Below are 72,089 nucleotides of genomic sequence, written 5' to 3' on the forward strand. Positions count from 1 at the left end.
ATTTGTATGTACCCTATAAGTTTATGCATACTTCTTTCTTTAACTACTAAATATTTTCCCTAATGGATTTTCATTTGAGGTAGTAATTTTTTTTTTCTAGCCTAGAAAAACCACTATACCACTAAACCCAAGAGACAGAGATAGAGCAGCCGTGTGCTCCTAGACTAGATTCAAGAAGTGTGGATGGAGGAAGGTGGGATGGGGTCAGAAAATAGGTTGTTATTTTCATTGCTGGCAATTTAGATTCAGAGGCATTTCATCTGCAGTCCCCTCAAGTGCTGAATTGAATAAAAGTAGTAACAGAAACAGTGGGAAGGGTGGTTGGGGGAGGAGCTGTGAACTCTTCTAGCTAAACACAAAGAGACAGACAGCTTGTAAAAATGCATCCTCAGCTTGAAATAAAAGCCACAAGAAGCCTGAGAGCCAGCTTGTACTGAAACAAGATGCTGCAATAGTAAAACAAAACAGACTGAAGTTCATCTACATTGGCAGAGTAGTGTGATTATTGAGTATTAGCTCCTCCAACCAGAAGGGACTATGGAGACAACCATGTAAATGAGAGGAAGAATAAAGCACTGATGTATTTGCATCTTGCCTAACATAAATGATCTAAGAATAGACATATTTCACATGCATCTTTAGTTAGAATGAATGTGTCTATAAAGATTTACTGCTTATTTTACACTCAACCAGCATTCTTATTTGCATTGAACCAGACACTATGCTGTACAGATTCTGTCTGAGAAGCTTGTCTACAAAGATGTGATATCCCACATTCCATTTTTAAGCCAGCTTTCCTTAGAAATACTGTTAAAGATGGTGGGCAGTATCATAGCTAGCCTGCAAATGTGTTTTGCACAAATAATATACCTAAAGTAAAAGACAAATACAAGAGAAATGAATTAAAAATTAGGTTGCAAGAAAAGTAGAAACATAAACAGGAAAAAAAATCAGATATTGATTTATTTTTCTTGTTTGTAATCTTGAGAAAAATGACTTAATTAGTAAAATGAAGAAAAAGACAAAGACCTGTACATTTATGAAGGACATTTTAATGTACTTCAGGGATTGTAGAGTTTCAATGCACTGATGCTTTACTGTACCTGTGTATGTGTGTGTGTATGACTTAGTCGCTCAGTCATGTCCAACTCTTTACAACATCATGGACTGTAGGCCGCCAGGCTCCTGTGTCCATGGGATTCTCCAGGTAAGAATACTGCAGTGGGTTGCCATTTCCTTCTCCAGGGGATCTTCCTGACCCAAGGATTGAACCTTGGTCTCCACATTGCAGGCAGATTCATTACCATCTGAACCACCAGGCAAACCCTTACTATACCTAATTTACCTCAAAAATATGACTTTCTTTTTCATTGATATATTTCAGAGTCATATACTAGACATTAATTAAGCCTTTTATGTACAAAAGGTACTGCAATATATGCTGTAAGAGAAACAAGAATTGTTGGAGACAAGTAACCCTTTATCAAGTTACTGGCAATTTATTTGGGGGAGATACAGCATACATGGTACAAAAGTGTATATAATCAATAAAGAGTCTGAAATGCAGTACTTGGATACAATCTCAAAAATGACAGAATGATCTCTGTTCGTCTCCAAGGCAAACCATTCAGTATCACAGTTATCCAACTCTATGCCCCAACCAGTAACGCTGAAGAAGCTGAAGTTGAACAATTTTATGAAGACCTACAAGATCTTTTAGAACTAACACCCAAAAAAGATGTCCTTTTCATTATAGGGGACTGGAATGCAAAGTAGGAAGTCAAGAAACACCTGGAGTAACAGACAAATTTGGCCTTGGAATGCAGAATGAAGCAGGGCAAATAATAGAGTTTTGCCAAGAAAATGTACTGGTCATAGCAAACACCCTCTTCCAACAACACAAGAGAAGACTCTACACATGGACATCACCAGATGGTCAACACCAAAATAAGATTGATTATATTCTTTGCAGCCAAAGATGGAGAAGCTCTATACAGTCAACAGAAACAAGACCGGGAGCTGACTGTGGCTCAGATCAAGAACTCCTTATTGCCAAATTCAGACTTAGATTGAAGAAAGTAGGGAAAACCGCTAGACCATTCAGGTATGACCTAAATCAAATACCTTATGATTATACAGTGGAAGTGAGAAATAGATTTAAGGGTCTAGATCTGAGAGATAGAGTGCCTGATGAACTATGGACAGAGGTTCGTGACATTGTACAGGAGACAGGGATCAAGACCATCCCCATGGAAAAGAAATGCAAAAAAGCAAAATGGCTGTCTGGGGAGGCCTTACAAATAGCTGTGAAAAGAAGAGAGGTGAAAAGCAAAGGAGAAAAGGAAAGATATAAGCATCTGAATGCAGAGTTCCAAAGAATAGCAAGAAGAGATAAGAAAGCCTTCTTCAGCAATCAATGCAAAGAAATAGAGGAAAACAACAGAATGGGAAAGACTAGGGATCTCTTCAAGAAAATTAGAGATACCAAGGGAACATTTCATGCAAAGATGGGCTTGATAAAGGACAGAAATGGTCTGGACCTAACAGAAGCAGAAGATATTAAGAAGAGGTGGCAAGAATACACGGAAGAACTGTACAAAAAATATCTTCACAACCCAGATAATCATGATGATGTGATCACTCATCTAGAGCCAGACATCTTGGAATGTGAAGTCAAGTGGGCCTTAGAAAGCATCACTACGAACAAAGCTAGTGGAGGTGATGGAATTCCAGTTGAGCTGTTTCAAATCCTGAAAGATGATGCTGTGAAAGTGCTGCACTCAATATGCCAGCAAGTTTGGAAATCTCAGCAGTGGCCACAGGACTGGAAAAGGTCCGTTTTCATTCCAATTCCAAAGAAAGGCAATGCAAAAGAATGCTCAAACTACCGCACAATTGCGCTCATCTCACATGCTAGTAAAGTAATGCTCAAAATTCTCCAAGCCAGGCTTCAGCAATACGTGAACCGTGAACTCCCTGATGTTCAAGCTGGTTTTAGAAAAGGCAGAGGAACCAGAGATCAAATTGCCAACATCCACTGGATCATGGAAAAAGCAAGAGAGTTCCAGAAAAACATCTATTTCTGCTTTATGACTATGCCAAAGCCTTTGACTGTGGATCACAATAAACTGTGGAAAATTCTTCAAGAGATGGGAATACCAGACCACCTGACCTGCCTCTTGAGAAGTCTGTATGCAGGTCAGGAAGCAACAGTTAGAACTGGACATGGAACAACAGACTGTTTCCCAAATGGGAAAAGGAGTACGTCAAGGCTATATATTGTCACCCTGCTTATTTAACTTATATGCAGAGTACATCATGAGAAACGGTGGACTGGAAGAAACACAAGCTGGAATCAAGATTGCCAGGAGAAATATCAATAAGCTCAGATATGCAGATGACACCACCCTTACGGCAGAAAGTGAAGAGGAGCTAAAAAGCCTCTTGATGAAAGTGAAAGAGGAGAGTGAAAAAGTTGGCTTAGAGCTCAACATTCAGAAAATGAAGATCATGGCATCTGGTCCCATCACTTCATGGGAAATAGGTGGGGAAACAGTAGAAACAGTGTCAGACTGTATTTTCTTGGGCTCCAAAATCACTGCAGATGGTGACTGTAGCCATGAAATTAAAAGACGCTTACTCCTTGGAAGAAAAGTTATGACCAACCTAGATAGTATATTCAAAAGCAGAGACATTACTTTGCCAACTAAGGTCCACCTAGTCAAGGCTATGTTTTTTCCAGTGGCCATGTTTGGATGTGAGAGTTGGACTGTGAAGAAGGCTGAGCACCAAAGAATTGATGCGTTTGAACTGTGGTGTTGGAGAAGACTCTTGAGAGTCCTTTGGCCTGCAAGGAGATCCAACCAGTCCATTCTGAAGGAGATCAACCCTGGGATTTCTTTGGAAGGAACGATGCTAAAGCTGAAGCTCCAGTACTTTGGCCACCTCATGAGAAGAGTTGACTCATTGGAAAAGACTCTGATGCTGGGAGGGATTGGGGGCAGGAGGAGAAGGGGACGACCGAGGATGAGATAGCTGGATGGCATTACGGACTCGATGGACGTGAGTCTGAGTGAACTCCGGGAGATGGTGATGGACAGGGAGGCCTGACGTGCTGCGATTCATGGGGTCGCAAAGAGTCGGACACAACTGAGCGACTGAACTGAATTGAACTGTGCAGAAATACAGACTAACAGAGAGATATAACATGGAGATGTGGGAGAAGCATTAACCTCAAAGACATACAGCCTTGGTTATTAATACAGACTCCACTGCCTCTGGGCTTCCCAGGTGGTGCAGTGGTAAAGAATCTGCCTGCCAGTGCAGGAAATGCAAGAGATACAGTTTAGATCCTTGGATCAGGAAGATACCCTGGAGTGGGAAATGACAACCCACCCTAGTATTATTACCTGGAAAATTCCAAGGACACAGGAGCTGGGCAGGCTACAATCCATGAGGTCACAAAGAGTCAGACATGATTGAGCATGGGTGCATGTGAGTGCATGCACACACACACAGTACTGCCTCCAGCTAAATAACCATGAGTAAATGTCTTAATTTCTTGGAGCTATGGTTTTCTTACCTATAGACTGGGGATGATGTGATTTAGAAATATTAAGTGAGATAATGCAAATGGCATACCTAATAAAGACACAAGGTCAGTATTTGGTTGGTATTGGTTCTCACCCTTCCTATAGTTAACAGAGGCATGAAAAGACTCTCTCTATCTTTACCAGGTGGTGAGGAATAGATATTTGAAAAGGACCTTAAAAGCCTAATAGATTGCATTTCTTTTATTTTTTAGCTGCCCAACATCTAAACTCCCTTCTGATAACTGGAGCATTCCTTATGAATTTTTTAAAAACACCACACACTCATTTTCCAGATCTCTTTCCAGCTGGACTTCACCCATCAGCCATTGCAGCTATGAGCAGCATTCTCATATTTTGATATTAATGTTTCAATTCTAGGTGATACCAAGTAGATTCCAGACTGAGGTTCTTTATGCATTCCCACTACATTCCATCTTCTTATGTACACTTCCTTCCCTGCCAACAATTTTCTTTGGCTAAATGTCCTAAATTATTCTGGTGTTTGCCTTTACAATTTTAAATGATTATTTTAAAAAACTAATTCCTTGTCTTATTATCCTATGAGGGTATAAAAATAGTTATAAAAATACTGCATCTACCCCTCCTTCCATCACTTCTCTCCATTGTCCCATAAAATTTTTGGTAGTTGTATAATTTTTATTTTGTCAATTAAAAAAATTGTAATTCTTTTTAAGGTTTTACATTTACATTATGATCCGTTTTTAGTTAATCTTTGTATATGGTGCAATGTTTGATGAGTTGTTGTTGCTGTTTTTTTTTGCGAAGAGGCATTCAAGTTTTTTAATGCCATTTGCTGTTCTATGCCATACAGCATGTGGGATCTTAGTTCCCTGATCAGGGATGGAAACTGCACCCTGTGCATTGGAAGGTGGAGTCCTAACCACTGGATTACCAGGAAGGTCCCTTGTCAATGTTTTTTAACATTTATAATGTTAGTCTTCCATGTATTACGTGTATGGTAACTCTTAAAACCAAAGATAAAATGCAGTTTCTAAGCGATGATTGTATAGTCACCATAGAACCATGCAGAATGATTCAATCAGTAGAGAAAGACATGTAATCTGAGATCATTAAAAGTTTGTTATTTGAAGGAGAATATCTCAAGCACCAAAATTCTTACTCAGTTCTCTTCACATATCTTTCCATTTTCCTTTACTTCTTACTGTCATATTTGGTTACCATTGTGCGGGTGGGGGATTGTAGTGTATATAATCCTCTTCTTAGGGTTCTTTTGCCATTTACTCAGAATAATTTACTTAAGTAATTTTTAAATATAGGATATGTGGGTGGTAAACTTTCTGAGTGCTTACATGTCCAAGAATTTAATTCCACATTCGTATTTAATTGATAGTTGGCTTAAGTAAAGTTTATTTTCTGCTAAAGAACTTTAGGGCTTCCCTAGTAGCTCAGTTGGTAAAGAACCTGCCTGCAATGCAGAAGACCCTGGTTCAATCCTTGGGTCAGAAAGATCCCCTGGAGAAGGAAATGGCAACCCACTCCCGTACTCTTGCCTGGAGAATTCCATGGATAGAGGAACCTGTCAGGCTACAGTCCATGGGATTGCAAAGTGCCAGACACAACTGTGTGACTAACTCATTTTCAAAGAGCTTAGAATGCATTGCTTTTGCTTCAAAGTCTACTATCCTCCAATGTTGCTGCTGAGATATAATCAGTCTTTTTATTCATTATACCTAGCCTTTCCTCCTTCACCAAAAGCTATTAGAGTTTTCTCTTAATTCTTCAAGTTCTGAAATTTTACAAGGCTGTGTCTAGGTGTAAGCCATTATTCCCTTGGTCCCTTTGGTATTCAGTGATCCCTTCCAATCCAAAGATTTATGACTCTTTAAGGTCCATCTAGTAAGGCTATGGTTTTTCCAGTAGTCATGTATGGATGTGAAAGTTGGACTGTGAAGAAAGCTGAGCGCCAAAGAATTGATGCTTTTGAACTGTGGTGTTGGAAAAGACTCTTGAGAGTCCCTTGGACTGCAAGGAGGTCCAACCAGTCCATCCTAAAGGAGATCAGTCCTGGGTGTTCTTTGGAAGGAATGATGCTAAAGCTGAAACTCCAGTACTTTGGCTACCTCATGCGAAGAGTTGACTCATTGGAAAAGACTCTCATGCTGGGAGGGATTGAGGGCAGGAGGAGAAGGGGACGACCGAGGATGAGATGGCTGGATGGCATCACCAACTCAATGGACGTTGAGTGTGAGTGAACTCCGGGAGTTGGTGGTGGACAGGGAGGCCTGGCGTGCTGCAATTCATGGGGTCGCAAAGAGTCGGACACGACTGAGTTACTGAACTGAACTGAACTGAAGGTCAGGGAAATTTTCACTATAATCCATTATTTTTATGATTGTTTACTTCTCTTCATCATATTTATTTTCTTCTTGTGTAATTTCTATTATATATATGGCAGAGCTCCTGGCTCTATCCTCTTTGTATTTTAACTTTTATTTTACATTTTCTCTCATTTTTGTCTTTTTGTTCTACATTCTAAGAGATTTCTTTGACTTTATCTTCCAGTTCACCAATGTAGTATTCAGCTGTGTATATTCCATTAGTCAACTGCTGAGTTCATTTTTGAAGTTTTGTTTCTAATTTCCAATATTTTTATTTTATTTTTTCTTCCCTATGGAAGATTATCTTATTGAATAAATATAATCACTTCTGAGATCTATCTGAGAATAATATAATAGCTTATCAAATCTATCTGGGATTATGAATTAGGATTTATATAAAATTCTTTTTTGTTTTCTCAAATAGCTGTGTTCCCTCCAGGATAAGTTTTTCTTTTTAGATATTTGCTACCTTCTCAACAAAATCAACATTTTGTTAATATTTTCAAATAGCTTATGTTCCTTTCTTGTCCATGCATCATTATGAATCAAGATCATAGATTCCTCTGTAGGTGATACATCTATTTGGCCAGTAGGTCTCACCAATGAAAAAAGTGCTGATTACCAGTTTCATGTAAATTCCTGACTAGGTTTTTTTTTTATTTATTTATTTTCAATTGAAGATTATTGCTTTACAGTATTGTGTTGGTTTCTATCAAACATCAACATGAATCAGGTAAATGTGTGACTAGGTTTTGACTGACAGGTAGGGAGCAGGCAGGCTGGTTTGAAATTCCAGTGGTTATAAAAGGCAAGGAGACTTTCTTCTGGAGGTAAGATACTTTTTCATGCATGATTCCTGAGTGGAACTGTCCTCCTTTTTTGTGTCCAGGTCTTGCTTAGTAACACAGAAGTATTCAGTCTCTGTTCTTCCCTCTTTGTCCCCAGCACCCTCCAAGGAACCATCTCTGAGAGACAAATAACTTCCTTCAGAGAGTAGATCTCAGGCTTTGACCACAGAGCAAAAACTTCTGCCAAAAATTACTTGATTTAGACAGAAAAAAAGAAAAGGCACCAGGCTCAGAATGCTGTTCTTTAGTAAATTATTCAACTCTTACTATCTGTAAACGTTCAAAAGAACCCAGCTTATCTCTGGGACTGTGGGAGTTTTTTAATAAAGCTACCTACCCATGTATTTCTTTTTCTATTTACCTTCATACCTATCTATGCATATGTTTATATATCCATATAAAAATATATTCTCTAACAATTAGCTTTGTATACCTTTTTATTATAAAATAAAGCTCAAATACAGAAAGCTGTATGGAATAAATATTTATCTTAGTGAATTATTACAAGGCAAAGACCACCTTGATCACTAAATAGTGCTTTTCCAGCATCCCAGATGTCCCTCCACATTCAATCACAATTATAGCCTTCTTCCTCCCTCCTGACTGTGAAGTTAGACATTTGCATTTCTTTATGTTTTTATAACCCATGTATGCATCTCTAGACACTACTGTTTAATCTGCTTCTGTTTTCTTGATATGTCATTGAAGTCTCTGTAGATTACCCCTCCATCCCTCTCCTTTCCCTACAATCTCTATTTATGGAAGAACTCAGGCTATTTGAACTTTAAAATTTCTTCTTAGTATGGATTTTTCCAGTTTCATACTCATGGTACAGCTCATTGTGTTCCTTTGTCCCTTATATTTTCTGCAAGTTGACAGTCGGATCCAGAGGTTGACCTCTGGAGTTTCAAACCCTTTGACAAGAATTGTGTTCCTCCATCCATAGACACATAATGACTGGCTTTTTTTGCTTTTGCTTTTGTTTTTAAATGTTAACAACCATTACTGCTTAATGCCTAGATCTGTTAATCCATTGAGCATTGAAAAGTGGTGATAATTCTTATCTGTTTTGTTTTCATACATTACCTAGAACAGTTTTATAAAGACATTCTTGTCTATTATTTGGCTATCTAGTAGAACAATTCACAGGAAAAGAGCAAAATAAATGATTGATACTTTCTGTTTGTTTATCTTGTTGTCAGGTTAATGAATTAGCTCTCTATTATCCTCCCAGAATTACCAATTAATTGTTTTTAATAGATATAATTTTTGATTCATGGATTTAAACATATTTCCTAGATTGCAATTCTTACAACTTTTAAAACTCAAACTATACCATTTCTGCCTATGGGATGAAGTCTCTTCAAGCTAGTTTCTAAGTGTTTTAACATGGCCCTAATGATCTTTGATAGCTTTTTTTTTTAATTTTTATTGAAATATAGTTTCAGTGCCTCCAGACACAGCCAAATGTCTGTTACCAGTCAAAATCATCCCCAATTGAGAACCATTGAATCAAAGTATCACACAAATTGTTGTCAGATTATAATAAGTACTTCCTACCTTAGTGATGCAAAGAACTGACTCATTGGAAAAGACCCTGATGCTGGGAAAGATTGAAGGCAGGAGGAGAAAGGGACAACAGAGGATGAGATGGTTGGATGGCATCACCAACTCGATGGACCTGAGTTTGAACAAGCTCTGGGAGTCAGTGATGGATGGACAGGGAGGACTGGTGTGCTGCAGTCCTTGGGATGGCAAAGAGTCGGATACAACTGAGTGACTGAACTGGCTGACTGACTTTAGTAAGTGGCTTCCCAGGTGGCACTAGTGGTAAAGAACCTGCCTGACAATTTAGAAGACCTAAGAGACACAGGTTTGATCTCTTGGTTGGGAAAATCCCCTGGAGGAGGGCATGGCATCACACTCCAGTATTCATGCCTGGAGAATCCCACAGACAGAGGAGCCTGACATGCTATGGTCCATAGGGTCACAAAGAGTCGGACACGGCTGAAGCAAATTAGCACACACACGCCTTAGTAAACGGCTCTGCTCAATAGCTGGGACCAAAAATCTTGGAGTTAACCTTGACTCCTCTTTCTTTCACATTCACATCTAATTTGCCAGAAAACCCTGATTCACCAACAAAATGTATCCTGATTCTGATTCTTCCTACCATCTCCGCTGCTACCATCCTAGTTCAAGCCACCATCATTTGTCACCTGGATACTATAATACCTTTCTAACTGGCATCTCTGTTTCCACTTTTGCCTCCCCTGTGCTCTTTTCCCCCACTCGGTAACCAGAATTGGCCTTTTTAATGTAGATCAAATAATGTCATTCTCTGCTCAAAATCCTCCAATGATTCCTCATCACTCTTGGAATAAAATATAAGTCCTTACATGGCCTGCATGGCTCTACATGGCCCAACATGATATAGCCCCTGGCTACCTCTCTGAACTCATTTTTCTACAGCTTCTTCCCCTTACTAACTGCACTTCGGCCTTACCAACCCCGTTACTGTTTCTCAAATATGCCAAGCACGTTCCCATCTTTGGGCTTTATCTTTGCTGTTCTTTTAGCTAACAATTTTTTTCTGTAAACTGGCCATACACTGTGTCTAATTTTCTATTAGGTTGATGGTATTTTTCTTCTGGGTGTTCTATTTTAATTGAAACTGCTGTTCCAAAAGAAACATCCTGAGCGGTCTGCTGGTAATTGACACTCTGGTGTGCTTTGGCTTCTAACACCAGTAGAGAAAGGAGACAATGACAGGGACATGAGCTTGAAGGAAATGAGCCTTAAGGGAGAGATAGAAGAGCTCTCTGATCACAGTATCTTTGGGGACTCTTTTTTTGGTATCACTGATTTTCCTCATCCGGATCATTCCTGCAAGCCATCCTTCCTGCCAACTCTAAAAGACTTTGAATAGTGTGACTACCACTAGGACCATGTCTGACCTCATCTAATGTTCTCGCTGTTGTTCTCCCACTCGTCACCTGACCTCCCCCTGTTCAGTGAATAAAACAGTCCTTGCCCAGAATCTCCATTTGTTGTCTCTTGCACTTGTTCTTCCTCTGACTATCTACATGGGTGTCCTCCCGTTAGTCATCTTCCAGTGACATCTTCCCTGACCACCCTACCTCAAATTTTAATACTTGCCCCCAGAGTTTTCTATTCTTCCTTGATTTATTTCTTCTCCTTAACCCTTGTCATTTTCTAACATTCTAAAATTTTAACTTACTTATTGTTATATCTTTTGTCACCTCCAAGCGGGCAAAATATTTTTGTCTATTTTATTCACTGCTCTACCCCTGAAACCAAGAACAGTGACTGGTGCATGATTGTTACAAAAACTCTTTCTTGAATTAATGAATGAATTTAAAAGTGAGAGAGTCTTTGACATTCTATGAGCTCATACTCTCACTGAAGAGAACAGATGCAAACACTAATTCATAAGTAAAACACCTAGATATATAGTGTCTAGTGATGACTGAGGGAGTACCTAGAGCAACATAAGAAGAGACTGGTGATTTTCCTTTGCAATTTGTAATGGGCGGGGGAAAATGATGCCTGAGTTGTATCATAATATATTGGTAAACCTGGATTGGAAGAGACAAATATGAAGGCATTCCAGAAAGAAAGAGTACTATAAGTTGGGTTAGGTATGCAACCAATTAGGCTGTTCTGATTAGGACAGAGGATCTAAGTAGAAAGTAGTAAGAACTGGGACTTCTTGGAAGTCCAGTGGTTAAGAACCTGCCTTGCAATGCAGAGGATGCAGGTTTGATCCCTGGCCAGGGAACTAAGATCCCACATACTATGTGCACAGGGCAGGGGGAGGCAACGGGTGGGGGGGCCACTAAGCCCACATGCTGGAACTACTGAGCCTGCATACTCTAGAACCTACCGGCCACAACTCAAGAGAAACACAACAAAGATCCTGTGTGCCACAACTAAGACCTGATGCAACCAAATAAAATAAAAATTAAGCTTAGCTAATACTCAAGTGATCCACACAATCAAAGGCTTTGGTGTAGTCAGTAAAGCAGAAATAGTTGTTTTTCTGGAACTCTTATCCTTTCTCCATGATCCAAGGATGTTGGCAGTTTGATCTCTAGTTCCTATGTCTTTTCTAAATGCAGCTTGAGCATCTGGAAGTTCACAGTTCACATACTGTTGAAGCCTGGCTTGGAGGATTTTGAGCATTACTTTACTAGCATGTGAGATGAGTGCAATTGTGCAATAGTTTGAATATTCTTTGGCATCAACAAACTATGGAAAATTCTTAAAAAGATGGGACTACCAAACCACCTGACCTGCCTCCTGAGAAATCTGTATGCAGGTCAAGAACAACAGTTAGAACTGGGCATGGAACAACAGACTGGTTCCAAATAGGAAAAGGAGTACGTCAAGGCTGTGTATTGTCACCCTGCTTATTTAACTTATATGCAGAGCACATAATGCAAAATGCCAGGCTGGATGCAGCACAAGCTGGAATCAAGATTGCAGGGAGTAATATCAATAATCTCAGATATGCAGATGACACCATCCTTATGGCAGAAAGCGAAAAAGAACTAATGAGCCTTTTGATGAAAGTGAAACAAGAGAGTGAAAAACTTGACTTAAAACTCAACATTCAGAAAACTAAGATCATGGCATCCGGTCCCATCAGTTCATGGCAAATAGATGGGAAAATAATGGAAACAGTGAGAGACTTTATTTTCCAAAATCACTGCAGATGGTGACTGCAAGCATGAAATTAAAAGACGCTTACTCCTTGGATGAAAAGCTATGACAAACCTAGATAATATATTAAAAAGCAGAGACATGACTTTGCCAACAAAAGTCCGTCAAGGCAAAGCTGTGGTTTTTCCAGTAGGCATGTATGGATATGAGATTTGGACTATAAAGAAAGCTGAGCGCCGAATAACTGATGCTTGTGAACTGATGTTGGAGAAGACTCTTTAGAGTCCTTTGGACTGCAAAGAGATCCAACCAATCAATCCTAAAGGAAATCAGTCCTGAATATTCACTAGGAGAACTGATGCTGAAGCTGAAACTCTAATACTTTGGCCACCTGATGTGAAGAAGTGACTCATTTGAAAAGACCCTGATGCTGGGAAAGATTGAAGGCAGGAGAAGGGGACGACAGAGGATGAGATGATTGGATGGCATCACCGACTTGATGGACATGAGATTGAGTAAACTCTGGGAGTTGGTGATGGACAGGGAAGCCTGGTGTGCTGCAGTCCATGGGGTCACAAAGAGTTGGACAGGACTGAACGACTGAACTGACTGAACTGAATACCTTAGTATATCAGTCGGGGTCCCAGCAAGAAATAGCTGTCATACTCAGAGTGGGAGTTCAAGGAGGGCGTACTAAAACACTTACTTTTAAGATTTAGGCAGGGGTGCAGAAAAAAGCAAGGAATAATGCAGTATTCTAGATCTGGAGCTAGTAACAAAACAGGGGAGCTGTCATCACCCTAGCCTTGAAGGTGAGGGAGAAGAGAGGTATGTACAGAGGACATCTTGGGATGTGTTGTGATGTTCAGTCAAAGGACCCAGCTGCTCTCAGGTGATCTACAGAGAGGGAGCCGACCTCCTCGCACCCACTGATCCCTTCATTAACCTACTGGAAGCCAGAGCAAGGGGCCAGTTGATGCCTTTGTTCCATAGAGTTCAGCCTCTGCAGCAGGAAGCAGAGTGAAGAAGGACACAAAGTTGATCTGGAGGGGCAAATAGAAAGCTTCCAGCAGTTAAGGTAACTTAAAAACTGTGCTAGGGAGCCTTGAGAAGCTCTCATAGAGGTCATCATCTCTTTGGTTGAGAAATGTTACAGCTTTTTTCCCGACTGTACACTAATTATATCCTTCTTACAAGACTATTTTGACCACATCTTCATGATGAAAACATTGCTTAATCTACCATTTGGTTAGTACAACACATAACACAAAATTACAGAGGTTCAAAGCATATGAATACAGACATTTTTAAAAAGTGAAATCAAATCACCAGCTATTAAATAGGTGATTCAGTGACCAGTAAAAATCTATGAGCCAAAGCCATTTTTTAACAAATAAGTAACAGCCTCAGTAAAAATAAACTATTTTCTCTTTATTGAGCCCTGTTGTTTATATTCTACCTCCTAACACTCTTCCATTCCAGCTGTCAACTCTGCCGTTTTTCGTTGCTTCAAATCTTCACCTATATTAGCTATTGGGGGTTATCTATTTCTGTGTGTATGTTTATGGTTACATAAAAGTATTGGTTATGTGCATGAAGGAAAAATAGACTTTATAGCTTTACCAAAAGAGACTAGACACCTATAATCCCTTCTCACTCATACCTGTTGTGGGATTCTATGCCAGTTCTTGGTGATTGTTCCTTGACAAAACATCGTGTCACAGCTTCACTATCAGGGGATAGAAAGAAAAATAATTGGACACATGCACAGACAACCACTGTCTTTGTCTTTAGCTGTGCACCTAGAGCACTTGGAGCAGGGTCTCTTTTCTATCTATTATGACATAAGCAGCTGTACAAAATTTACGTGTACTGAAAACACAGTTAAGTTGTTTACAATAGCGGCTGTGAGCCCTCTCACTATTTAGTGATTCTTAAATTGGCTTAATTCTCGTTTTCAGTTTCTTTACTTCTACAGTATTATTTTGTTCCTACTATAGTGCAGATTAGCCTTAAATAGTTCAGGGCCTTAAGACAAAGAGCAAACGTTACAGTTATTATATAATATTCAAAATTCTTTCAGAATTCTGGCTCTACCCAGGACAGTATTCTGAACTTTCTAATAGGTACAGATAATTCATGTGACCTTCAGCTCCTTGTTGACATAAGCCATTTGCTATGGTTATTTAATTTCAATTAATTCTAAGATATTTACTGATGCCTCCATTTGCAAGCCTCTGAATGGACCCAAAGATGAACTGTATCCACGCTAAATCTTAAGGAGCTTACAGTCTAATAGATAGAAAAATATCTTTAATACAAATATGAATTAGGTTAGTCAGAGCCAAAACACAGTGATGTGGAATTTCAAAGGTGAGAGAGATCATGTGATTTGAGATTGAACAGAAGGATAAGTGGGCTTCCCTGGTAGCTCAGCAGGTGAAGAATCTGCCTGTAATGCAGGAGACCCTGATTCGATTCCTGGGTCGGGAAGATCCCCTGAAAAAGGGATAGACTACCCACTCTAATATTCTTGGGCTTCCCTGGTGGCTCAGACGGTAAAGAATCCACCTGCAAAGCGGGAGACCTGGGTTGGATCCCTAGATTGGAAAGATCCCCTGGAGAAGGGCATGGAAACCTACGCCAGTATTCTTGCTTAGAGAATCCTCATGGCAGGCTATGGTCTATGGGGCGCAAAGAATCGGACACAACTGAGCAACTAACCACAGCACAGCGCAGAAGGATGAGTAGGATTTTAATAGGTAAGGAACAGCTATGGCAAGAAAGCAATCGCTTTGTGGGGGGAGGGGGGAAACAGCTGAAAGAGCTCCTGTTTATTCAGCTTAAAATGAAAGTAATATTATTTACCTCACTGACTTTTTCTGACGATTAAATGAAAGAATGAATGTAAGGCACTTTGCAAAGCTCATAAAAAGAGCACAATAAATGTTAGCTTTAAAAATACCCCTCTCGAAGAATGTGGGGAAGAGATAGTTAGGGAGTTTGGGACCAACATGGACACACTGCTATATTTAAAATGGATAACCAACATGGACCTATTGTATAGCCCAGGGAACTCTCCTCAATGTTATGTGGCAGCCTGGATGGAAGGGGAGTTTGGGAGGAGAATGGATACATGTATATGTATGACTGAGTCCCTTCACTGTTCACCTGAAACTATCACAAAATTGTAAATCAGCTATACTCCAGTATAAAATAAAAACTTAAAAAAATACCCCTCTCAAAGTTCTAGCAGCAGGAATGCTCATGCTCAGTCACTGAGTCGTGTCCAACTCTCTGTGACCCCATGGACTGTAGCCTGCCAGGCTCCTCTGTCTGTGGGATTCTCCAGGCACAAATACTGGAGCGGGTTGCCATTCCCTGCTCCAGGGGATCTCCCCCACCCAGGCATCAAACCCGAGTCTCTTGCATTGCAGGCGGATTCTTGACCGTCTGAGCTATCGGGGAAGCAGCAGGAATAGACAGGTGGTATTGGGGAAGTCGGACACTACACCTAAGCATAGGGTTAGTGGAAAGGAGTAAAGAGAGATAAGACAGCAGAAGAAAGTAGAGTGAGAACTCTCATTCACCAAACATTTATTAAATACATTTTACTTCCTGGAAAAACAGGGGGAAACGGTATTAGAAACTAAAACTGACCTGTCAGGGCAAAGACTGTCTTTGCTTGTTTCCCACTGATTGTCCCCAGTGCCCACACAAAACAGAGCCAGGGACACATTTGGTGTGGAATGACTGTGTGTGGAATGATTTTACCTTATTGGAGAGATAAGAAGAGATTCCCTAATACTTAGCAGAAGGAAAGCAGTCTCCACAGAGACAAGCAGAGGAAGAAGGAAAACACTCAAATCTCAAAGCCTTCACTATGAGTGTGTGTGAGTGTGTGTATGTGTGCTTGCAGATGTAAGTGCATTTCTGATGGACAGTGGATATGTACAATGGGTATGCGGAAGCAGGCTAGAGCAGTGGATGAGGGAGAGAATGTTATCTCTTTCTCTAGCTTTCAGCAGAGATAAGCTAATAAGGGTGGCATCTGAGGGAAGAGGCTGCAGAAATGAAAGGGGAAGGGTTTGAGAAAACTGAGAAAGGGCAATAAAACTGAGAATACGGCAATATAAAATCCCTGTCCCTCCAAAATTCAAGGTGTTCACATACACACATACCCTGTGTGAGTGTTTCATATAAACCAAGCGCCAAGTACTTGTGTAGTACTAAGTACCACACCTGGATTGGTACAGATCGGGGGAAGGGACAGGCCAAAAGAAGTTCGATACCAGTGACATCAAATGTATGGTAGGAGCTGGACTTCGAGCCACTCGAACGCAGGAGTTTACAAAAATCTGGAAGAAGGCATTGGACTTTCCATCACATGAAAATTTCAATATTAAATTGAAAATTTAGTATCAAATGCAAGATAACTTTGGCTGTTTTGGTCATAGTAACTGAGAGCCTGCTGGATAAATTTGGCCCTGGAATCACCTCCTCCAGAACAGAATGTCATTTCCTCCCATCCCAAATAGGTTTTGTGCCTCTCCTGGATATTCTGTCATCACCTTTATTATGGTTTTTCTCCTATATTGTAATTATTTATGTTTCCGCCTTCCCTGATAGATCGAACATCCAGGACTGAGCCATGTCCAAGCTCATCAACATCAGTGCAGCTAGGAGGCTGCTGCTGGAGTTACACGTTTGTAAAGAGCCACTGAGGGCCATTAGAGAAAGGAGTCAGAAATCTGTTAGGAACAGAACAAGCAAAACAAAAAAGTAAAAACATCAGAGACATTATCAGGGATGCAGGAGTTATGTTTTGGCATCACCAAATGGTATAGCCATCCACATAGCCACATTTGTCTCCAGATCTCTAAAACAAGGTACTTTGGGATCTGTTTTGGTTTCCATCCACTTGATTTATCTACTACCACTATTTTCTGAAATTTTCAGAAAAAAAAATTTTTTTTAATTTAAACAGTCACAACAGTAAAAAGAATTTGAATTCCTTTTTCTGAAAGGCTGTATTTATTTTTAACTGTCCTGGAAAGGATGGATGCGTGCTTCAGACACACAGTTAACTACTTAGTCCACAAAAAGAAAAAGAAAAACTTCTAGTGGTTGTAACGCAAAGCCAAGGGTCTGTGTTATGCCTTTGTGTTGATGACAAGGTTTGTGAGGGTATTTTTTCCCTGCTTTTACTCTCTTGCCATCAAAGAAAGAACCAATTAGGCCAAATAATAATATTTAAAATCTGACAGCCCTTGGGAGCCTGAAATGAAAACCTAAATCTGCCACGCGGATGCTTTAGAGCCTGTGTTCTAAGCGTGACCAGGGACTCACCCCAGCCTGAAGCCACACACACTCCCAGTGCCTGGGCACAGCAGAACTAATTAGAGAGAGAGAGCTAGCATTCTCTGCCTTGAATGTCACTCTTTGTATTCATTGATGCAAGTTAGAATCCCTCTTCATGTCATATGAGAACAAAAGCAGAATAGCCTAGAACACAGTGAATAGCACAGAATACTCAACTGGTCCTTGTAACTGCCTACAACAAAGCAAAAAGGGTTTGAGAGGGATTTTAACATATGAAGTGTTTGCGCAGAGACTTAGGACTTCTGTGCCTGTGTGTACAGAAGAATTAAACAGCAAAAACAATTTGAAGAATTTGTGTATTTTGTTGCTGTGATGCTGTGACTTCTCCCTATAGCCTCTCTCTCCCTTTTTTTTTTAACTTTAGATGTGTCTTTGGGTAAAGGGATAAAATTGTTAAGTCTTTTATAGGAGGATAAAAACGTAGTGTTTAATGTGAGACAGATACTACAAATTGCTTTTATCGAATTAGCCCAAGAATGCAGTACTTTGTGTGTTTGTGTGTGTCTTGTGTGTGTGTCACAGGCAGCTCTGTGTACATACACCGGCATCAGGGCTAAAGGATGCATGAATGTGAATGTTTCCCTGCATTGCCGTCAGGTGTGTTTGTGTCCTAGCACAGCTACGCGTGTAAGTCCGTGTGTGTCTAAGTATGATCATGTGGAAAAGAAAGGGCTTCCTGCTCTATTATTCCAAGCAATTAAACTCCGACAGCACTAGGATGAAGGGGCGGCCCTGATTTTCTATTCCTTTGCAGTAATTGTCTCGGCAATCATCTTTGATCAGGGAAGAGCAGAGGAGGAGAGTCCTGAAAGTTGACATCCCCGGTATAAATATACACATTTACATACACAGGGGCAGCACAGCTCCATGGCTTTTTTACTGACGTCTCTGACCTGAAACCACTGTAGCTCCATTGACACTTCATTTAATTGAATCCTTCCCTCGCAGTGCAAAAGCCAGAGGACTTGAAAGGGGGGAGGGGAGAGGAAGGATGGGTAATCAAGGCAGACTCTTCTGCCTGAGTGTCTAGAAATGACAGGGAAGTAATTGCTTTTGAAAAGCTAAAAAAATAAAAAGATAGCCCAATTTGTTTCTATTTAATGAGATGCTAAAAGGGGAAGGGGGTTTGCCCCAAACATACCAAAATCCCGCCTCCGGAAAATAAAACCGATTTGGATTTCTGCACCCACAGGAATGGAACGATGTTTTTAAAAGAAGAAAGGAAATACAATCCTATGAAAGAAAAACCCAGAGACTTCCTTGGTTCAAAATGGCCAGAGACAATGGTAAGTTCATTCTGAGCCCAGAGCCACAGCACAGCCCCTTTTGTCAGCTTCAAATCAGTGAGCCGGAGGGTCGAATCCGTTTAACCTGCCTCCGTGACACATCACCCACCCTCCTGACCCCAGAGCGGCCTCATTTTTATGGATGCAGAATCTCATGGTGTAATTCATTCCCCTGCACACCCCACTCATTCAGTCTCCTGCTTTTGCCACAAAGGTGCACTGCATATTCTCTGCCAGCTGAAAGGATGAGATATCAGTCTGCTTCCTGCTTAATGCAGGAGCTGCCCTGCCTTACAGCTGAAGAGTAATGTCTCTTACCCAGTGTCAATCTGGGGCCTGTGTCAGCCATGCAAACAAGCACATGTCCACAAATTCGGGGTCTGAAAGAAATCAGTGTGGACCTGAAGGAATGAAGAAGCAGGTTTAGGAAAAATAAAATCTAAAGGATATTTAATAACCTTTGCCTCCTTTGCCATCAGCTCTCCATAATTTTTTTTATTTGTATTTTAATGAAAACATGAGAGCATGTACACAGCCAGCAGCTGCTTTGCCTTTTGATTTTAGTAACATCTAAAACAAACAAGAAAAAAAACCAACATAATAACAGTATATTTCTAGTATATAGCACCTTTACAAAGCACTCTCACATACACTGTTAAATTTATTTAGACCTTTCAACAACCTTGAATAGTAGCAATAGCAGCAGCTTTATAACCCCTTTTACAGATCAGGAAACTGAGGCCCACATAATTTAAAGAACTCATAATTTTTCACTGTTGACAAGGAGAACAGAAGAGATTTCTGAGGTGTAGTATGAGGGGCCCGCTTCTAAGCTCCATTTTAGAGAGCTCTGCTCTGGCCCTTCTCTGGCTGCATCTCATTCCTTCCTATTGTTTGAGGATGAGATGAAGGGAGGTACCCACTTACCAGCCCCCCACCACCTCCAGATCACACTCTGCTACCCAGGACTCTAGAATCTCAAGTGTGCTTCTGAGCCCTGTATGGGACTCTTCCCTAGGGCTGCTTGCTGCAGCAAGAGGTGAATGTTGGATGTGCAGGCAGAGTGTTCACATACATGTTCATGAAATCATTCATCACAAGGAGCAAAACCAGCGTAGAAAGAGGAGGGAAATGGATTGGAATCTGGGACTGCAAGCTGATTCCCCACACTACTGTAATCTAAGGTCCAAGGATTCTTAATAGTACCTGGCCTTCCAGGGTGTTATGAAGATATGCATATGTGTACATATATGTGTGTATCAGTTTAGTTCAGTTCAGTCACTCAGTCGTGTCCGACTCTTTGCAACCCCATGAATCGCAGCACGCCAGGCCTCCCTGTCCATCACCAACTCCCGGAGTTCACCATCCAGCCATCTCATCCTCTGTTGTCCCCTTCTCCTCTTGCCCCCAATCCCTCCCAGCATCAGAGTCTTTTCCAATGAGTCACACAAATATACAAGTAGGAAGATAGAATATATTTTATGTAACCATTTTATATATTATAACTTTAAAATTGGATGGCTCAGATGGTAAAGAATCTGCTGCAATGCAGGAGACTCAGGTTCGATTCCTGGGTTGGAAAGATGCCTTGGAATAGGAGGAAATGGCAACCCACTCCAGTATTATTGCTCAGCGAATCTCATGGACAGAGGAGCATGGTGGGCTCAAAGAGTCAGACAGGACTGAGCAACTTCCACTTGATATATAACTTATAAACATTTAGATATACGGTATAATATGTACACTTCCATTGACTCTCTCACCCCAGGTTCTGCAAATGTTGGAGGTAGACCAGTTAAACTGACATTAGTATACATGGTAGAGATAATCATGATAGTGTGATCACTCACCTAGAGCCTGACATTCTGGAATGTGAAGTCAAGTGGGCCTTGGAAAGCATCGCTACGAACAAAGCTAGTGGAGGTGATGGAATTCCAGTTGAGCTATTTCAAATCCTGAAAGATGATGCTGTAAAAGTGCTACACTCAAAATACTAGCAAATTTGGAAACTCAGCAGTGGCCACAGGACTGGAAAAGGTCAGTTTTCATTCCAATCCCTAAGAAAGGTAATGCTAAAGAATGCTCAAACTACCGCACAATTGCACTCATCTCATATGCTAGTAAAGCCATGCTCAAAATTCTCCAAGCCAGGCTTCAACAATACATGAACCATGAACTTCCTGATGTTCAAGCTGGTTTTAGAAAAGGCAGAGGAACCAGAGATCAAATTGCCAACATCCACTGGATCATGGAAAAAGCAAGAGAGTTCCAGAAAAACATCTATTTCTGCTTTATTGACTATGCCAAAGCCTTTGGCTGTGTGGATCACAAGAAACTGTGGAAAATTCTGAAAGAGATGGGAATACCAGACCACCTATCTGCCTCTTGAGAAATCTGTATGCAGGTCAGGAAGCAGCAGCTAGAACTGGAAATGGAACAACAGACTGGTTCCAAATAGGAAAAGGAGTACGTCAAGGCTGTATATTGTCACCCTGCTTATTTAACTTCTATGCAGAGTACATCATGAGAAACGCTGGACTGGAAGAAGCACAAGCTGGAATCAAGATTGCCAGGAGAAATATCAATAACCTCAGATATGCAGATGACACCACCCTTATGGCAGAAAGTGAAGAGGAACTAAAAAGCCTCTTGATGAAAGTGAAAGAGGAGAGTGAAAAATTTGGCCTAAAGTTCAACATTCAGAAAACGAAGATCATGGCATCCGGTCCCATCAATTCATGGGAAATAGATGGGGAACAGAATTGATGCTTTTGAACTGTGGTGTTGGAGAAGACTCTTGAGAGTCCCTTGGACTGCAAGGAGATCCAACTAGTCCATTCTGAAGGAGATCAGCCCTGGGATATCTTTGGAAGGAATGATGCTAAAGCTGAAACTCCAGTACTTTGGCCACCTCATGCGAAGAGTTGATTCATTGGAAAAGATTCTGATGCTGGGAGGCATTAGGGGCAGGAGGAGAAGGGGATGACACTGGATGAGATGGCTGGATGGCATCACTGACTCGATGGACGTGAGTCTGAGTTAACTCCGGGAGTTGGAGATGGACAGGGACGCCTGGCATGCTGCGATTCATGGGGTCACAAGGAGTCGGACATGACTGAGTGACTGAACTGATATAATCTAGATTGGTGTAAATTTCCATTAACTCTTTTAAAATGCTCAAACAATTTATTGGCCTTCATAATTCCAGCAGTTTTTCCAACAATTCATTTAATTCTAAGGTATAAATGTCTTCAATAATAAGGATACTAATAATGGCTCTGATGATAAACAAGGGTTTTATGTTTTATAAGTGTACTAGCACAAGCCATAGGTTAATTACACTGCCAAATTCCTAAATAATACTAACATCAGTTCAGTTCAGTTCAGTCGCTCAGTCATGCCACTCAAACTCAACATCCATTGAGTCGGTGATGCCATCCAGCCATCTCATCCTCTGTCATCCCCTTCTCCTCCTGCCTACAATCCCTCCCAGCATCAGAGTCTTTTCCAATGAGTCAACTCTTTGCATGAGGTGGCCAAAGTACTGGAGTTTCAGTTTTAGCATCGTTCCTTCCAAAGAAATCCCAGGGCTGATCTCCTTCAGAATGGACTGGTTGGATCTCCTTGCAGTCCAAGGGACTCTCAAGAGTCTTCTCCAACACCACCATGTTCAAAAGCATCAATTCTTCAGCGCTCAGCTTTCTTCATAGTCCAACTCTCACACTGATACATGACCACTGGAAAAACCATAGCCTTGACTAGACAGACCTTTGTTGGCAAAGTAATGTCTCTGCTTTTCAATATGCTATCTAGGTTGGTCATAATTTTTCTTCCAAGGAGTAAGTGTCTTTTAACTTCATGGCTGCAACCACCATCTGCAGTGATTTTGGAGCCCCCCAAAAATAAAGTCTGACACTGTTTCCACTGTTTCCCCATCTATTTCCCATGAAGTGATGGGACTGGACGCCATGATCTTCGTTTTCTGAATGTTGAGCTTTAAGCCAACTTTTTCACTCTCCACCTTCACTTTCATCAAGAGGCTTTTTAGTTCCTCTTCACTTTCTGCCGTAAGGGTGGTGTCATCTGCATATCTGAGGTTATTGAATACTATCATGCTGCATGCTAAATCACTCAGTCGTGTCTCACTCTATGCACTGTAGTCCACCAGATCCTCTGTCCACAGGGTTCTCCAAGCAAGAATACTGGAGTGGGCTGCCATTTCCTACTGCAGGGGATCGTCCCCACCCAGGGCTCAAACCCATGTCTCTTGCATTGGCAGGCAGATTCTTTACCACTGAGCCACCTGGGAAGCCCAAATAATACTACATTGCCCTCAAAATGTTAACATCTTGGGTAAAAGTGAAACATTTCCTCCAGGAAATTATTAATTCCTTTTCATCAATGAAAGCAGGAATAAAACTTTGCCCCAGATTCATGCCTAAGTTGATCAGTTGTCCCTTTTTAGCTGGAGGGTCAGTTCTAAGAGAAGGAAGGTAATCCAAAGTAGATGAGAAAATGCATTCGTGTGGCTCTGTTCAGGAGTTCACATTTGGTTTTCTATAGCAATCCTCCTCTAACCTAAGGGACAAGCCAAATCTCATCTCTTCCTTGAAGTTCTCTCTCCTAACACTGAACTTACATAACACTTCATATTTTTCCCACATGGAGATTACATGAGGTCACATGTGTAGGCAGAGTTGTAAAGCTTCTAGTACGGAACTGGGGGTTTCTTCTGGGTGCAATGATCCTGGAAGGTTTGCTTTACTGGAAAGATGCTATCCAGTTTATGTTTTGTTCATTTTCCTATCTACCTCTTTATGCCAGACCATGAGACCTTTCAAGGGATAAACTGTCTTACTTGCCCTCAAATCTCCCAGTGTCTGAGCAAAGGACTTGTTTCTTAGCAGGCGCATAATAGTTATTGAATGAATGAGCCTGTAATGAATGTCTGCACCTGAGCCTAAGCAAGCTGCTTCAGAAAGAGACACAGAGGACTTCCTTGGTGGTCCAGTGGTGAGAAATCCACCGGCCAATGCAGGGGACATGGATTTGATCCCCGGTCCAGGAAGATTCCTCATGCCACAGGGCAATTAATCTTGTCCACCACAGTTACTGAAGCGCACACAGCTAGAGCCTGTGCTCCACAAGAGAAGCCACCACAGTGAGAAGCCTGCACACAGCAATGAAGACCCAGCACAGCCAAAATTAAACAAATAAATTTTTTTTTTTAACTACTAAAAAAAAAGACAAACACAAAAATTTCCTCAAACAGCTAGATACAGAATTAACTGTCTGAGCCAGCACACCCACTCCTAGGTGTTTATCCAGAATGATTGAATAACATATTCACGCATATATGTGTTCACGAATGTCCATAGCAGAACTATTCACAAAGCCAAAAGGGGTGACAACACAAATGTCCACCAACTGATGAATGGTTAAACAAAACATGGTATAACCACATAATGGAACATTAGTCATCCATTACAAGAAATGAAGCAGATATATGCTACAACATGGGTGAACCTCAAAAAAAATTATGCTAAGTAAAAGAAACCAGACATCAAAGGTTAGGTAGGTCACATGCCATTTATGATGAAATATCCAGAATAGCTAAATCCATAGACATAGAAAGATGGAAGATGGTTGCCAGAGGCTGGTGAGAGGAGAGAGTGACTGCTTAGTGGGTACAAGGTCTGCTTTGAGGGTGATGAAAATATTTTAGAACTAGATAGAGCTGATAATTGGACATCATTGTGCATGAACTAAATGCCACTAAATTGTATACTCTAAATGGTAATTTAATGTGATGTCAATTTCAGCTTAATAAACAGACACACGAACAAAATTTAAATCATGGGAGAAGCAGTTATAAATCCCATATTTTAAAATTTGGGGAAAAAGGAAGAGAGAAATGGGAGAGAATTAAATAAAATAGTGACTCAAAAGTATTTTTGGAGGGAAGACTTGTGTGTGTTTTAAGGCAAAGAGGAGAGGACTGAGAGCAGTGTAAGTCTGCAGTCTTCCCAGGTTTGGGAAGATGGAGACCAGACACCATGTGACAGTGAAGAGCCTCATCACACACTCTGGTAGAGTGTTGCAGTTGGGATAGTTCAAGGAAAAGTGCAACTGGAAGGAGCATTGGAAATGATCCAGTCCACACTCACTATTCACTAATGTGACAGCCACCTCTCCCTGTCCAAATGATTTACTTTACCAAGCCCACAGCTGTGCAATGGAAATCATGTCTCCAGACTTACTGAGCATTACAACTGTGTTCATTTTTACTGTATTGGTAGTTGGGATCATTCGCAAAGTCCATTTGCTGTTTAGCTGTTGCTTGTCCTTCAGTTTTCACTTTTTCATTCAACAAGTGTGTGTGGTAAAGTGCTAGGAGTTGAGAGGATAGCCATGTTTGGCTGATGCACGCATGTTTAGTCGCTTCAGTCGTGTCTGACTCTTTGTAACCCCATGGACTGTAGCCCACCAGGCTCCTCTGTTCACGGGATTCTCCAGGCAAGAATACTAGAGCGAGTTGCCATTTCTTTCTCCAGGGGATCTTTTCAACCCAGGGATTGAACCCACGTCTCTTACATCTCCTGCATTGGCGAGTGGGTTCTTTACCACTAGCACCACCTGGGAAGCCCAAGGTGAAGGTGAAGTCACTCAGTCGTGTCCAACTCTTTGCAACCCCGTGGACTGTAACCTACTAGGCCTCTCTGTCCATGGGATTCTCCAGGCAAGAATACTGGAGTGGATTGCCATTTCCTTCTCCAGGGGATCTTCCCGACCCAGGGATCAAACCCGGGTCTCCCGCATTGGAGGCAGATGCTTTAACCTCTGAGCCACCAGGGAAGCCCCTTGGGAAGCCCAAATATTTATTTATTTGTTTGATTGCATTGGATCTTCATTGTGGCATTTGGGATCTTAGTTGTGGCATGTGGAATCTAATTTCTTGACCAGGAATGGAACCCAGGACCCCTGCATTGGGAATGTGGCATCTTAGCCACTGGACCCACCAGGGAGGTCCCAAAACTGAGTCTACTGAGAGTGGGATTTGAACCCACAAGGCACTAACCCGTTGGATCTTAAGTCCAACACGTTAACCATTCAGCCATCCTGCTTGCTGATGAATCGCACCTAACCCTAATTATAGCCTGTGTGTCATTAATTCCCAAGGCCCAGTAGCCTTGCCAAGAAGCTAGCATGCTGGGAATTTATTTATCTTTTTAGATCTGAAGTCTGATAGCAAATGAAGTTTGTTCTGCGTGTGTGTATATGTGTAGTTATGGACATGCTTATGTATGAAAGTTTTTTTTTAATTAATTAATATGGAATTACTGTTAGAAGTACAAAAGGTACACAGTGAAAATTCTCCTGTTCTGTGTTTCCCACCTATCCAGTAACTTTATTCAATGGGGATCCATGATATCCAGTTTTTGTGTGTCCTTCTAGAGTTATTGTATGCATATACAAGCAAACGTGCATGTGTGTTAAGTCGCTTTAGTCATGTCCAACTCTTTGCGACCCTATGGACTGTAGCCCTCCAGGCTCCTCTATCGTGGGCTTCTTCAGGCAAGAATACTGGAGTGTGTTGCCATGCCCTCCTCCAGGGGGTTTTTCTGGACCCAGGGATCATACCCTTGTCTCTTAGGGCTCCTGCACTGGCAGGTGGGTTCTTTACCACTAGCACCCCCTGGGAAGCCCATACAAGCAAATACCTGTATGCATATACAGCCCTCCCCATTTTTACACAAATAACATGCCGCATACCCTGCTCTGCACTTTTTTTTGACATCGTGTTTATGGGTATTTATGGTTTTTCTGGACTTCTCCTGCTATCTATTTTATTTTCCTGAAATTGACACAGAGAAGGAATTTCAATGTAGGAGAGTCATCAGTCATTTCTACAGCTTCATGATATCCTGTTGTCAGATAAACCATTATGTATTTAACTAGTCTCCTCCTGAGAGACATTTAGGTAGTTTCTAGTCCTTTACTATTACAAAACTGCAATGCATAGCGTTTTACATGTGCCATATTCCATGTGTGTACAGGTATATCGGTAGGATAAATTATAGAACTGAACTAGCTAGGCCAAAGGGTATGTACGTGTAATTTTAATGTATCTTGGAAAATTGCATCCCATAGAGTTTGGTGCTGGTTTCTACCCCCATCAGCAATATCTGAAAAAGTTTGCTCTGCCACATCTTCACCAGTAAATTGTTTTGTCAATAATTTGGGAGTTTTGCCAATATATTAAGTATAAAATGGTGTCTCAGTGAGTATTTAATTTGCATTTCTCTTGCTTTGAGTGAAATTGTTTTTCCTATGAACTACTTGCTTGTTTTCCATTAGGTTATTAAACTTTTGTACATTAATTTGTAGCAGGTCTTTATATATTATAGAAATTGGCAACTTATTTATGATATGAATTATAGAACCTCCCAATCTTTCATCTCTCTTTTTACTTTATGATGGTTTTTGCCACATAGAAATTTGCTTTATGTTTATTATAGTGAAGTTTTGAATCTTTATATTATGACTTCTGAGTTTTGTGTCATATTTTGCAAGGACTTCTCTCACTCCAATATTATCCTTTTTAATTCTCTCCTTTCTTCTAGTAATTTTGTGGTTTTATTTGTATGTTTTTAATTTATCTGAAATTTATTTTGGTGCATGTGATGCATTGTTGGATATTGTGCAAACATCATTTTTCCAGCACTGAGCACACAATAAACACAAATGCCATTTGTGTTTATCCCTCCAGTACAACTTGAATCAAAATATTGCTTTGAAAACTGAAGAAATCAGTATTGATTGAATTCCTATTATGTGCAAGGCATAATTTCAAAATGCTTTCTTTCTGATTTTCCCTTCAAGAATAAATGGAGATAGGATTTTAAAGTCTGATAACCAGAAACCTCTTTTAATAGGTAAAAAAAATCTTTAACTATAAAGCATCTCTTGCTATCATTAGGAACTGGTTATAACTATTCAGTGAGACAGTGGGCTAATTCAAGCTGCAAGCAAAAAAACGCAAATAGTCCTTTGTAGGTATGAGTCCTCCTCTTTAACTAGGGCAAGAAAATTAAACAGATGAGAGGACAAATCTTTAAAACCACAATATCTATGAACATGAGATGCTGCTATGTATATAAAGACAGTGATGATAGACATTATATGTAAACATTCACTTGAAATAGCGCTTGTGGGCTCAAAATGTACCAGTACCAAGAGATTGTAAAATAAGGCATTGTCTCTTAGGTAAACTTTGCTCTAGTATGAGAAAGAACACCATAAAGACTGAAAACCTCAAATCCCGTATTGTGATAATTCTAGTTGTATAAATCATTAACATTAGCTCTATGATTTGTTATAACTATTGATAAACTGTTCCTCCAGCCTTTCTTTACTGCATTCTGTATCACTGGCTATTTACTCCTTGACCTAAGAGCCATCATGCTTCCAGCCCAAATCCACTAATTACCTGATGATGGGAATATCATTAGGATTCATCTCTTAGAAAAGGTTCTAATAAAAACCAAGTTGTACTCTATATTGTACAGATTCATAATATGTACATGTGTATGTGTGATTTATCCACGTACAATGTTAAAGAAAATCTGTGGAGAGGAGGCAGGAATAAGAGCAAGAGGATAAGTCACAGACAGAGGAGAGAGCAAAATGCAAGAAGCAAATACAGGGATAGATAGCCACTCTTTTAAGGAATATACAGGACTTCCCTGGTGGTCCAGTAGTTAAGAATCTGCCTGCCAATTCAGGGGATATGGGTTTAATCCCTTGTCCAGGAAGATCCCACATGCTATGGGGTAAAACCCTTGCACCACATCTTTGGAGCAGGCTCTCCTGGAGAAGCCCATGCTCTGCAATAATAGAAGCCACTGCAATGAGAAGCATGCGCACCACAACTAGAAGGTAGCCCCCCACTCGCTACAACTAGAGAAAAGCCTGCGAGCAGCAGCAAAGACCAAGAACAATCAAAAATACATAAACAAACTTAAAAAAAGAACATACAGAAACTGAGAGTGGACAGAAAGGAGAGGCACTTACGGTTTGATACTGCCCATCTATATGATACATAGCTGATTGAAAGCACCTCCAGCAATACACCAAATTCTATAAATCATTATTTTCCAAGTATCTCTCTCCAACTAGGGTAAATGTGCATTTGTGAGCAGGTGAAAGACAAATATTATTAAGTTCAATTGTCTTTATTTTGGCTGCTCAGAACACAATTTTCTCTGAAAGCACATGAAGAAAGAAATTCCCTATCAGCCCCTTTCCTTCTTAGGGCTATGAATGACTTTACATGCGTGCTCAATCACTCAGTTGTGTCCAACTCCTTGTGACCCCCTCCTGGACTGTAGCCTGCCAGGCTCCTCTGTCCATAGGTTTTCCTAGGCAAGAATACTGGAGTAGGTTTCCATTTCCTCCTCCAGGGGATCTTCCCAACCCAGGGATCAAACCCATGTCTCCTGCATCTCCTGCATTGGCAGGCAGATTCTTTACCACTGAGCCCCTTGAGGATCCCATGAATGACTTTGCCCTATCTAAACCAGCTAAGGAAAGGCTAAGGGCATTTATCTTATGCTGGTTCTAATATAATATGAGAACATTTGGATGATTTCATTTTTTGTATCTGTCATCAGGGGATATCAATGGGATATTAATGCCCACTCTGCAGAGGCTTTCTGATGGTAAATCAAATAACATGTTGTCTAGCAGGTAGCTAAACTTCAATAAAAGGTAATGATGATAGTGATGATGATCACTGTCTCACAAGATAGAGGTGAGTGAAATTGACCTGATTCCTCATGCTTGGAATGGTCTCAGTTCAGTTCAGTTGCTCAGTAGTGTCCAACTCTTTGTGACCCCATGGACTGCAGCACGCCAGGCTTCCCTATCCATCACCAACTCCTGGAACTTGCTCAAACTCATGTCCATCGAGTCTGTGATGCCATCCAATCATGTCATCCTCTGTCGTCCCCTTCTCCTCCTGCCTTCAGTCTTTCCCAGCATCAGGGTCTTTTCCAGTGAGTCAATTCTTTGCATCAGGAATTGTCTAGTTCCATATAAGTCTCTCCACTACCAAAAACCCTTATTGTAGATCAAGCCTGTGTCCATAAAGGAACTTCTTGGGATTTGTGAAGCAACATTGGTCCCTCCAGAGCAGCAGCTCAAACTGACCTGGTAACCTTTTGATGTTACCACACTGCTTATTCCTAGTTCTTTTGTGAGGCATAGAAATAATTTTTGAAACAGTAGCAATAAAAAAGTTTCTTATAAAATAATGAGCTTTCCTTATTTTGAGCTTTCCTTTGATGTTTGCCACCTCCCTCCCCTTATGGCTCTTTGACCACCATTGAAAAGGCCAGTGTCCTCAATTTGTGCCCAGCTGGAAAGAGAACACTGAACTGAAGAGTGCAAAGAAGCAAAGGAATCACACTGAGATGATATTAATATTTTCCTTTATGAGACATTTCAGCAGTCATAACAGAGAATGTCTTATGAGCTGACCATCAGTTTCAAATATGGAAAATGCTTCCTGGCCTTGGGGCATTCATTATGCCCTTACGTTTTAGATGTCACTAACAAAGCAAGTGAGAGGTTTGTCCTATATAAATAACATATTTCACATAAAGAGAGGAAAGATAAAGATGACTGCTTCCTAAGTCCTGATATGTACCAAGAGTCCTGAACATTTGGTGAGAGTCACTCTTGATCTCAATGCATTATTCTTATCCCTCTCGGGTTCACTTTCTTTTTTTCATAATGTCTTGCTATTTTTTTGTATGATTTTGATACCTTCTTTTATGTCTTTAATCACTTTCAATATACTTCTTTTGCAGTCCAGGTTGTCCTGTCACCCGAAGTTCTGAAGTTCTCAGTGGTCTAAATCTGCTCTTTGCTTTGCCTACCTCTCACTCATGGCTTTTAGTTTTATAACATGTTGGTACATCTTTGACAGGGCATTCTCTACAAGAAACCTAGGTGACCTATATGAAGCTGTGGCTCTCTGGAGCATTTTTTTGGATTTGCTCCTGCCAAATGTCACGGGGATATTACTAGCTTGAGACCAAGTTTGATTTTAATTCTTAAATTTCCAAGCCTGTAAAGCATAGTCACAGATTCTCAGGGGAGACTTTTTTCCCACACTTGGGCCAAGAAAAGACAACATATGGGTTTATTTTCCCTAGGCCATTCCTAAAGGTCACGGTTTTATGTTGGGATGATCAGTTCCAAATTCCTAACTTTCATGGGCCCTGTCCCTGTGTAGGGGTTTAAAACTAATCCCTGTGATCACTGAAACTGGGCAGTGCTCAACGCAGATACATGTTCCGTGGCTCACTCTTCTCATTTTGGTTCCTTCATTGTATCTGGGGAGAAGGCAATGGCTACCCACTCCAGTATTCTTGCCTGGAAAATCCCATGGACGGAGGAGCCTGATAGGCTGCAGTCCATGAGGTCACTAAGAGTCTGACATGACTGAGCGACTTCACTTTCACTTTTCACTTTCATGCATTGGAGAAGGAAATGGCAACCCACTCCAGTGTTCTTGCCTGGAGAATCCCAGGGACGGGGGAGGCTGGTGGGCTGCCATCTATGGGGTTGCACAGAGTCGGGCACGACTGAAGTGACTTAGCAGCAGCAGTAGCAGCATTGTATCTGGAACTTGGAGGGTTCTGTACTTGCAAGCTTAGCCCTTTTTTTGGTCATGCTATGCAGCTTGCAGGACCTTAGTTCCTTGACCAGGGATCAAACCTGGGCCCCAGCAGTGAAAGAGCTGAGTTCCAACTACTGGACCGCCAAGGAATTCCCCTTAGCCACTTATTTAAAAGAATGTATGTTCTATTTTATTTGGAACATCTTAACATTTTTTGGTGGAAGCCTTTTTTGGGTATCTGTTCCACCATATGGCTGGAAATGGAGCTATCAATTCATTCTTCATGCTGCAGCCAGAGAGAACTTTGCAACATACAGATATGATTTTGTTATCAGTCTTACTTAAAACTGGAATTGCTTCCTAATGATCTTAGGGTGGAAACTAAAATCCATAACCTACAAGCCCCTGAATGGACATTACCTGCTTCCCCATGCTCACATTGCACCATATCCCTTCTCATTCTCTGTGTTCTACTTACACTAGTGTTCTTTCCATTCCTAGAATGTACCTCACTCCATCTTACAACAGAAACTTTGCACATTCTTTTCCCCATTTCTGTTAACACCTTCATGTTCCCTTAGTTCACTCACCATTTAGATCTCAACCTGTTGCCATCAAAGTCACCGTGGAAGGAAAAGAGAATAAAGGGTCATGTGGGAGATTTTTATGAGCTAGGCCAGGCATGCATCATATCCACCCACATTCCACTGGGTGGGACTCAGTCAAAAGAGCTGGGAAATAAAAGATTACCTATGTATTCAGAAAGAAGAGGAGAAAATGGTTATTGGCAGGCACTCAAGTTTCTTCCGGGCTTCCCAGGTGATGCAGTGGTAAAGAATCCACCAGCCAATACAGGAGATACAAGTTTGATCCCTGGATCAGGAAGATCCCCTGGAGGAGGAAATGGCAATTTACTCCAGTATTCTTGCCTGGGAAGTTGCATGGACAGAGGAGTCTGGTGGGCTACAGTCCATGGAATCGCAAAGAGTTGGACACGACTGAGCAACTGAGCACGCACATACGCACAAGTCTCTGCCACACCATTGTATTTTCAGCAAAGAAGAATTCCTGAGAGTGGGAAATTCTCAATAAACACAGACTGAATGAATCAACAAGTGGATAGAGGATGGATAGGTGATGGAGGGTGGAGGATAGACAGATAGTTTTGTTGTAAATGGGTAGCTCATTGATTCAGCTAGGCTGTAAGTTCTTTGAGCACAGAGACTATAGCTATACTGTTCATCATTACAGAGGAGTTCTGGGCACATATTAGAAGCTCACACAGGACTATATGATCCCCACTATTTGGAAGACTTCCTGGAAGAGATGGGCTCCTAGTGGATATTTAAAGAAGAGTAAGAAAAAAATTGGAAAAGCAATTTAAGAAGTGAATTTAGGGAAGGCATGGAATGAATGGGGGGAAAGTAGAAGTAAGGTTAACATGAATATGGTTGAGAGTAACAAGAGAAAGAGGCTTCCCTCCTTCTCAGTGGTAAAGAATTTGCCTGCCAATGCAGGAGATGTGGGTTTGATCCCTGGATCAGAAAGATCTCCTGAAGAAGGAAATGGCAACACAATCCAGTATTCCTGCCTGGGAAGTCCCATGGAGAGGAGCCTGGCAGGCTACAATCCATGGGGGTCTCAAAAGAGTGAGACACAAATTAGCAACTAAACAACAACAAGAGAAAGAATCAGTGGAGAATGGAGAACCATACAGGGTAATGGCTCACCAGGCTAGTGTCATCTAATCACCAGATCTGCCAAGTCCCAGGCTCCATCATTTTCTCTTTTGATGCATTATAGCCTTAAAAAAGTGTCAGTCACTCAGTCATGTCTGAGTGACTCCTTGCGATCCCATGGACTGTAGCCCACCAGGCTCCTGGGCCCATTGGATTTCCCAGGCAAGAATACTGGAGTGGGTTGCCATTTCCATAGTCTTACACCTAGGAATAAGGGTGCTTCTTTAGTGAAATAGCTCTTTTCCCCCTCCTATTTTGATGCTTAGTGTCTAAACTGAATCCAATGTGCTCAGAAAGTATATGTCTGGATTAGCCTAGAAGCTGATACTACAGAAGGCAGTTTGCCCCTGGCCATGCAGAGTGGTGAACCACACTAGTTCCAGCCCCAGCTGTCAGGCCAGGATTTCGCCCTCGCCCTTCTCCAATCAATACATAGAACTGCCTGGTGCCATCAGGAAGGAGCTGTATTTTTTTAAATGAATAAAATAGAACAACCAGAATCTTTCCATCTTTTACGTTACCCTCTGCTTTCTGCCCAGGAATGGAGACCCTCAAAAGCTACAGGTGAGCAACAAGAGGGTGCCACCCTCCCCTGACCCGAGAAGGAGCCGGAGCTAGAAGAGTAGTTCTACATTACAGCTCTACAATACAGGCTTCTGAAATGCACTGTTGGAGTTAGTGACAGGGGAGCCGCTCTACCTCTGGGGCTACAGCCGTGCAGTGAGCTTTAGTGGATCAATACTTTAGTCTTGTCATGCTAATTGCTCATTGGTTGACATTCATGATCCTTCCTTGCTCCCTCCCTATGTAAACTCTTTACAGCTGGAACAGCGAGATGCAAAAAAATCCTGAGCCTTCAAAGCCAGATCGTGCAGAAGAGAAAGGGCCTGTCAGCTGAGGTATGGTGCTCCCCCATTTTCTTGCCCCCCTCCCTTAAAAAAAGCTTCATGTGGTTCTGCATGTGACGGTGTAATAGGGAGACGCGCAAAGAAATGCCTGGGGTGACACTCCTGCAACACGTAAACGGTATTACCTTTTCAGAACAAAACAATATCTCCTCTCTTTCTACACCCACCACCACAACCACCCCCAGAAAAACCCAGAAAATAGAAAAATACCCACCATTTCTATCAGTTTGATTTCAGTCCTTCTGTTTCAGTGAATGGTTTGCCTTCCCCCAGCTCACAATGAACATGTACCTGCACTGTCCTCTTTGCTCCCAGACTAAGGCGTGTCAGACCGAGCTGCCATGTGTTTGTGTGTCTGTGTGTGTGTGTGTGTGTGTGTGCGTGCATATATGTGTGATCACGCCTACCATATTGGCTTCCTGTCCCTGGAACATCAGCTTTTCTAGCTGGCTGAGCCTGTCCCCACAACCACTTGCCACTGAGACCACACCAACTCCTTCCCTGTAAGCATCAGGCCTGTGCTATGCAGGGTTTTGTTAAGCCGTTTAGTACTAATTGATTTTTTCCCCCGTTTTTTTCTTTCTTTCCTGGGCGGGTCAATAGCTGGATGCTTCAGGAGCAGAGGATCTATCAACTGCAGACCAAGCATGGGAGACGCAGGCAGACCTGGAACAGAAACCCAGCCCGCTCCAGCCGCTCGGACAGAACTTGGTAGCCGGATGGTCTGCAGCAGGACACATGCCACGGGCCGCGGGGCAGGAAATGACCCAATCCTCGAGGTCTGGTAAGTTTCCTCACTTTTCGGAAAGTGAGGCAAATGATAACCAAGTCTATCTTTCCTTCCTTGGAAGAGTCACCAGCATTTCTGCTAATTTCAGTTAATGAGTTAAACATCAAAAACAGGATGCTCCCCTCACCCCCAGAGCAGATCTGAGAAGCTGGAGGGGCCATGAGGGAAGAATGGGAGTTCACGGGACAGACAAGGGCTAACCAAACTCTGATCTTACGGTGAGCCACTGCAGCCAAGCAGATGTCCTGAGTATCGATCCCTGCGTCTTGTTATTGATTTCCTCTTGGGGCCAAGAGTCGGGTGGACCTCCAGAGGACAAGAAGAGAACCGACACCCTCCCTGAGGGCCGAGCCGCCCTAATCGGTGATAACAGTGTTAAGTGGTCAGCCTGGAGAGGAGGCTTGCTTAGTTCTATTGATCTACACTCCCCAGAGATATAAATCCTTCTGAATTTTCTTCCATGGATATAAATATTTATAATTAAAATAGCCGAGGAGCCTCTTACAGGCACAGGGAGAGTGGTCCATCCAGGATGGTCTTTGATATTAGTGCCCTCCCTCTCCTGACTTTGTGTACTCTTCCCCCTCTCATGTATCTGTTTATAAATTTCATTCCTTCTTTTGAACCCCATGTGGCTCACCCTCAGAGTGACAGTCACAATATCTCGGGCTTATCAGATACTGGGAAAAATCCATCCTTTCCAAACACAGCCTGCAGCTGAGAAAGGGGTGCCGCTCTCCTCAGTCAAGGCTACAGTTTCTGCACTCGGAAGGGATGGGCTGTGTTTCGGGGGTGGGGACAGTAAGGGGAAGACTTCTTGAGTTGTTGCTTTGTTCTTGCTTTCATTGGGGGCATCAGCTTGGTTAGAGTAACAAACAGCTCAAATGTGTTAGCCCTAATGTGTTAACCTGTGCCAAGACCCTGTGTCGCCTCACCTGCTGTGTTAAATCTAGGAAGATAACTTGAAGGACCCCCAGATACCTGTTTCTCAGCACCTCATAAATCTAAGCTCACATGAAATGAACAGAGCATCCCTTTCCCAAGAGTATGGGAAAAGGAAGGATGCTTAGAACTTCTTTGGGAACAAAGCCTTTGAAGCCAGCCAGCAAGAACAAAACCATTGACCAAAGTTTTGTCCACTATCAGGACAACCTTATAGAGAATTGGAAATATTCAGCTTTAATGTTTAGAAATTTGGGTGGCAAGGGAGAATGGTCTTTCAAATCATTTGCTGTGCTGCAGAAACCGATGGTCTGCTTTGGTGTCCGGGATACAATCCTTTCCATTTTGGAAATTCTGACTCCTTCTATCAGGCATCTGCCTTGCTTTGATGCTTAAATCTTGAACTGTGTGTCTTTGTGCTTCTGCCTCAGCAGGTTTCATTAATTTGTAATTGATGGCTACAAAATTGTTTAAGGACTTGTAGATTTTATGCTTGTCAAGGGTTTGTTTTAATGGGTGTGTGTGCACCGTCTAGGATGCAGGGAGAATTGACTGAGTTTTGCTTCTCCTCATTTTAGAATGTTTAGTCACTCAGGTCCATCTGTGTGAGTTAATAAATGTATGTCTTGGTATCTCTGTGCAACTGTCTATACTTGGAAAGCAATGAACATAAGCAGGTTAAAGCCCACAGTTCTCTACCATTAACTGTGTCTTTCCCAGATGCATATTAAGCTTTGCTATTTTTTTCTTTTTATTCAGAGGTGGTAGTTTCAGAACCCAAATCTAGCCCATTTGTCTCTTTTAGCAAATGATTGAGGGTTAGGGATTATTCCAGTTGGCAGTCAAGGGTCAGCATTTTGGACTCCATTTGGCTTAGATAATTTATAAAAAATAAAACTCTAATAGGTATAATCATGGTAGCCTTGGCTTAAGAATGTTTCTAGGCATACTTGAGGTTGAAAAACACTTCAGGTATAAATGGAAGAATGTTCTGGTGAGTAACTTGTATGCTTCTGTGGTAATGGAGAGAATTGGAACGCAGCTCTCTTTGTTTGATTTATACGGCAACATCCAGAATGTGAAAGGTGTATTTTACTGTAGAAATAAACTTTCAACATTGAGCTAGATAATGGAAGACCCAGGCTAGTACTTAAATCCTTCTCTGCTAGGTTATAATGAAAAGCATAATTAAATAGAATGGTTTTTTTTTTTTTTTTTTAGGGAGAAAAACCCTGAGATTGGTCTCTTTTTCCCATTGTTTGCAATATTTGTCAACATGCACTTGTATGATTTCTCTGAAGAACAAGGTTATTTGGAGAAAGTGGTCTAAATTTTAGAACTGAATGCACTTTGCTAATTAAATGTGGTTTTTGTGATCTTAGGGCCACTAAATCTAAATAGCACATACATAAATCCATTGTTGTCTTGTGCTACTGTTCCTACAGGTCATATTTGAAAGCTTGCTGCCCACCATAGGGAAATGATTTTATTATAGAATCAAACAGTGGCTTAGGATAACAATTGTTCAGTGTCTTCAGTCTTGTAGGAATTTAACCCCTATGTTATCGATATAGTCATATGCTATATTTGCCTTTTATGTTTTAATACATAATGATGTATTTATCAGTCCCATTTTCCTAATAGGTTTTATATTCAATATATTTTACAGTACAAGGAAAGAAATATTTCTCTGTTGTTTCTATAATCATAACATAAAACATAATGTCAATATTTCACTGTTATCTCCATGAAACAGTATATGTATCATGTTTCAAGCCTTCTTAAACATCTTGACATTTGATGTTGTCATTTATATCCTTAGAGCAAACTTAGGAGGCAAGTTAGAGCACAGGTCATTATCTCCATTTTACCAATAATAAACATGCACAATGTAACACAGATACTAGTGTCAGACTTGGGCTTATGACTTGAGGCTATGGACTCCTGGTCAAGTGCTCTTTCCAAAGCTGCCTGCAGCTACCATTAATGCTTGATAAAATTTTAGCATATTGTGTATTTCCAACATCTATTACAACCACTAACATGGATATAAGGCAAATGTTGGTTAATCTTAATTGATCATTAGCTTTCTACTTATACAAGAAGAGGTTACAAATACATAGTTCAGGCATCTTTATTTGGCCTTTAGCATACCACAACTAGCTGCAGAATCCAGTGTCATGACATACCTTTTTGTTAGGCTCAGAAATTCAGTGAGTCATTAATATGCCTAATCAATAGATTTGCTTCCCGTGAACATACCCTGTCAAAACATATGACTATATATTATTCACTGTATTTAACTGTGTGTCACAAAACCATTGTGTACATATTTAGTCTCCATACTTACCAACATTTCCTTTTAAAGAAACATTATGTATAAGTTGAAGCATCAAGATGAAATGCTTAAAATAAAGCATAAACTTTTCCTCTTTCTGAAAAAAGCACTGCTCCCTCCCTCAACCTTCTCGCTACTTCAGGGATTCTTAACCTTCTCGGTGCTGTAAACCCCACTGCCAGTCTGCCATAGACCTGAAGTCTATGGGCCTTTTCTCATAATATTTCTCATAAATGTATGAAATAAAATATATAGAATTACAAGGAAAACTAATTTATATTAAAATTCAGTTATCTAAATATTAAAATCAATTAAATATTAAAACCAATTTCTGTGTGATATGTGTGATTTTTATTACAATGTTGATAGTTCCAGTGATGGATCTACAACTATAATTTTAAGGTGGTGCTAAGAATTAGAAATATTTTGAGATTACCTACAGGACTACATGATATGGCTGTGATTTGAAAATAGCTGTGGTTTCTAGATCTGCTGGAAAAGGAATAGGCTAATCACTCCAGTATTCTTGGGCTTCCCTCATTCAGTTCAGTTCAGTCACTCAGTCATGTCCTACTCTTTGTAATCCCATGGACTGCAGCATGCCAGGCCTCCCTGTCATCACCAACTCCCAGAGTTTACTCAAACTCATGTCCATTGAGTCGGTGATGCCATCCAACCATCTCATCCTCTGTCTTCCCCTTCTCCTCCTGCCTTCAATCTTTCCCAGCATCGGAGTCTTTTCAAATGAGTCAGTTCTTTGTATCCGGTGGCCAAAGTATTGAAGTTTCAGCTTCAGCATCAGTCCTTCCAATGAATATTCAGGACTGATTTCCTTTAGGATGGACTGGTTGCATCTCCTTGCAGTCCAAGGAACTCTCAAGAGTCTTCTCCAATACCACAATTCAAAAGCATCAGATGTTCAGTGCTCAGCTTTCTTTATAGCCCAACTCTCACATCCATACATGACTACTGGAAAAACCATAGCCCTGACTAGACAAACCTTTATTGACAATATAATGTCTCTGCTTTTTAATATGCTGTCTAGGTTGGTCATAGCTTTCTTCCAAGGAACAAGTGTCTTTTAATTCCATGGCTGCAGTCACTATCTGCAGTGATTTTGGAGCCCAAAAAATAAAGTCTCTCACTGTTTCCATTGTTTCCCCATCTATTTGCCATGAAGTGATGGGACCAGATGCCATGATCTTAGTTTTCTGAATGTTGAGCTTTAAGCCAACTTTTTCACTCTCCTCTTTCATTTTCATCAAAAGGCTCTTAAGTTCTTCTTCGCTTTCTGCCATAAGGGTGGTGTCATCTGCATATCCGAGGTTATTGATATTTCTCCCAGCAATCTTGATTTCAGCTGGTGCTTCCTCCAGCCCAGCGTTTCTCATGATGTACTCTACATATAAGTTAAATAAGCAGGGTGACAGTATACAGCCTTGCCATACTCCTTTTCCTATTTGGAACCAGTCTGTTGTTTCATGTCCAGTTCTAGCTATTACTTCCTGACCTGCATACAGATTTCTCATAGGCAGGTCAGGTGGTCTGGTATTCCCATCTCTTTCAGAATTTTCCACAGTTTGTTGAGATCCACACAGTCAAAGGCTTTGGCATAGTCAATAAAGCAGAAATAGATGTTTTTCTGGAACTCTCTTGGTTTTTCCATGATCCAGCGGATGTTGGCAATTTGATCTCTGGTTCCTCTGCCTTTTCTAAAACCAGCTTGAACATCTGGAACTTCACGGTTCACGTATTGTTGAAGCCTGGCTTGGAGAATTTTGAGCATTAATTTACTAGTGTGTGAGATGAGTGCAATTGTGTGGTAGTTTATGCATTCTCTGGCATTGCCTTTCTTTGAGATTGAAATGAAAACTGACCTTTTCCAGTCCTGTGGCCACTGCTGAGTTTTCCAAATTTGCTGACATATTGAGTGCAATACTTCCACAGCATCATCTTTCAGGATTTGAAACAGCTCAACTGGAATTCCATCACCTCCACTAGCTTTGTTCGTAGTGATGCTTCCTAAGGCCCACTTGACTTCGCATTCCAGGATGTCTGGACAATTCTAGGTGCGTGATCATACCATCATGGTTATCTGGGTCATGATGATCTTTTTTGCATAGTTCTTCTGTGTATTCTTGCCACCTCTTCTTAATATCTTCTGCTTCTGTTAGGTCCAAACCATTTCTGTCCTTTATTGTGCCCATCTTTGCATAAAGTGTTCCCTTGGTATCTCTAATTTTCTTGAAGAGATCTCTAGTCTTTCCCATTCTATTGGTGTCCTCTATTTCTTTGCACTGATCACTGAGGAAGGCTTTCTTGTCTTTCCTTGCTATTCTTTGGAACTCTGCATTCAAATGGGTATACCTTTCCTTTTCCCCTGGTGGTTCCACTTGCAATGTGGGAGACCTGGGTTGGAGACCTGAGTTTGATCCCTGGATTGGAAAGACCCCCTAGAGAAGGGAATGGCTACCCAATCCAGTTCTGGCCTGGAGAATTCCATGGACTGTATAGTCTGTAGGGTCGCAAAGAGTCCAAGATGACTGAGCAACTTTCACTTTCACTTTCTGTTGGTGATGTTATCATGGCACTATTAACATTTCTGTGGTTTGTTTCCTACAGTTATAACTGAAGGAAAAGGTAACTTGTGGTTAAATATGAGAGAAAATAAAGGTGCAATTTTTTTTTCCCCCATCCAAGTTCACAGACCCACTGAATTCTATCTATGCACTCTTTAAAGATGTCAGGTTAGGAACCCCTACTCTAGATAGTTCCTACTCCTTTTCCAAAACTCAGCTGAAACATCCTCTTCTAATGAACTTCACCAACCCTTCCCCAGATGGAGTTAGCTGCCACTCTTCTATGCCCCGGGAGCACTCACAGCCTCTCTAACCCAACACTTAGCATAACATAGGATCTACATCATTTTACTTGTCTGTCCTTCCCAGAGTGCACATTCTTGAAGGCTTGGGTCACGGCTTATATTACCACCACTCAGCACAGTGTCTGTCACATGGCAGGGGTTCACTAGATGTTGAAAAGGAAGAGAAAGGAAAATTCAGTGACAAGGGAGCCATAAGTCACAGAAGGTTAAAATTAACAAAAAATTAAAGTCAATAGCTTGAATGTTTACTTGAGTCAAATGTTCCAGTAACAGCACCTTCTACTTCCCTTTTACTGCAACTCTCAATTTACAGCCTCCTAAAAATCATAGTACCATATTAAGGGGCTAATAACAATATGCCAGTTTCAGGCCTGTTTTCTTTTTTCTTTTAGTTTCTTACTAGTACAGCCAAGGGAATGAGTCTGTAGGGACATGGAAAGAAAGGACTTTCTTCACACCTTGAGCTTTTAGGGCTTAATCAGTCAAATTTAAAAAAAAAAAAAAACAAGAAAAATGATTTTGATTTTAAGGCACATATACAAATATGTAAATTCTTCCTAAAACCATGTATACTCGAAGGTAATTGTTAGCATTTCCTTGAAAAATAGAATACTACTAATAAAAGCCTCAAGTTCTCAGCACAATTTCTTTGTGTAGGATAAGCATAAATGCTTATACACAGGATGGTAGCCTTTTAGAGATGCACTCAACTTCTTAATATTAATGTCACATTAAAAAATCAGCATTTATTCATACGTATTGACTTAGTGTCGTATGCACCTCTTTTTTCCCAGTAATAAATACTTGCCATCCCAACCCAAATAAATGGACATTTACATGTCAATGTGAGGCTGCATACTTCTTGGATACAAGTTGATTTTGATCTACAGTGGACTTGTTTATTATAAGAAGAAGAAGATAGAGATCAAATGGAGATAAAACTGGGGAAAAATTTATAACCATTTTTATCATCTAGTAGCTATTTCCCATTCCACATTCTTGTGCATGACTGTATATTGAACCTGAGTCTTTGATTACCAGTTCAGTAGCTTTCGATACACCTTTCTCTATAGAATATCTTATTGAACTATACTAGTCAACCAAAAATTTAGATTACGAAATAGAACCTTGACTTCATGAAGCTCATTTCACACCATCATTTAATAAGACACTGATATCCTATCAGGGTCGCTGGTGACTGTCCACAGATCAGGTGCCTAAATATCCTTGTGGACCTGATTCCTATTATAGCATACACCTACTTTAATCCACTGAAGCAGAAAGCTGAAAAATCAGTATTCAAAGTCCTTTATTCCTAAACAGTGTTGGTGGAGCAAAGGAAAAAGAATGGACAGTAACTATAATGATAGGCAGAAGTAGCTCACATTGGAACTATGGGTCAAAGGATTAGTCTCAAAGCATCAATCCAGATTTGAGCTTCTTCATCTTTTGGAAGGTAGTCTACAGGTAGGGTTAACTGATAATCTTGTCTCTATGTTTCTCAGGATACATTGTTTATTGGATGCTTTCAGCCTTTACATACCTGCTTCTCCCTGATGTTATTATTCTTCTCTGTCATTATTATTCCTCTCGTTTCTACTCTCCTTACTGTTTCGAAGCATCTTCTATTTTGAGTTAACCGTTACTTTAAATTTACTGATTTGGCATATAACCCTTGAACTCTTCAGGATAAAACCCTTCCCAAATCTAAAAGGTGAGAAATATTTTTTAGCAGGCAGGCAAATTGCTCTCACTACACAGAAAAACATTTGCTAAGACTTGTTTTACAAATAAATATAGGCATTCCTAGTTGATATGATTATGTGAGACTACAGCATGAGTTTATGTTTATAATAACCCTTAATTTATGCAATGCAGTCTTCCAGGCAGGAGGGCAGATATGGCTCTGGAAACACAATTCAAACAAGCAGACTGGGAAAGACACCTTAAATTCTATACTATATAACAAAAATGTATTTAAAAGAAACAAAGAGAGACCTAGACAAATAGATTGTTAACAGAATCATCACTTAAGAGATTGCATACAATAATTTGCTTATGAATTTTATGATCAATAGAAGTTATTTTCAATCTTCCACATTTTAGATACTATTCAAAAATTATATTTTAAAAATAGAGAAATAATTTCAAAACAGAACATTGTAAATATTTTCAAAACCATTCTCAGTAACTATCAGCTATAAAAGGAAGCCTCTGTGTCTAATAATATAAGATCAGATGTGAAGAGAGGAAAACTGAGAGTAGGTGGAGGATAACGGAGCCCAGAGCAGAAGGCAGCTTTGGGGATGGATAAAGGACAAATCATTCCAGACAAATGTGATCACTCTTTTAAATCGCATTACGAGATTAATGGATGAAGGGAATGCACTAGAGGTAATATATATGGATTTTACTAAAGCATTTGATACACTGCTCCATGAATTTCCACTTGCAAAATTAATTCAAATTGGGTAGAATATGTGCATGGTCACATAGGTTGAAAATTGGCTGAAGGACCATAAACAAAGAGTAATGACAAACGGTGGTCCCTCACATTTAGGTGGGAGACAGTGTCCACCACAGCCCTGAGGACTAATGCCCACTTTGGTATCATATAACCGCCTCACTAATGATCTGGGGAAAGGGAAGGAAATTAAAGAATTCACAGAGTTAGACATAGGAGGTGTCACAAACCAAGATACAATTAGAGCACAAGAATGAGTTAAAAATAAAAGTGGAGAGTAAAATTAAACACGAGTGATACTTAACCTCTTTTCATGACTAAAAGGACAAAGGATTACTAGGAATATAGTTACATATAATTTTCATTTTAATTGTTAAAACGCTGATTAGGGAAAGTCCATTTAAAACCATACTGTCATTAAATACAGTGGTTCTTTGTTCAGTTAGAATATGAAATGTTATGCTGCTGGTTGCTCCAAATTTGAGTTCACATAAAGAATTCACAGACAGGCTGAAAAAGCAAGAGGTTGATTTCTGAGAAAAGAATTTAATTATATCCACTTAAGTGCAAAGCTATATATTAGGATATCAGTGATTTCCGCACATACCTGGTGAGTTCACGGCAAATAATCACCTTGAGTGAACTTTGGCTTACTAAAAGAATTTTTCTCATATAAATGTCTCCAAACACCAACTTCCAGGACAACCTTCCTGTTATTTCTGATGTTGTTGAAATTGTTGAAACCGTGTAAAATGTCATTGTTTAGAAACTGAATGATTTTCCTTTAACATACAGCAGGATGTTATTTAGAATAAAAGCCCTTTCACATTCACCATCTCATTGAATCCTCTTACCATCTCACCTCTACCCTGGGAAGGAGGTATCCCCAAATTACAGATATGGAAGCTGGAACTCAAAAGAATAACTGACTTGTCCAAGACTGTACTATTTTTAATAAATGTCAAAATCACTTCTAAAACCTACACTTTATCCCACACTTGGGATCTTTCCGCTAAAGAACACTGTTTCCCATGAGTACACCATGAAAGAGACCATCTCGGAAGCCATGTACCAGGATGTGACCTTGACCTTGACTGTTATTCCATGCTAAGTTAGAAAACATAATGGAAAGCACCTGATATGGAATCTGGGCTATGAAAGTCAATAACGTTTGGTTCCTTTTCTTTGCTTCTTACACTATTTATTCTTCATTCAGCAGACAGTTATCAAGTACCTTAATGGGTGCTGGGCACTGTCCAGCTGCACACATCTTAGTTTTTCTTCTTAATCATCTTGGTTCTTCCTCTTAAGCTAACATCTTTCAAGTTCACCCAAAACTCCATGAGAAAAGACCCCATGTCTACCTGTTGACTGCAATGTCCCCAACACCTAGCAAATACACAAACGTACTTCCTGAGTTAGAGAGAAAACATCCAGCCTCACCCCTCCAAAGTTCCCCTGAGCTCTGGCAAGGCTTATGTGCCTGCTTCCTTCCCACAGCACCAAATAAAACAACCCACAACTCCCTGCACACACTGAAGGGGGGAGGGAGGGAGACAGTCCTGGAAAGGGGTAGGAGGAAGCTAGATAAAGAATGCATTTGTCAAATTACTTTTACTTCTCTGGCACCAAATCACCCCGATTGCCATGACTGATAACAAGTAAACCACCACACTGAAATACTTGGCTACTGGGACACCCTTTGCTAAACAGTAAGAGACATTCTGCTGCTCCTTTGCCCACTGCCCAGCTGCTCCAGAAAGCCCTGCAGAGGAGTAGCAGGAGCCCACTGCTCTGTGGCTTCTGGACAATCTTTTTTCTTGCAAATTTGGAAGGAAAGTCCACATTACAGAAAAGCTTGGTACTCCTTTGGTGAATAGGCCAAGCCAAGGACACAAGAAGGGAAGAATAGCCCAGGTAGGGATGCACAATATGGAGGCCCCCTTGCATAACCCAGGGTCAAGGTAAGGACCTGACCAGGGTCACCTCTTGTGCTGGGTCTGCAGTCGGTTCACATTCCCACTAAACAAAGGCAAAACATGCGCATCTGCTCCATTCCTGCCCTTTACCCAGCCCTGCCTGGGAATATATTACATCACAGGTATTTCCGCCCACAATTGAATTAGTTATATTATTTTCAAAAAGAATATCTTTGTCATTTCCAACCCTCTTCTTCTGCATTAGGCTTATTACAGTTGGGTGAGTGCACCTGAAGTCTTCAGTGAAGTGTCAGGTGTAATTTAGCACTGGGAGATGAATTATGGGATTGCCCTTTAGGAAAAGGCTGGGAGCTCAGCCCTGCCTGTCAAATAGGTCCCTGCCTTCTAGCGAACTCTGCAGGTGAATGAATCAGTATTTGGCATATCAGCATTTCATAGAGCCTCCATGCTAATGTCTTTTTGAAATGAAACCGAGAAAGCTGTTAACCTCAGTTAGCCGAGTGTCCCCTCTGTGACCGGGATAAATCATCAATGTGGAGGCAGAGAACTCTGTTCTTATACTTTAGGGAATGAGAGCTGGGGCTATGGAGAAGCGGGTGGAAAGAGCCTCCAAATCTCAGAAAACTGAGGATTTTTATCTCCCTGAAAAGGAGAAATAAATATTACTTCTCCTTACCTCCTGATTTAGCTGTTCTAAAGATATTTTGAATAATTTGATTCAGTTAGATAGCATATCCTTGCTTATCCTTATTTCCAAGCCTTTGATCCCTCCTCAGTGAAGCCCCCCAAATACTTGTATTATCCTGTATATAATTATAGTATATGTGTGTATATGTATGTGGATATATACATATTTATGTATATATGTATATTGCTGTTCTTTTTCAGTCATTCAGTCATGTCCAACTCTTTGTGACCCCATATGTGTATATTTATATATTTTATATATGTATAATCATATAATAATTAATGAATAATATGTGTTTTATGATAATATATAACATGATATATAATAGATATATAGATATTATATGTATATGGGAACTCCTAGAATCTCTTGCAACTGAAAATCTGGTGTTAACTACCAGAGTAGATATGGTCAGGTTACTAGGGCTTCTCTGCGTGTGTGCTGTGTGCTCAGTTATGTCTGACTCTGCACCCTGCTGGTCTGTGGCCTGCCAGGCTCCTCTGTCCACGGGATTTTCCAAGCAAGAACACTGGAGTAGGTTGCCATGTCTTCCTCCAGAGGATCTTCCCGACCCAGGGATAGAACCTGCATCTCCTGCACTGCAGGTGGTTCCTTTACCACTGAGCCACTGGGAAAGCCTAGGGATTCTCTAGTCTTATTAATTTTTGACTGACTTTCCCGTGGTTCAGATTCAACATCTATACAAAATCCTCACATCGACCTTGTGAGGCAGGATTCATTTCTGTTTTTACATTTGAAGAAACTAGAATGCAGAGAAGTTAAGGGAGGGAAAACTTAGAGTCAAACCATGTCATCTTTTCTTCTGTCAGTAGATACCATACAACCATCATTGGTCGGTGCCCGAGGGGTCGAGCGGGGGGTCTAGCGGTTAGGATTCAGTGCTCTCTAACCATCAGTAGAGAGATGTGGTACTGGAATTCTTTTCCCATAGATACAAACAGATATGACCTAGGCTTGCAGCCTCCATCTTATCTTAAAGACTCTTAACTGCTTCCTTCTCCAGGTTTCCCTAAAGGAAGTCTATTTGATTACCACATATGTCTTCAGCCCTTGGTATTTATAATCAGTTGTACAATCACTTTTATTAGTTCCAGTGTGCATGTCATTCCCTTTCTCACTTCCTTCCCCTGAGCTATATGAGCTAGAAGAGGGAGAGATGACTGAGGTTAAGGCCCATGATGTGGGGCATGGAGCAAGACTCTAGGTGGATTACCAATCAGCAGAGAAACAAAATAGGTTACATGGACTGGAAGGTTTTTATAAGAGTCATGATAAGATTTACTCTCCAAAATTTCTTACATCCTAGAAAAAAATTTTAAGCGTAAATTATAAAAATGGTAGTAGAATGTTCATAGCATTCAAGTATTGTGCTCGGGAAAGATACTTTCTTGCATGTTCCCTATCAGTCTTTGGTTGGAGAGAGGAGGGATCAGAATACAAAGGAAACTGGTTTGTATGGACAAAGGTCAAACATTGACAGGATACAAGATAAAAAAGTGTTTGAAGTCCACCATTGGGTGCACTTGTATCATTTCACAATAATGAAAACTAGGGATCTGAAAGGTTAACCAGTTTGCTCGAGGTCACAAAACTTGTTAAATTGAAGAATTAGGACTTGAATGCAGGTCTTTTGGTGAGAATCCATCAGAGGTGGTCTAGTGGCTTGCTTTCCTTTGTTGAAATTCCCACATGACGGTCCTGAAGGAAAGAGAAGACAATGACCATCCAGTGTTACTTTATTTCCAGGCTTGTTTTTTCACTTTTGTTTACCTAGACCCAGGCCCTGCCCACCCACTACCATGCCTTACCCCACCTCCAGCCTTCCCTAACCTCCCCAGATAAACCTAACCATGTCTTTCCCTATCCTATGTCTTTGAACAAACCTCTGTAGTTGCACAAATCCCCAGATTACTCTACGTATTTGTTGTGTATATTCAAAATTTTTTTGCAACATATAACCTCAGGAGAGAAAGAGTTGTAAGTTTGAAAAAGATTGCATCGATACTATCTTAGAGACTTATGTCATTGTTATAGTCATGTCATTCATCTCTTCATCTATAAACTTTCTTTCTAAATGTGGCCAGGTCTCACCTCCTACACAACCAGAGGACAGATATTAATCATAGCTCTACAGGGATTTAGTTTTACCAGGAGAGTTTTTCCATAATTCTCTTAGAGTAATAAATAAAAAACAAAACAGTTTTCTTGGTCTTTCAGGGTCTTACCGGGAAAACAAAGTAATTTGAGTACTTACAACAAAAGGAATTTAATGCAGGGAATTACATGGGGGAGCTGAGAAGCCCATGTGGATGGTGAAGTTAACAACCATGGGAAGCCTCTACCCTCCACAGAAACAAAGGAAGTAAGTGATGCTACCAGAATCCAGGGGCCAGGGTCCTCTCAAGTCCAAGCTGCAGAGGAGATAGTCACCACTGGAGTTGCATCTCACAGCAGAGGAAAGGGGGAAATGTGCCTGGTTTATCTCTCCCACTGTCCTTTCTCCTCTAACTCCTCTCATTGACCAAACCTCTTTGGCAGCCAGTTGACTTTGGAGTCTAGAAATGTAGCCTGCAGCGATTACCGCTCCCAGCCACACAGAACAGAATAGGGAAAGAATGAGGAATGGAAAACAGCACAGAAGCCTCCCCATAGAAAAAGACCTATACTTTGGCCTCTGTGGCTCAACTGATAAAAAAATCTGCCTACAATGCGGGAGACCTGGGTTCGATCCCTGGATTGGGAAGATCCCCTGGAGAAGGAAAAGGCTACCCACTCCAGTGTTCTGGCCTAAAGAATTTCATGGACTGTATAATCCATGGGTTTGCAAAGAGTCAGACATGACTGAGTGACTTTCACTTTGGCCTCTAGTTATTACTAAGTTGTACCTCTCAGCTATCTGACTTGAGTTCTTTCCAGTTCTGGTTAGGATGGTCATGTTAGCACATGTAACAAGTAACAAGATTGCATACCAATGATGATAAATATTATTAGATTTTGTAGAATATGTAATGAAATTGAAGACAGAATCCCTGATTAGATGTAGTTTACCCATACGTTTATAATTAATTGGAGAAGACTTCCTGAAAGGTGAATCTTAGAAGAGGGGGTAAAAAGTTTCCCAGAAAGGAGGTAAGTAGAGTGTTTTAGGGAGAGTGAGTAGCCTAAAGAAGTGGGAAGAACATTTTGAATGGCACACAGATATCTTTAGCTGGAATAGATTCTGGGTGGGCTTGAGTAACAGAGAAATGAACAGAAAACTTTGGAGACTGACAGAGAACTTTAAATTTGATCAACAGAGATCACAGTAAACTTTCCATGTGAAAAATGGTGTTGCGTTCAGCTAATCCTAGAAAGAGTACTAGGAAGCTGTTGGCATAATCTAGCTATAAGGTAGAGAAGGTAAAGCAGGTTGATGTGAAGGGGAATCATAGTAGGATAACTAAGAGTATAGGTGCTGCAGCAAGATTTCCCGGGTTCAGATCCCAAGTCTACCACTTTCTAGCTCCTTCTTTGGGAGACAATAAGAGTACTTACCCTGTAATGTTCCAAGCTTCAATTTTGTGCTTGACACATGATAAATGTTAGCTATTATTGAAATCATATTAGTGGATGAGCTTACCAAGGAAGGAAGGGAGAAAAAATAAAATGCCCTTCAGGCAGCTCCGATGAATATTTGGAACTGTTTGTAATCTAAATTGTAGTTGAAATCACTATGAATGCATAAACTGCCTGGGTGAGTTCAGAGGAAAGAAAAACAGAAAGCCCAGGATGGACAGAGGAGACAATAGAAAGAGCAGTCAAAAAAATAATAAGAAAACGCCATGGACCAGCATATTAAAACCTCAGAGAATAATAGTCGTATGAAACAATGGTCGCTTAGCAGGATATTGAAAATCCTGGATGAATGTCTTCTTTTCAGTTTGCTGAGTTGGTTCTCTGCTTGCTCTGGCCTAGGTATTATCATCATTTTTTTGCATTACAGCATTTTAAATGGTGTTACTGGAGTAAGAGCCAATCACAATGTTGTATATATGCCTGTCATCAGCGAGCATTACAACTAAGTAATACATTATTTGTCCATAAGGAATTGAGTATAATCTCTAAATCTTCTAAGGGGACTAATTTGGAGATGACAAGAGCACATTTTTTCCCATAGGGTACCAGATCCACCCTTGGCTGATACCAGTTTCCTTCCTTTCCACTGAAGGCTGGAGACAGTAAGGAGAGGGAGCTCAGGGAGATGAAGCCACGAAGTAGCCGACATTGCTGCAAATGGTCTAGCGTCAGTCCGATGCCTGCTCCAGCTGAGGCTGCATGTCTTGTGACAGGTGGTTATTATGCCTGAGGTTTGGAGTGAATGGTAGAGCACTGGCCTAGGGGTGGAGATAAAGAAAATAGATAAGAAAGAGAGACATGAGAGGACAGACTCTCTGTAGGGTTTTTGTGTATTCAGTTTCCATTACTGCTTAAAGAATGGTTGTGTAGAACTTCAATTAGTGGCAGCTTGGTGAAAGCACTTTTCTTTGTTTCAACCTTAACTGAAAGCAGTAGGATTAATGTGCTTAGAGGGACAGAAGCCACCATAGATGGGGAAGGATCTTACCAAGGCAATCGAAGAAGTAGGTTTTGCAGGTCTCGAGGCTGTGTATCATAGCAAGAGAGAGCCATTACATTTATTCTCCATAAGCACCTTACAGTTCTTGTCTCTATACATCACATGAGCCAACAATTAATTGTTGGAAGAAGAGGCTTGCAGTGGTTTAGCATCTCTTATAATTAGGGTGACTATATAATTTATCCTTCAAACCTTCTAGTTTTTATATTTACTTATTTATATATGTATTTTTATTGCACTGGGTCTTTGTTGCTTTGTGAAGGCTTTATCTAGTTGCAGCAAGCACAGGCTACTCTTCACTGTAGTGCACAGGCTTCTCATTGTGGTGGCTTCTCTTGTTGTGGAGCACAGGCTCTAGGCACACCGGCTTCAGTAGTTGCAGCATGTGGGCTCAGTAGTTGTGGCTCACAGACTTCGTTGCTCTGCAGCAGGTGTAATATTCACAGACCAGGTATTGAACCTGTGTCCCCTGCATTGGCAGGTGGATTCTTATCCACTGAGCCACCAGGGAAGTCCCAAACCTTCCGTTGATACAATGAATACTTTCACTGGGACAACAAGCATAAAGTGAGTCTGTCCCAGACTGATTGGAATATGTAATCATCCTACTTACAACCCATTTCAAAAACATCTTTGTTCATGTAGCACTGTAAGGTACAGACTCTGGAGCCAGACTCACTAAGTTCAAATCCCAGTTCTGCTGACAACTAGCTATGTGACCTTGACACGTCACTTAACTTCTCTGCAACTCAGTATCTTTAGCAGTGAAATGAGGCATAATGATTGCTCTGACATCTGAGGGCTAAAAGTACTAAGGGAGTTAGTGTGCAGACAGGCACTTAGAACAATTCCTAGTAGATAGTGTGAGCCAAGTTCTTACTGTTCTTGTTATTTCAAACTCTGTAGGATAAGGAACCTAATCTTACAGACCTGACACCTGCCTTCTTGCTCCATGCCCTGACATGAATTTGCATTCAGCAAGAGCTTGTTGAATAGTTGGATGAATAAGAAAAAGAAGGAAAGAATAAAAGAAAACAGGAACACAATTTTTATCCTTTACTTTCATTTTTCTTGATTCTTTATTCCCTCATTATTTTTAAGTTACTTTGTAGCACAAGGACACTGAAACGCACTCAAAAATTCTTTCAAATGCCTGTCTAACCTAGCCCTTACTGTACTCTGGAATCCCTTGGTGTTGAGCTTTCCTGTTATTACCTGGCCTGTAACCAACACTGGACACATCTCACAATCGGCTCTTTCATCTGCCTGACTCTACCACGCTTGGAGACCTTGCTCTAGAAAGTTACATCCCCTCCATCTTGAGCCTCCCTCCGACCCCTCTAGGCCATCACAGAGCACTAAGCTGAACTCCCTGTGCAACAACAGGGAGTTGCTTCCCAACAGCTTTCCACTAACTAGCTATTTTACACATGGTAGTGTACCCCACTCCAGTACTCTTGCCTGGAAAATCCCATGGACGGAGGAGCCTGGTGGGCTGCAGTCCATGGGTCGCTAAGAGTTGGACACCACTGAGCGACTTTACTTTCACTTTTCACTTTCATGCATTGGAGAAGGAAATGGCAACCCACTCCAGTGTTCTTGCCTGGAGAATCCCAGGGACGGAGGAGCCTGGTGGGGTGCCGTCGATGGGGTCGCACAGAGTCGGACACGACTGAAGCGACTTGGCAGCATCAGCAGCAGTGTACTTATATCAGTGCTACTCTCTTAATTCGTCCCACCCTCTCCTTCCACCCCCACAGCCCCCGCCACATCCACAAATTTGTTCTTTACATCTGCATCTCTATTCCTGCCCTGCAGATAGTTTCATCAGTACCATTTTTCTAGATTAATATTTATTTATTTTATTTGGCTGTGCTGAGTCAGTGGCAGCACACAGGCTCTTTGATCTTCACTGCAGCATTTGGGATCCTTAGTTGCAGCGTGCAACATCTTTTCTTTCTTTCTTTTTTTTTTTTTAGTTACAGCATGCAGAATCTTTAAGTTGCAGCATGTATGATCTAGTTTCCTAACCAAGAATCAAACCTGGAACCCCTGCATTGGGAGAATGGAGTCTTAGCCACTGGGACTACCAGGGAAGCCCCTACTATTAACACTTTAATCCCTATATCCAGTGACTTCTTCTGAGGCCTTGTCCTCCTCGGTCTCCCTATAGCATGGTATGTTGCTGATCACTGTGTCTTTCATGAAATATGTTCCTTAGCATCCTTAACTAGGGTTCATCTTGTACCCTTTTGCCTCTTTAATATATCTTCGCCTCTTCTATCTGCCAAGACAGAGGTGCTCCTCCAAAGTTCAACTCTTCCCTTTATGATCACTCAAGCCCTTTGATGATCTCAAACATTTCTAGGCCCTTGACAATCTCCTCAGTGCAGATGGCCCCAGATCTACATTCCTAGCCCAACAAATCTCCCATGCTTCTAGTCTACATTTTTAGCTTTCTGCTGGACTTCTTCATTTACTATAAACTAGTCTCTTCTTCTCAACACATTCTCCCAAACCAGTTCTACCTTCTGGGTTTCCTGTCTCTGATAATAGCATCTTCATCTTCCCATTCCATCCCCCAGACTTCAAAGTTCAAATTACTTTTATGTGTCATTCACCTAACTGGCCTCCAGATTCCATTAGTCTCCTAATTAGTCTCAATTCTACCTCTGTCTCTCTCAAACCCATACCTTCACTTCTGTAACCACTGCTGCTAGCCAGGGTACCATCTCTCATCTCACATAACACATCAGCCTGCTAACTGCTCCCATTTCTTCCACACTATTTTTCCAATTTATCCTGAATCTTCCACCACTCCCTTTCCCAGTAATGTTTTATAGACACAGAAACACAAAGGCCACAATCTAGGCACTCTTATTTTCCCAGATGTAATTTCTACTGTTGGTCTTTACACACGCTGCTTTCCAGCTGATCAGAACTTCATGCTTCAGGATTTCCTGGTGGTCTCAGTGGATAAGCATCCCCCTGCAAATGCAGCAGACACAGGTTTGATTCCAGGTCTGGGAAGACTCCACATGCTACAGAGCAACTGAGCCCATGTGCCACAACTACTGAGCCCGCGTGCTGCAGCTACTGAAGCCTGCGTGCCTGTGCCTGTGCTCTACAGCAAGAGCAGCCTGCGCACTGCAACAAAGAGCAGCACCGCTCTCCACAACTAGAGAAAGCCTCTGTCCAGCAACGAAGACTTAGTGAAACCAAAAACAAAAATAAAAAAAATTTTTTAAAAAAAACATGTTTCAGAATAAGTCCCACACCCTCCACTTCTGAACACATCTTTTTGTATTAGTTCCCTAGAGTTTCTATAAGAAAACACCACAAAATAGGTGGTTTCAGACAACAGAAACATATACCTTCATAGTACCAGAGGCTAGCAGCCTGAAATCAAGGTGTCAGCAGAGCCATGTTCTCTGTAGAGGCTCTTGGGGAAGAATCCTTTCTTGCTTCTTCTGACTTCTGGTGGTTGCAGGCAATCTTCCACGTTCCTTTAGCTTGTAAATGCTTCACTCCAATCTCTGCCTCCATCTTTATATGGTCTTCTGCTCTACCCAGGAGAGGGTCCAAATTTCACTACTCAATCTGTGTCCAAATACCCTGCTTCTTATAAGGACACTAGTCATGCAATTAGGGCCAGCTCTAATCCAGTTCAACCTCATTGTAACTTGGTTACATCTGTAAACTCTATTTCCAAATGAAGCCATGCTTGCAGCTTTTGGTGAGTAGAACTTCAACATGCCTTCCAAGGAGACACGGTTCAGCCCATAACACTTTCCCACAGAGGTGGATTCCTCCCTCCATCCAACCCCATCTGTCAAAATCCTTCTACTGCTTCAGAGTCTGGTTGATTTTCTCCTCTTTAAAAAGTTGCTCATAATTCCTTCTCACCCCCTCCCTTAAAGTAATAGTGTATTTTGCCCCTTTTATCAGTTCAGTTCAATTTTTTTATGTTCAGTTCAGAATTTTTATGTTTTAAATATGTAAATAATTCTTCATTGTTAGGTTGTTAAAAAGATATGGTATTCCCAGTCCCATATTGGTTTCTTTTTGATTCTTGCAAATTTTAACTTGGAAAAAGATGGAATAACTCATGAGTATGTACCCATATCTTAATTAGAGTAGGTATCTATGCCAGTTTATCAAGTAGAGTTGAAATATATATTCGTGTGTGTCTATGTGTATATGTATATGTATTCATGCAATGGCTGAAATCTGACTAATCTAAATAGATTGAGCACATGTTCAGTGACAGCATTCTGACCCTGGGTTTTTAGTCAAGGACATAGTTCTCTCTTTAATGCATATTTGGGACTGACAGAATTACTAACGATCAGCAGTCATGGGGAGAAAAGGAAAAACCAGTGAAACAGTAGACTGAAATGGCGTTTAAGGGCCAGTTTCTATGCATGCACTCACTCTACAGAAAAGATCCTAGGGGCTGTGGGGAAATAGGTGGCCTCCGGGCTGTGAGCTAACGTGGCACTGGCTGCTGTTTGCATAGCTGCACAGCCCTAGGAGAGACCTGGGAAAGCTAGCTTGAATTCCAATGAATATTTACAATTACACTGCTCCAGAGCCGAATGCAATCACAGTGCTCCAGTCTACAGGTTTTATGCATCAAAAGAAAATGAGAGGAGAGCAGCAAAGATGGAGTTGCCTTTGGAGCGACTTATAAACACAGATCTCACCGCTTGTGGCAGAACTAAAATGCTTTATTTCTGATAGGAGCAATTTATTCTTCAGGCACCCGCCTTGATACTAGAAAGTGCCTGACTGGGTTTTGAAGTGAGAAAGTCTTCAGTAGATGGTTTTTAATTCCAAGCAAGGGAAAGGTATGGAAGGAATTGTATAATTTTGGTTTTGCTTCCTAACAGAAGACCCCAACGTAAGTGAGAAACCCCCTAAGCCCATCACAAACTCCCTCTTCTTTCAGTCTGTGTTTTCATCCTGGTCTCATAACTCGTCCTTTCTTCCCAGGGCAGCCCTGGGAAAATCTACCACCATTTAGTGTCCCGAGTTTAAAGCCTTTGGATATTGATTGTCAGTAATGCATGCAACCTCCTCACTCATTTCATCTCATGAGTTGTTGATTCACACCAAGGATCTGGAGAAAACTGGATGGGAAAAATTAGACAGAGCCTCTTGGACCCAGTGAGGCAATTTTTAACTTTCAGAGGTGCAAGACTGGGTGAAATTGAATGTTTTAAAAGGACTCTGTCAGAACCTGGTTTTATGGCTCAGCTGACTAATCTCTTGGACTATTAAGATTTATATTGGATTACTGTTTTTGCTAGCAGCCTGGATTGATGCCCTAAACAGAAGTCCTCTCTGCTATCCATCCATACTTTTACCCACTTTGCCCATTTTCCCATCAAGATGCTGCTGTCTCACATCCATTCACCTTCTTGCTGACCCCTTCTACCACTAATCTACACATCCTTTCACATAACCTCTCTCTACTTGTTGGTATATATCCAAGCTTGGAGCTAAGGGAGAGCAGGGTCATGTGCCTGTATTTGTGTGACTAGCCATTGGTAAATCTGAGAAAGCATGTTTCCTTCTCAAATTATAATTCTTCAGATTCTCAGTTGGTTCTAGACACAGTAGAATTACCAAACCACTGGGAGGAGAAAGAAGCTTCAGGTCCCCATGGTGTCCATCTGCCTTCCCTTATTCTTTGTTACAGATAAATCATATTTTTCCACCATATGTAAGTGATATGCAAACACAGCTTCAGGGAACTCCTCCTTTTAACAAGATTGCTCCCTCTAAGCTTTCCTTCAAGGAAATTCTGTAGCCACTATAGTTGTCATTCAGTAAGTCCCTACTGTGTACAGAGCAGCATATGGTCAATGAATGTACAATACATGTGTAAAAGTTTGTTGTAAAAATCCATGGACATAGGGTTGCTATATGTATGACAAAGAATCACCTTAAAGTAATATAATTGATTGGGTCTTTATTCTTATGGCAAAGAAGTACTACACTTCAGCTTAGTAACCCCAGGAGGTAAAGATGTCCAACATTATTAGTCTCTGCTGCTGCTAAGTCATTTCAGTCATCTCTAGAGAAATGGAAATCAAAACCACAATGAGAACCACTTTATACCCTCTGTGCTGTGCTGTGCTTAGTCTCTCAGTCATGTCCAACTCTTTGCAACCCCATGGACTGCGGCACGCCAGACTTCTCTGTCCATCACCAACTCCCGAAGCCTACTAAAACTCATGTCCATCACGTCAGTGACGCCATCCAACCATCTCATCATCTGTTGTCCCCTTCATCTCCTGCCTTCAATCTTTCCCAGCATTAGGGTCTTTTCAAATGAGTCGGTCATTCACATCAGGTGGCCAAAGTATTGGAGCTTCAGCTTCATCATCAGTCCTCCCAACGAATATTCAGGGTTGATTCCCTTTAGGATTGTCTGGTCTGATCTCCTTGCAGTTCAAGGGACTCTCAAGAGTCTTCTCCAATACCACAGTTCAAAAGCATCTATTCTTCAGTACTCAGCTTTCTTTGTAGTCCAACTCTCACATCCATACATGACTACTGGAAAAACTATACCTTTGTTGGCAAAGTAATGTCTCTGCTTTTTAATATGCTGTCTAGGTTGGTCATAGCTTTTCTTTCAAGGAGCAAGTGTCTTTTAATTTCATGGCTACAGTCACCATCTGCAGTGATTTTGGACTCCAAAAAAATAAAGTCTCTCACTGTTTCCATTGTTTCCCCATCTATTTGCCATGAAATGATGGGACCAGATGCCATGATCTTAGCATTGAGTTTTAAGCCAACTTTTTCATTCTCCTCTTTCACTTTCATCAAGAGGCTCTTTAGTTCTTCTTCTCTTTCTGCCAAAAGGGTGGTGTCATCTGCGTATCTGAGGTTATTGATATTTCTCCCAGCAATCTTGATTACAGCTTGTACTTCATCCAGCCCAGTATTTTGCATGATGTACTCTGCATATAAGTTAAATAAGCCGGGTGACAATACACAGCCTTGATGTACTCCTCTTCCTATTTGGAATCAGTCTGTTGTTCCACGTCCAGCTCTAACTGTTGCTTGCTACCTGCATACCAGTTTCTCAGGAGGCAGGTCAGGTGGTCTGGTATTCCCATTGGTATATATTGGTGTATATATAAAATTGGGAATAGGTAAATATATAAGATGTGTGTGTGTGCACGTGTGTGTATGTGTATAATCAGACTCTGATTTTTAACAGGACAAGTAGAAGGAAATGCAAATAATTTTTTTCTTCTTATTCAACAGACATTTATTGGACTCTTAATATATGGTACAAGTATCATACAACAAATTTTTCAAGATAATCGGTTATCTGATTAAATGGGGATAATCCAGATTTTTTGTAAATTCCAGAATTTAGACTAAAGGGAAGAGACCAAATAATCCACCACTACTTAAGAGCAAACTTTGGGGACTTCTCTGGCAGTCTAGTGGTTAAGACTTTGCCCTCCAATGAATGGGGTGAAGGTTTGATCCCTGGTAGGGGAGCTAAGATACAACATGCCTTGTGGCCAAAAAACTGAAACATGAAACAGAAATAATATTGTAACAGTATTGTAATAATATTGTAATATTGTAAATTCAATAAAAACTTTAAAAATGCTCCACATCAAGAAAAAATTCTTTAAAAAAAAGAGCAAACTGTGTAAGATAATCAACAGAGACTAGTATAGTATTCCCCTGAGAAGTTCTTGGTCATTTTTTTTTTTTTTCGGTAATTATTTTTTGAGTTCCTAAAAGTACCTTTGACCAAAAGTGGCATAATTAATTGTCTAGATAATAATTTGTGTATGGTTTCCATTGACCTACAAAGAAGAATCCATCTCCAACTCTTCCATCAATTTTAGGTCCTCCAACACTAGGTACTATGTTACATTATACGAAAATGGTTCCTGTTGGCCTTATTAACTGATGAAAACTGCCTATTAATACAAAAGAAAGATATTATAGGTATTGGTGGTACCTTTGAAATCCTGTCCACTGTGCTAATGATCTTTGGGTAAAAGAAGTCACTTGTGTATTTCTATAGAATTATTTTAGATTTCTGCCATTTTTCTTTCTGCTGAAAATGTACTAAGTAAAGTCATAATAACTAGCTAACTAATTGCCTCCCCCACTGATGTTCAACTTCTATAGCAACTGGTTTCTAGTGGAAATTTAGCCAGAAAATTATTTCTGTGAACTCAAGTGAAACTCTAATGATACCACATAAGAGAAAAACTGCTACCATCATACAAAAAAAGTTAGCGCAGAGCACATTGATATCTAAGAGAGGCCCTTTCAACCCTGCAGGCAGTGGTGTTTTCAAAAGTTTGCAAGCTGACTATTTTATCTGGTATTGTTTGAATGTTCAGATGTCCCCGAGAAGGACAGATAGCATTTTTTTCTAACCTTGAAATAGACATTCAATGGAAATGGGAAATAATGAGATTTCCCTGTACATTTCTGCTAATACATCAGTTATCTCTAAAGGTTCACACATCCAAGATTTAGTTCCTTGGTCAGTTTTGATCCCCAACCCACCTTCCAAAACTATTAGTTTGTATTGATGATATATGACTTGTACTTATCAAGGGAAAAAAATGTTATTTATATACAAAGTTATAATCCACCTGGATTCCTACCTCTGGATAACTATTGGTCAGTCACATCACCTTTTTATGTTTATGAGTACATTTATAAAACACACATAGAATACGCAAAATGATACCCAGAGGAATAAAGGAACCAACATTTATTGTAAACATACTTCATGCCAGCCGTTGTACTTGATGTTTCATTTTAGTCCTCAAAATAACTTTACGATCAATGAGATTCCCATGCTACAGACAAGAAAATGGAAGTTCAGAGATACTCAGCCTGTTACCTTTGATGAATGGTGGTACAAAGATTCAAACCCAAGTGGAAAGTCAAAATCTTTTAAAATGTTAAAGATCTTACACACACCCCTCCCACCCCTTATATCTCAGATATCATTATCTCCTCTCTTCCCTGTCCTCCAATCCTGCAAAGCTGCCCCCACCTCAAGGTCTTTGCAGTGGCTGTTCTAGCTAGCCATATCTAAGTGGCTCATCCCCTCACATTCTCATGTCTTGACGCAAATATAACCTAATGAGTGAGGTTTCTCCTGATCATCCTATTTAAAACCACAGCCCACTCCCCAGTTCCAATCTTTCTTAACTTTCCATTTTCTTTTTCTGTAGTGTTTTCCACCTTCTAATGTTATCTTTATTGTTTGCTGAAGACCCAGAGAGAAGGAAAGTAGCTCTTTGTTCTCTGCCTGCTTGTAGCCTCCTAGGCCCAAAGAAGAGGTCTGTGTTCTGTTTGGCATTCGCAGTCTTGAGGGATGAAAAGTAAATCTGAGCTTGGATTACATTTCAAGTTGGTTAAAATTCAGAATTTCATAATGAACAGTCAGACGGCTTAATGGATTGTGTGCTCTGCTCTCAAGGTTAGATATTTGTTGAAATTCAGCGTGGAACTAATGCATCTTTGAAAGTCATCTTAAACTTTCTAATAACCCCTAAGCCTGTTAGAAGAAAGGCAATGACAGAAAACAAGTTCTTATCACTTCATCAATGTAGTTCTTTGGAGTTCTGAAATGAACTCACTTTTTTCAGTTTATTAAAGATATGTAATTTGGGGCTGACTCGGCATATAATATGGGAAAATAATGTATCAAAAACTTTGGAAATGGTTAAGTAAACAAACCTTAAAAAATCCACAAACTGTCTCCTTTCAGACTTTTTTCAATGTGTGTGTGTGATTATATACTAGGAGGAAAGTTAGTGAGTTATTATTTCTGAATTGGTGATCATTATTTTCTTTAAAGCCTTTGACTGTATAGATCACAACAAACTGGAAAATTCTTAAACAGATGGGAATACCAGACCACCTTACCTATCTCTTGAGAAACCTGTATGCAGGTCAAGAAGCAACAGTTAGAACCGGACATGGAAAAATGGACTGGTTTCAAATTGGGACAGGAGTACATCAAGGCTATATATTGTCTCTCTGCTTATTTAACTTATATGCAGTGTATATCATACAAAATACTGGGCTGGAGGAAGCACAAGCTGGAATCAAGATTGCTGGGAGAAATATCAATAACCTCAAATACACAGATGATACCACCCTTATGGCAGAAAGTGAAGAGGAATTAAAAAGCCTTTTGATGAAGGTGAAAGAGGAAAGTGAAAAAGCTGGCTTAAAACTCAGGGTTCAAAAAACTAAGATCATGGCATGTGGTCCCATCACTTCATGGCAAATAGATGGCAGGGGGGGGTATGGAAACAGCAACAGGCTTTTTTTCTTGGACTCCAAAATCACCACAGATGGTGACTGCAGCCATGAAATTAAAAGATGCTTGCTCCTTGGAAGAAAAGCTATGACAAACCTAGACAGCATATTAAAAAGCAGAGACTTGACTTTACCAACAAGGGTCCATCTGGTCAAAGCTATAGTTTTTCCAGTAGTCATGTATGGATGTGAGGATTGGACCATCAAGAAAGCTGAGTGCCTTTCACAGAGCTAGAACAAATAATTTCACAATTTGTATGGAAATACCAAAAACCTCGAATACCCAAAGCAGTCTTGAGAAAGAAGAATGAAACTGGAGTAATCAACCTGCCTGACTTCAGGCTCTACTACAAAGCCACAGTCATCAAGACAGTATGGTACTGGCACAAAGACAGAAATATAGATCAATGGAACAAAATAGAAAGCCCAGTGATAAATCCATGCACCTATGTTCACCTTATCTTTGACAAAGGAGGCAAGAATATACAATGGAGAAAAGACAATCTCTTTAACAAGTGGTGCTAGGAAAACTGGTCAACCACTTGTAAAAGAATGAAACTAGAACACTTTCTAACACCACACACAAAAATAAACTCAAAGTGGATTAAAGATCTAAATGTAAGACCAGAAACTATTAAACTCCTAGAGGAGAATATAGGCAAAACACTCTCCGACATAAATCACAGCAGGATCCTCTATGACCCACCACCCAGAGTAACGGAAATAAAAGCAAAAATAAACAAATGGGACCTAATTAAACTTAAAAGCTTCTGCACAACAAACGGAACTATAAGCAAGGTGAAAAGACAGCCTTCAGAATGGGAGAAAATAATAGCAAATGAAGCAACTGACAAACAACTAATCGCAAAAATATACAAGCAATTCCTGAAGCTCAATTCCAGAAAAATAAATGACCCAATCAAAAAATGGGCCAAAGAACTAAGTAGACATTTCTCCAAAGAAGACATACAGATGGCTAACAAACACATGAATAGATGCTCAACATCACTTGTTATCAGAGAAATGCAAATCAAAACCACAATGAGGTACCATTTCACTCCAGTCAGAATGGCTGCGATCCAAAAGTCTACAAGCAATAAATGCTGGAGAGGGTGTGGAGAAAAGGGAACCCTCTTACACTGTTGGTGGGAATGCAAACTAGTACAGCCACTATGGAGAACAGTGTGGAAATTCCTTAAAAAACTGGAAATAGAACTGCCTTATGACCCAGCAATCCCACTGCTGGGCATACACACCGAGGAAACCAGAACTGAAAGAGACACATGTACCCCAATATTCATCACAGCACTGTTTATAATAGCCAGGACATGGAAGCAACCATCAGCAGATGAATGGATAAGAAAGCTGTGATACATACACACAATGGATTATTACTCAACCATTAAAAAGAATACATTTGAATTAGTTCTAATGAGGTGGATGAAACTGGAGCCTATTATACAGAGTGAAGTAAGGCAGAAAGAAAAACACCAATACAGAATACTAACACATATATATGGAATTTGGAAAGATGGTAATGATAACCCTGTATGCGAGACAGCAAAAGAGACACAGATGTATAGAACAGTCTTTTGGACTCTGTGAGAGAGGGAGAGAGTGGGATGATTTGGGGGAATGGCATGGAAACATGTATAATATCATATAAGAAATGAATCGCCAGTCCAGGTTCGATACAGGATCCTTGGGGCTGGTGCACTGGGATGACCCGGAGGGATGGTATGGGGAGGGAGGTGGTAGGCGGATTCAGGATGGGGAATACGTGTATGCCCGTGGCGGATTCATGTTGATGTGTGGCAGAACCAATACAATATTGTAAAGTAATTAGCCTCCAATTAAAATAAATAAATTTAAATTTTAAAAAAAGAATAAAAGTATTAACTGGTTCAGTTAAGGAAAAAAAAAAGCTGAATGCCGAAGAATTGATGCTTTTGAACTGTTGGAGAAGACTCTTATGAGTCCCTTGGACTGCAAGAATATCCAACTGGTCAATCCTAAATGAAATCAGTCCTGAATATTCATTGGAAGAACTGATGCTGAAGCTGAAGCTCCAATACTTTGGCAACCTGATGTGAAGAACTGACTTATTTGAAAAGACCCTAATGCTGGGAAAGATTGAAGGCAGGAGGAGAAGGGACTGACAAAGGATGTGATGGTTGGATGGCATCACCGATTCAATGGACATGAGTTTAAGTAAGCTCCAGGAGTTGGTGATGAACAGGGAAGCCTGGCACGCTGTAGTCCATGGGGTTGCAAAGAGTCGGACATGACTAACTAGCTGAACAACAACAAATTTTCTTTATATTTGAAAATTTTCAAAGTTTTTTTTTTTACCATAAATTTGTATTGTTTCTATAACCACAAGATCAACTAATTTTATTGCTCATGTTTGGAAATTATACATCATTTTCTTTGAAGATCTGCAAAAGATATTCCCTATATTCATCATGTTGCTTTGAATCTGTTTGCTCTCTCTTAAGCCTTGCCATGACAGTAAAAGCAACAAAAGTGTTTTACTACTTAAAAGACATTCTAATAGTTTTTCATGCTAAAATCCATTTTAAAAATCATGAAGAACCATTTATTCAGCGAGCTTTTCTTCTTCTGGAGCTAACGAAAACATATACCCAGGCATAGTAGGTATGCTTTTCAAACTTTGGAGAATGGATCCATAGCAAGTGGTGCCCCCATCTCCTACCTCCCTACACATTCATCTACTTCAAATTTTCTTTAATTTCTTCATAAATTTACCAAAGGTCCTGGGGTCACATCTAAACTACTTGTCTTGTCAACTTAACAGATTGAAAAAAAAAAAAAAAAAGACCCAGCCAGGAGAGACTGAAATGGAGGGACCTCGTTTCAAGCCCGGGCTTTCAGAGAAGTAAGCCACATACCTAATCCTCCCTAATAGATTCCAGAAAGAACATGGTGGAAATTTCCCTTGATCTTATTTTTTTTTTCTTACACAAATTTAATACTTTGATCGCTTATAACCAAAAAACAGTATTTAAAGAAACAGCACAGGTCACTTTTATTATATTCAGCACAGTTAGCAAGATACTACCTTGAGTAGCTGTTTAAAGGGATCACACTTCAAAAAGTAACTGACCTAAACTCTCCTTCCTGCTCTGCTCCCCAGTGAGTCTTGGCCATATGCAGCCCTCCCTCGTGTCTCACACATGGAAGAGATACAGTAGGGTCCTGGGAAGCATGAGAATCTAGGCCACCGTGATTAAAACCAATTCAAACATTATTTTAATGCCTGTGTTTAGTTTGCTAAGAATTCTCAACTTCAGTGGGCGCCTAAGGGCTGACAGCTCCACTCTGAAATGAATCAGATGTTGATTTATAGGGAAGAACACTTGAAAGTGATTACACCTACCCTGGTCCCATCTGGTTGGGAGATGATGAAATGGAGTTCTGTGTCTCTGCTTTCAAAGTATTTGTAATGATTTGATCATAAGCAACATTATGAAACATATATATCTGAAAGAAGAAACTGTATCACGAGTAGCCTAATGTTACCTAATTTCTTTTGTTAATCCCACCAGGAACACCATTGTAAGAACTCTTGGACGGCAATGGTCACAAATTCATTCACCTTATCTGGTGATATTCACATTCCAAGGTCATTTCATTGCTTTGCCCCCATGTTGTGGTTTAGTTTGTAAATTATCTGCCCGCAATAGTCTTAGGATAAGTGTGTAACTGGGTTAATGTTTTTTACAACCTGCAGGAACACCAATTTGAATTTTTAAATATCCAACACATAAACTGGTTGTAGAAATTCTGTTAGCATCAACTAACCATTGTTCCATACATTTCTGGACAAAATGGAATCAACAAACATCTTGGTACATGATCTTCCTGGAATGTTTTTGTGGCTTTCTCACATTATTTTGGAAAATAATGTTGTTGCTCTCATTTCAGACTTGGTATTGAAGTTCTGATTCATTTATAAAGCCATACGTTACAAATCACAGCTTTCTGTTTGGTACGAGGTGGATCATGGCAGATGTTAAACTGGAAGATTTTTGTATTCCCTGAGGTTCTGTGCTAGCAAAGAAAGGCACAGAAACCAAATTTCTAACTAACATTCATATTTCTTGTATGTGTCATTGTATTAGCAAGTGTTCCCATTGTGTTCTTCAAACAAAATCATAGCCATCACCCTTTAAATTATTAAATTAAAGAGGATTAAAAAAAGAGATATACACTTAGCCATCGTTTCATAAAGAGTGAAGAAGGCAAAAAAAATGATGAAATAGGTATATGGCTGGGGGACAGAAACAAAATCAAGCTCCTTGGAGCCTAATATTATATGAATATGAGCAAAAACCCATATGAAGTCACTTAATAATGAGGTCAAGAATGCTGAATAATTTAACATACCCTTGGATCTTGATTTGTGACTGTCCCAAACTAATATTTCACAAGCCACATTGCACCTTGTCACAGAGTCCTATTTCTCCCTCAAGATAATGCCCAAGTATTAATGGACCCAATTTGGTGGAAATTGCCTAATTGGCTGCAGTCACTTCAACTTGAACATGACATTTTGGATTGTTCTATAGTCACAAGGATAAGTTAGAAGCTTGAGCAGCAGAATTGCTCATTGTGATAATTGTAGCAGAAGCTTGTGTTATCACTGAAGCTTATTATTTTGCAAGTTGTACACTCAGCTTTTTGTAAAATTTGGACTGTAAGGGAAAAATCCCTGAGGAGGCTTCTTTTCTCTTCTGGTTCCTCTAATACCCCAGAGGAGGATGACCAAACAAAATGCTATGTGATTGTGTTTAAGTGCCCTTAACAACATGCCACCTGATAAAATATCCTAATAGCATGAATTAAACAGTTGATTAATTCTCTGTATTAGTTAGGGTTTTGTGCTTATTCGGCCACCCAAATTACTGGTAGTGAATGACATCAGTAAGGGCACTCTTTCTGTCTCAGGGAAATTGTGTGCCTACCTCTCCATTAGAGAGGTAAATGATGAGTAAGAAGTCTGCTTCTTACTAGCATTGTCATTGGTTTCCATGTTGTACATAAGCACTGCTGCTGCTGCTGCTGAGTCGCTTCAGTCGTGTCCGACTCTGTGCGACCCCATAGATGGCAGCCCACCAGGCTCCCCCGTTCCTGGGATTCTCCGGCAAGAACACTGGAGTGGGTTGCCCTTTCCTTCTCCAGTGCATGAAAGTGAAAAGTGAAAGTGAAGCCACTCAGTCGTGTCCAACTCTTAGAGACCCCATGGACTACAGCCTACCAGGCTCCTCCGTCCATGGGATTTTCCAGGCAAGAGTATTGGAGTGGGGTGCCATTGCCTTCTCTGGTACATAAGCACAGTAAGTATAAAAACAGTAAGCTTATTCCTACACAAGGTGAGGGCACCAAACAGTGGACATCTTTCTCTGGTTAGTAATTCTTTGTGTCAACTTAAAAAGTATTCACAACCCAAAAGTTGAGAGTTATATTTCGGACTTCAAGTCTGGGAGACAGAATCTCAAGTGACCCTGAGAGAACTGCTCTGAGGAGGCGAGGGGAGGAACCAGGTTATATAAGAGTTTCACAACAAAGGGCAGGTAGTCAGAACATCAAAAGTTTTTTTTTTTAATTACTACTAATTAAAGAATACCAGATATGTCAAGTTAAGGAATTTAGCACTTTTCTATCTGAGAAAATGCAAGAATCTGGGCTCACTGAAATCATTCTTTTGATATGTTGCTCAGTTATCTGGGGCCAGTATCCTGTTTTCACATCCTGAGTTCCCTCAGGGCTCACCAAAGGGAGTGGTTGCAGCCTGGTGGCTACTGGATGGCAGGTATTCTCTCCTTCCTGACTTCCTTCAGGGCTTACCAGCTCACCATCCACAGTGGCTACAATTGCTGGTGACTGTGACACCTTCTTTATTGATATAGCAGGAAACATTCCATTTCTCATTTGTTTTTCTATAATGCTTTATAGTTTCTGGAGGACATGTCTTCCCACCTCCCTCTCTTCCTTTCTTCTTTCTAAATTCATTGAGTAAATAAGAGGATCCAGATCCTGTGTTGGGCACTGAAGATACAAAGGTAAAGGAAACATAATCTCTGTCCTCAAGGAGCTCCCTGATTAAGAAAGTGATAAAGAAGAATAACCAGCTAATTACAAGCCTGTACAATGAGTGCTCTAACCTTATGTACTTCAGAAAATGCTAAAAAGTCAGGAAGCCTAACAGAGAAAGTAACTCTGGGGCCAGGTCTTAAAGGATGAACAGGTTTTGCAACTAGAGAGGATGCAGTGATAAGAGGGGATTAGTGAAGTGATTACCTTAAACAGAAGAGACAGCAAGGTGTGAGGACGTCAAAGTGTGGAATACTTGGCAGGTGAGGCCACATCAGAAAAGTTCATATAGGCCTTTGTGGAATAATAGAATATATATTCTATTATTTACTGTAGAATTTATTATTTCATATGTGTATCTGCCCTTTGTTCCTGGCACAGAGCTCCTAAATCCCATGCAATTCCCTGGGTTATAGGAGCATCTCTTGTTCTAATACGGTGACTCTTAGTGGCCTCTTAGGTAGCTTCAGCATGGGGGCTGCTGCTGCTGCTAAGTCGCTTCAGTCATGTCCAACTCTGTGCGACCCCATAGATGGCAGCCTGCCAGGTTCCCCCGTCCCTGGGATTCTCCAGGCAAGAACACTGGAATGGGTTGCCATTTCCTTCTCCAGTGCATGAAAGTGAAAAGTGAAAGTGAAGTCGCTCAGTCATGTCCGACTCTTAGCGACCCCATGGACTGCAGCCCACCAGGCTCATCCATCCACGGGATTTTCCAGGCAAGAGTACTGGAGCGGGGTGCCACTGCCTTCTCCGCAGCATGGAGGCATTGATCACCAAAAAGACCAAGCCATGATTAGAAGCTTGGAACTTTTGACCCAGGAAGGGGAGACGGGCTGGAGTTTGAGTTAATGATTGATTATGTATTATGTAATGAAGCCTCCACAGAAATCTCAAAAGTATGGAGTTCAAAGAGCTCCCAGGTCAGTGAACACAACTGTGTGCTGGGTGGGGGTGGGGGGTGGGGAATCCCAACTCCATGGGAGCAGAAGCTCCTGTGCTCTGGGTCCCTTCCACACCTCATCCTGTGTATCTCTTCATCTGGCTGTTCGTCTGTATTCGCCATCATATCCTTTATTACATAATAAACCGGAAAACATGAGTTTCATGAGCTATTCTAACAAATAATTGGACCCGAAATCGGGAAACCTCCTATTTTAGCAAGTCAGGCTGAAGTTTTGAGTAACCTGGGGACCCTCAACTTGCAAATGGCATCTAAACTGGGGAGCAGTCTTTGTGAAAGAAGCCCTTAACCTAGGGGCCTGTGCTGACTTTGGTTAATATCATAATTAAATTTAATTATAGGACTTGTTTGGTGTGGAAAACCTTTCCCAGGCAGTGGGTGCTGTTAGCCAATGAAAGCTAATGTAACAAGCTTTAGCCTCCTCTCTCAACCAATAAGCATCAGTGTATCACTCTGCAAACAATCTTACCAGTGAGCATTCTACCACACTGCTGGAGTTGAGTGCCTTTTGCAATGCTGGTGTTTATTTTGCCGTGATCTCTCTTTTTGCAATTTATTTTTGTTCAGAGTGGCAGTTTTGATCCATGTGGCCAACAAAAGGTGTGCAAGTGCTGATGCTGGAGCCAAGAAATAAAAGACTGTCATGCTGGTTGTTCAAATACAAGTGCAATAGTAGCTCAAGTGAATTTCAAGGAAATGGTTGGAAAGAGTGTAACAATCAGCAGACAATTAGAGACTGGTGGCGGTCTGACTTTGGGAGGACACCATATAGAGCAGAGCATCTTGGGAAGACTGCACAAAACCTGGCTGCAGGGGCCTTGGGACCTCAGGGAACCCAAAGGGAGCAGAGTGGTCTTTGTCAGCCATTGCTATAATATTGGGAACACATCTTTGCAGAGTCTACATTTTCAGGACCTTGTGCATCACTAATTCAGGAGGAGGATCCCTTTTCTGAAATGAGTGCACCTTTGTGCAAAAATGAGTAAATGGGGAACTCATAGCTTATTAAGGTGTACATATGGGGCCAGGCCATCTGGGTTTCTAACTCAGCTCCATCATTGACCAACTGTATCACTTTGGATATTGAACCTCATTGGCCTTAGTTTCCCTATCTGTAAAATGGAAATAGCAACACTGCCTACCAAATGGTGTTACTGTGAGAACAGAATAGTACTTGTAAAGTGAAGTGAAAGTCGCTCAGTCATGTCCAGCTTCTTGCAACCCCATGAACTATAACCCACCACACTCCTCTGTCCATGGAATTCTCCAGGCAAGAATATTGGAGGGGGTTGTAAAACTTCTACAGGGAATCTTCCCAACCCAAGGATTGAACCCAGGTCTCCTGCATAGCAGGCAGACTCTTTACCATCTGAGCCACCAGGGAAGACCACCAGTATTTGTAAAGTGCTTAGAATATTTAAATGCTTGAAACTATTAACTCCTATTATTACTGCTGTTATTGTTATTAGTTTTTTGTCTGTAAAATACAGAAAATTGACTAAATGATCCCTGAGATCCCTCCCAGTTCTAACATTACCTGAATCTGCCAATCCATTTCATCCTAGGAAAATCACTGTAACTCAGAGATTTTGACTCTCCATATTCAGGTTATATAGGGAGCAAGAAATGCAAAATCAGCACAGAAAACCAGGTCTGCCAGCCCCTTGATGTACCAAAACCTGACTGGAGTGTCACCCTGAGGGGTCCCTCAATCTTTAACTTCCCCCTCCCTTGGAATCACAGAAATTCAACCACTCACTTTTTTTCAATATTTATTTATTTAGCTACACTGGGTCTTAGTTGCGGCACATAGGAGCTGTAGCCACGGAATTCAAGCTCTTAGTTGAGGCATGTGGGATAGAGTCCCCTGACCAGAGATCAAACTCCGGCCCATTGGGAGCTCAGAATCCTAGCCACTGGACCACCAGAGAAGTACCCACTCATATGTTCTTCTTTTTTAACCCTTTCCATCCCTCTGTAAATCAAAATGGGAAACGGTGAGCCAGGGGAGAAAAAGGGAATTTGTGACCTTGGAAGATATCCAACTAATGTTAGAATATTCCTCCCAGCATTTACACCCCAAGCCCCTGCTGTTGGTCCCAGTGCCGTAAGGAGATTGAGCATCCTTGCAGGGCAAGAGGTCCATTTTGCATCCAATGTTACAGTTTGTTCACAGAAAAGATGAATCTTTAGATTTGGTCCTTAAACTACCCTTTGCTCCTGTTTTATCTGGCTAGAATCCCAGCCATGTTCCCTTTCTGTCCCCTTCTGCCACAGTTATGGCCATTCTGCAACAGCTAAGTAAAGACGGAGGGAAGCAGGGGGAGGGGAGAGCGAGGGAGGCCGAAGGAGAGGTGGAGGGGGACATACTTCCAGCAAACTGATCCATCCTCCAGTGTCAGTCTTGGTAAATTTTGCTTCTGTTTTCTTTCCTACCCTTTTGAAACCTCCTCACATGAAGCAGAGACTCTGGCCTCTCACTCCTGGGAATGAAGCTTCCCTCTTTTGTTTATTATCTCTCTTTTTCCTTGTCTCTATCCATTTAAATATTAGAATAATCATTACCCTTTTAACAGCTAAAATGTCTGTGCAGATTTTTTTAATAAGTATTTTTCATTTGACTGAACTGATTTCATCAGAGGAGGTTAATGTGATCATTTTAATTTGCAAAATTTCTTCCTCTTTTCACTTCTTCCACATTTGATTCTGAGCGCACATTTAATAATTTCGGAGGGTTTGTATTTCAGCATCAGCTGGATATGCAGACTAGGCTCTCAACAGTCTCAGAATTTGATTATGACCAAGGAACCACTATTCTATAAACACTGAAAATTGGAAATTATCTCTAGAGCTGTTTGTTAACGAAGTGGAAGGCTAACCTTTCGGGCTCATTAAAATTCCACTGATGAAAACTCTCTCGCATGTCTCTCTCTCATGAATCTATCCCCGTTATGAGGGTTGGTGTGTGGAAATTGGTTTGGATCCTCCCCTTCCACCCTCCCCTTTAATCTCTTGGTCAGGTTTAGGTTGAGATTTTTAAAGCTTACAGGTTTCTCTTTCTCCTTGCTCAGAGCATGTATTGTGAATCCAAACAAATATCAGTGGATCTCTGAATGTGTAAAACTGTTCCTGAACCCCTCTGACCAGGCAGTCCTGCTAAATCTACCTTCTTCCATCAGTAAAGGAATGAGGCCATTTAGGGGTAATTAAGAGGGGCAAAAAGGAGGGAGATGTTTTCTGTAGCTGACAGTAGAAATAAACATGGAGGCAGAGGAGATGACAAACCCCATGTCTAGTGCACAAGTAGTGGAATGCAGTGAGTTGTCTTAATTAATCTATTTGCTAAATGACAGTCAGTTAAAATACAGATTCTTATCAAGAGATCCCTGCACGATGACAGCAGCCACTAACCTGTCCTGCTGGTGAATAAGACCTTCTATATCCTCCCAAAGTGCTGCAGCATCAGTGTGCAAAAGAGCACTGGAATTCACTTGGTACATCTCTG

This window comes from Capra hircus, chromosome 18, assembly GCF_001704415.2.
Source record: "Capra hircus breed San Clemente chromosome 18, ASM170441v1, whole genome shotgun sequence".
Classification (NCBI taxonomy): domain Eukaryota; kingdom Metazoa; phylum Chordata; class Mammalia; order Artiodactyla; family Bovidae; genus Capra; species Capra hircus.